Source organism: Protopterus annectens, chromosome 3.part1 (assembly GCF_019279795.1).
Source record: "Protopterus annectens isolate FY-2018-M chromosome 3.part1, PAN1.0, whole genome shotgun sequence".
Lineage (NCBI taxonomy): Eukaryota > Metazoa > Chordata > Ceratodontiformes > Protopteridae > Protopterus > Protopterus annectens.
Window position 1 is genome coordinate 1,712,892,898 of NC_056732.1, and position 72,089 is coordinate 1,712,964,986.

Genomic DNA, 72,089 nt, shown 5'->3' on the forward strand with positions numbered 1-72,089 from the left:
AACAGCACTAAAGAAAATGAAGTCAGGGAAACAGCAGGCATATACAAGGTCATGACAGACATGATCAAGATGTTGGGTGAGTTAGGGGAGAAATGGCTTCAGAGGGTACTCGTAGTAGTATGGAAAAAAAGACTTATCTCAGATGACTGGAGAATAAGCATTCTAGTGTCAGTGTTCATGAACAAAGCGGACATCCACAACTGTGGGAAGTACAGAGGTATCCAACTCCTGTCACACTTCATGAAAGTTCTGGAAAGTGTGATTGATAAATGAATGTGTAGAGTAGTCAAAAGTAAGATGGGAGATGAGCAGTTTGGATTCAGATCAGAATGGTGCACAACTGACTCAGTATTTGCAGCAAGATAGATAGTTGAAAAGAAGACAGAGATAAGGAAAGGTTTCAACTGGGCATTCCTAGACTTGGAGAACACATATGATCAGGTCCCAAGAAACCATATTTGGACAGTCCTGAGGTGCTTTGAAGTCAAATAAACATTGGTAGAATGAGTGCAGGCTGTGCACAAGGACCACATGACTCAAGTAAAATTTGTGCAGTTAAAGTATAGTTGCTATATAAGATTTCACAATGTTCATTAGCTAAACATTCCACCCTCCACCACACCCAGCATGTAAGTCCCTCCACATCGGTTAAGGCCAGAAATCTTCCACTGAACCTAGCTAGTAAGGCCATCATTTCCCTCCACCTCACCTAGCAATTGGAGCTTTCTCCAGTTACTTTCATCAGCTAAGATCAGCACACTCATCATCTAAGACCCATCACTCTTCACCACTTTCATCAGCTATGTTCCTTCCACACCCAACTCCACTTATCAGTTAAGGCACCTAACCCACCACACTCATCAGCTATGTCCCTTCAGTCCCCAACTCCACTTGTCAATTAAGGCACCTAACCCTCTGAAACTATCAACCCATAAGTTCTCTCCCTCCAACTCAGTCATCAACCCCACCATTCCCAGTAAATATGCTTTCTCTCTCTCTCCACCATATTTATCATTGAAGGTCACCTACCCTTCACCGTAATCAGCAAGTAAGGTACTCCATACCCCACTGAAATTGCGGGCAGGTAAGGTAAGACCTGGTCCTCCACACCCAAGTCCAGAATTCCTTCTCCCTGTGAGCTTATGCTTGTGGAAAACTCTGCTGAAAGAAACTGCATCCCTATGCAGAAGAGCCCAGCAGCTAAATACCCCCACCCTGGACACACATTCTTCAGGAAAATTCTTCAGAATTTTTTGGAAAATGTATTCTAATTTGCCACATTCCTAAACACGTTTCTGAAAACTTTGCAAAGCACAATCATTTTCACCTGAAACACAACGTCAGTCACTAAGTAAAACATAAAGCAATATACTTTAATACCTAATAGTGTTAAAATGCAACATTTTCCTTGCTATAAGCAAACCAGAGCAGTACAGTGATGAAAAGTTGCAACTATGTGACCTATCTTGCTTGTTATAAACTTTGCAAAACAGCACTAGATCAATTATTTAGGAATTATCTTAGGCAAAGAATGTGCTAGTCTAACAAATATCACTTCCAATCATGCAGTAATATGTTATAGCATCTTAGAAATGTAACACTTAACCATAACTATTGTGAAACATTCCTAAAGTGCAAAGTTCCCATGACATCTTTACAGCATTCAGTGTCTCAGACATTTTAAAATTAATCATAACATCTGTGAAACATTTCCAGGGTACAAAGAATATATGATGTGTTCACTAGACTTGTAAAGTAAAACAGACATACCTGCTACTAAGCACGTCTGCTTTCTTGTACATGATGCAGCATATGTGGTAGCTTTATATAATTAAAATGTGCAACACCAGTGAGGGCTCATTGCCAATAATAAATTAAACATAGTTCCAAGCTCCACTTGCCATATGAATGTGGATGACTTACATGATGTGTGGCCTCTTCGGCTCACATTATTAGTTGTGCTGCTGAAAGCTTGTTTACTTGTGGTAGAACTTTTCATTACAATGCATAATACTGAGCAATGCTAAAAGATGACAGCCAATGCCCCCAACCCCACATATGTCGGTGTCCCAGTCTCCTGTCAGTACCTGTAACATCGGTATCCCAAACTCAATTTCCAAATAATGCCCCATAATGTGATTGGATCAGATGGGAAGGGCAAAGTGTGTCCCACTTATTTAATTTTGGTGACCTTCAATATCTCCTCCTGGACATTTTAAATCATAATATAGGCTCATAGCACAGCAAGATAAAGTACGTGCTGGAGCTCATAAAGCCACTGACAGCTACAAAGTGACACCTTTGCTTCATTTGCCTTTTATAATTTCTGGCAACAGTGTTGCAAAGTGTAAATATGTGCAACTCATGAACAAGTTCTGTGCACAGGCATCCATCAGTATATAATACTGTCCAAGTACTGCACAAATAAAATGTTTGAAAAGCAAAGGGATCCTGCACCAAACTGTGTGTTGCTACTACATAAAACCAACCAGCAAGAAAGTAAGGAGTAGTTTACAGTAAGGATAATTTGCATGGATTTACAAAATGCATTTCACATTGACTGAAAGAGTTATTTATTTCAGGTGGTTAAGTAGACAGGACCACAAAAGCCCGTATACAGCAATTACCTAGTTACAAATTACTCAAATAAGCAAAACTAACAAATAGTATGGAGCAATGCAGTTAAAAATCAAGTACGAAAATAATCTGAAATTACAGTTCGTGAGAACCACAAATTTACTAACCCCGGTATTCACGAATGAAAATTTTCCCTGCAGGAACAGTGTAACCGCTCCTGCACAGAAAATGGCCGCCTTGCGATCCAGGTACGTGCTGTGTTGACGTGCATGAGTGCTCTAACACTGTTCCTGATGCTAATCACCTAATTTGCTGGTGAAAACCATGCAAATGAAGTGAATTAGCGATTCACCAACCTGCCAGGTCTCCGTGCAGGAACAGTGTTAGTTAGTTGCAGAAATGTATTCGGTTACTAACCGAATACATTTCTGCAAAAAACACAACGGAGGCATGTCAGCTCTCAATAAAGCATGTATTAGAGTGGCTATGCATGCCAATGGCCAAATATATGGGGATTAAACAGGAAGGACACAGGAAAAGTAAAAGGAAATAGCAGAACAAGGGAAATGAAGTACAAACAGCAATATGGGATATTGCCATTGAAAGCACTCACTAATACAGCTGGCAGGTGGCTGCATAGTTGAAAATGGGGGGAGATGTAAAAAAAATTAAAGGGCAACAGCACAATAAAGGAGAAATGATGTAGACATCAGTAATATGGGCTCTTGCAACTTACAATGGGCAGGCAAAGTACATAATAATACAATTGGCAGGTGGCTGCACAGCTGAAAGTGAGAGGAGATTAAGTAAAAAATAATTAAAAAAAGGCAACAGCAGAATAAAGGCAATCATGAACAAATTGCCAGTAATGCCTCTAATACTCACAGTGGCCATATCAAAGCTATGAGTAATATAGGTGGCAGCTGGAATGTATCATAGTCAGCCAATCATACAGGCAGCATTTGTAGCACCACAGTATAAAGTATGGAAACATCTTACAGTCTGTTTTTTCCCACAATCTCTGCACCATTTGTGTACACATATGGGGGAATTTTAACTGGAAAAATGTTTGAGGCTGCCATTGCTTTGATCCATCAGTATGTACTAGAGGCTGATGGAGGAGACCAGGATAATGCTGACAACCTCCACAGACCTAGGAGGAGGAGAAGAGTGTTCAGACCCAGGGTAAACTACCAGGGGCTACATGAGCTGGACACAGTAGAGTGCTAAAGAGTGGACAGAGACATAGTTCAACATGTGCCAGCCTCACCTCAGAGCTAGAACCAACAGAGGGAAACCCATCCCAGTGGATACTAAGGCATGTGTAGCCTTAAGAATTCTAGCTACAGGTACTTTCCAAAGACCTACTGGGGACATCATGGGGGTCTCACAGGCATCTGCATCCAGGGTACTCCACCAGTTCCTGGATGCCATGTTACCACATGCTGATGAGCACATTTACTTCCCCAATATACATGAGGAGAGGACCAGTAATATACATCTCTTCCACTGTGTAGCAGAATACCTGGAGGTGCTTGGTGCCATAGACTGCACGCACATCCACATCAAAGCATCACCCAGTGAACAGGGTATGGTCTACGTAAACCACAAGGGCTTCCCCTCCATCAACTGATAGGTCGTGTGCAAAACCTAGGGCATTATCATGAATGTGTGTGCTGGCAGCCCTGGAAGCTATCACGGCTCTCACATCTGGAATTTGTCACAGCTGTACCAGGCATTTGTCAGTGGGGGCATCACGTATGGCCATCTGGTGGGAGATGCTGACTATGCACGGGAGCTATGGATAATGACACCCATCAGAAATGCATGCACACCCAAACAAGAATGGCATAGTGAGGCACACACACATACCAGGATCATTACAGAGCATGTGTTTGGGATGCTCAAGTCACGGTTCCACTGCCTTGACATATCTGGTGGAGCCTTGCAGTACTCTCCAGCCACATGTGCACACATGTTCATAGTATGTGCTATGACACACAATATGATCCTGCGGAAGCAGCTGCAGCAGAAACAGCATGGGGAAGGGCCACACAGCTCACCATCATTGCTAAGGTCCCCACAGGCACAGAGGGACTCACAGAAGGAGGCCCCTGAGTTTGCTCTTGTAGGCAGATGGAGGTGTGCCCAGTATGCTCAGGCCTTGGCAAAGAGGCAATGCATAGCACACACACTGACACTGTAGGGTCCCCAGGGATTGACACCTTTCTCTGACTCATACACACAGTAAAATGGATGACACAGACATCACATTACCTGTAACTTACCATGTATAGGCAGTGTACTGTGTGCATCCAGCATAGGCAGCCCTGAAGCACTGTCCTCATTACTGCCACAAGCACAAGGTAAGTCAGTCTTCTTAACAATAAATGAATGGAATAATATGTTCTGCTAGCATATCTATGGTAATGCTGCATGCATGCAAGGGAATGGGGTGGCCTACTGGGATAGTAGCACACAACAGACAGCTATGTGGGCCACTAGGAAATATCTGGCCAAAACTGGCCTCCACACACTATGCAGTAGTACCCAAGGTGGCAACTCCCACTGCAGTATAGGTGTGGGGACAACTAAGTGGGGGGTCATAGGTCACAGGCATGGGTGCCAGGCTGATGGTCCCATAACCACCCCTCATACCCACACAGCAAGTCAGCTGTAGAAAACCACAGATAAATGTCTGGTAAAGGCACACACATGGCAGCAATGTTGAATTAACCTCCTACAGACTCACACAGTAATAGGACAGCAGGACCCGCAGTTGCAGTAAGGCTATGAAGGGTAAGAAGTCTGACACTCAAATGTATGCCAGTACAATCTGACCTGGGCTCTTTACTGATATGCCTGCAGTCCCCATGACAGGGTACAATAGTATGGTAAAATGGAACCAAAATGTAAAGCAAATACCAGCACAGTTTGTGCAAATGTGTACAGTGGACAGGTGTGCCCCCCTGCCCATATACCCACACAAATGCAGTAACATATATGTTTGCATGGAAATAGCAGCATAGCACACATTGGCAGGGCTGTACCAATACACATAAAAACATGTTGCCTATCCACAATATACAGGCATCAATGAGCTATGTGTATGTGTTTTTAATACTGTCTGGATCTGGCCAGCATGTTCTCCTGCCAGTCATCTTGTACTGCCCTAGGTACAGTGCTGCCTTTGACAGGGCCATGTGCAGATAACTGCAGTGCCAACTGTTATGCATATCAAGTGACACCCTCTACCCTGCCACTGACATACCTGGAAGTCACAGTGCTGTGTGGAATTGTGGAATATGCTACACATATTATTGACATCTTGAAGGATGTGCAGCAGAGGTGTCAAGGCTTTTGTGAATATAAGTGCTGTGTGGTACTGTTGCCAGTGGTTATTCTCAATAATCCTTTTTCTCATGTTTGTTTTTACAAATAATGGACATGCCTGCACAGTTGAATGCACTCTGTACCCACACCCATAACTCCCAACCTCTGACAGCAAGATGTCTGGACAAGGGCAGAAAGAAAAGTGGAACAAAGGCACAATGATAGGCATGTGTTGTAACTATCATCCTTACATACTAAGAAAGTTGGTAGGTGAGGGGTTTGCAGTAGCATGAATGGTCTGAATGTTATGTATTCTGAAACAGTGCAGTAGCGGGAATGGTCTGAAGGTTATGCATTTTGAAACAGTAATGTCTGTATTACTTTGTAATATCACAATTCAATTATACGTGACTAACTTGACATGAAAACACATGTGTACATAGAAAGGATGAAACCTCTAGCCAAACACCTGGACAACCTGCCAAAAAATGTACAGGCCAGAGGTATGTACACACAAGGATATGACATCTCAGGTTAGAAAGATACCACACAAGCAGGAGATCCCCAGCCAGTATATCATTAGGTTGCTGGAATGTTTGCACAGCTGTGTGTCATTACTACCCTGCCTGTAGCCACACCTCACAAATGGCCCTGTTGGGCAAGAATTTACATAAATGCCCTCATAATATTGATCTAGGCATCATACAACTAGTACTCCTCTGGTAAAGCACTGTGATGATCTGAGGATGTCTAGTACTAGGTAATGACACAATACATTGTGATTTCAGACTACAGATGTGTCAAAAAATGTCTGTTAAACAAAACAAGTATCCTGAAGAAACTCCTGTGTAGTCCTGACAGGTATGGCAGTAGCACACAAAACCCTGGTCTGGAGTACACCTATCTCTGGAATGGAGTCCCACCCTAAGTATAGAAGGTCACACTGGGCATGCTCCTACACTTAATGAATCACAGGACATGTTGGAACCCACATCGGAATATATGACTGTATTGTGTATATATGTCCATGCATACAGACAGGTATGTACACCTCAACTGTCCTCCCACACAAATCAGACAGGATTACCCTCAGCAAGCTGTAGGTGGTCCATATGTGATATATCTGCATCTGTTGCATCAGATACACACACACACACACACACACACATATATATATGGGCAACAGATAACATATGTCAAACATACACACACACATAGATGTGGGAAACTGAGAGACAGACAGTGATACAGAGAGAGACACAGGGGGACACAGGTAGAGTGAATCACACAAACGGATACCCTGAATGGCATACGGTGATGTCCTGCTGTGGACAGTGGCATCCCAGTTGTAAACAGTTGCACTGCCAGCATAGAAATGAGAGCATCATTGTGTAACAGTACTGAGACTGAGTTTATAATATCACATCACCTGCATGTGTGTGCGTGTGTGTGTGTGTGTGTGTGTGTGTGTGTGTGTGTGTGTGTGTGTGTGTGTGTGTGTGTGTGTGTGCATGTGTGTGTGTGTCCATACATAGGTCTAAGTATTAGGAGACTGTTCCCACTCAGTACACTTCACATTGCCCTACTTCACAAGATCTGCTGCTGTCATTCACCTTAGAAGTACCATTGGACACTGATCATTCCTATAAGCTCTGCAGTGTGCATGATAACTGCGTAGTACTATAGTACAAATAACTAGATAGGTGGGGGTTCTAATCTCAATACTGACAACTGTGTGTGTGACAGTTGTATATGTGAGAGTGAGGGATGTGTGTTTGTTTTTTTGTAGGTGAAACAGTTTTAGGCCATTCCCACCCACAACACTTCCCAGTGCCCCAGTTTATCAGTCCTGCTGATGTCATTCCCCTTATTGTTACCTTTGGCCAGTGGTCAGCCCAGTAATCTCTGTAGCATGTATGATAACTGCATAACACTATAGTACAAATCACTTGATAGACAGAGGATCTAATCTCCAATCTGGCAAATGAGTGTCTGTGTATGTTTGTAAGAAGAAGTATTTTGATAAGTCTCACATCCACTGGGCTACTTTATCAAGCCTACTGATGTCATTCCCCTTATCAGGACCTTTGGCCAGTTGTCAGCCCAACAAGCTCTGTAGTGTATGCGATAACTGTGTAATACTATAGTACAAAGAACTAGATAGGCAGGGGCTCTACTCTCAGATCTGGTAAATGTGCATGTTTGCTATATGTATGTTTGTAGGAAGATGTATTTTGACAAGTTACCCACCCATTGGCCTACTTTATGAGTCATGCCAATGCCACTCCCCTTATAGGTACATAGGTGTGTACTAGGTTAATGGCCCTGGAGCCATTACAAGCCTAGCCCATAGATGTGCTCTGCTATTGTGCCACCTGATGTGAGTTTCCAGTGCCCCTATCAAGTAAATCCAATGGAGTGATCCCTGGGGTGAACTTTCTATTACCCATCCACTCATCAAGATCTCTCTGCAACAGGGTCATCTAGATGCTTTGCTTAACATGTATGGGAAATCTATTCCAGGGCATTTGCAGTCTCTGGGTGAGGAACCTATCCCCAGCATGTTGCATTGATTGTGGTAAAGAGGTCGAGGTCCCTGCACTGTTTGGTGCAGAGAGATTGGGATGTGTTTAGATGTAGCATTTGTAAAAGAGCTGGGTCAGACATGGCTTTGCAAGTCAAACAGAGATTGCCTCTAAGTAGGTGATATGAGACAGAGAATAGCTGGAGTCTTTTGAGTCTGTCTGGGTAGGACATGTGTTGAATGCCTAGGATCCTCATTGTGAATTACTTCTGTGGCCTCTCCAGCTGCTTTAGGTGTCTACTGAGGTACATGCCAAATGGGACATTATACTTGATGATTGGTCTAATGAGGGTAGAGTACACATAGACGATAACCTCTTTCTTCCTGGATGCAAAACCCTTGGTAATGACATGTGCCACATAGAAGGCTTTCCTGACCACAGTGGTAATGTGGTGGTTAAAGGAGAAGTTGCTGTCAACCTGTGTCTCCAGATCTCTAATAATGCCTACAGTGTTCAGTGGGATCCCGTCAATGTGGTACTTAGTGGGAACTGAGATTTTACCAAAGGGGCTGATGATGTATTTTGTGGTGTTAAGCTTCAGGCTTGTGGAGTTAATGATGGCTTCCGGCTTGCAGTTGTCAGTGAACTTGGTCAGCCAGAGTTCCATTGTGTTGGCCTGGACTCCTGAAAACTAGATACTGAACAGGAGAGTACCCAGGAATGATCCCTGTGAGACTCCACTCATGACTGGCTGGCAGTCTGACTTGGAGATCAGTACTTTCACACTGTGTGTTCTATCTTTGAGCTGATCTGCAAACACCCTAGTGATATAGGGGTTGACGCCTAGTTTGGTGTGCTCATCCCTAATTCCTGACTGAGGAATGGTATCAAGAGCTTTCGCCAGATTGATGTAGGCTGTATGCAGTGCCTTACTGTCATACACAACCCTGGTGACTGACTCAAAGAAGCCAAACAGGTTGAACAGGCATGATCTCCCTTTCACAAAAAGCCAAACTGTGTGGAGTCCAGAGTTAGGAGATTACCTATATGTTTGTCAGTCAGGTCCCTGCTGATGTGCTCCATAGCTGTACATATCAGACATGTAAGGAATGGACTGATGATTCCCAGGTCTGTAGTTGCCACACCTTTATGGAGAGGGATGACTGTAGCAGTGTGCTATTTGGGAAGAACAAATCCTGAGGAGAGGCTGTGACTGAACAGAGCACACAGATCTGGTGCCAGGTTTCCCTGTAGTTCATGTAGAACACAGCCTGGGATTATTTGGGGTCCCATGGAAGCTGTATTTTTGCCTGTGGACAGTGCAGGTGTAACCTGGGTGGAGTACTCCTGGGTGCCTGGCATTCCTCTGCCATTCTGACTGTTCCCCTAGGGGGGAGAAAGGGGTAAAGCTGGCACTGAATGTGTTGGCAAGAATGTTGGCAATATCTGTTGGCATGGTATAGGCGGTAGCATTATGAAGTACCTCAGAGCACATCTTGGTATTGGCGTGGAGGTTCTTGATAAAACTATCAAAGGATTTGCAATTGTTGTCAGTGTCTGCTGCAATTCTGCCATCATAGGCAGCTTTATATGATTCCACAAGGGATCTCAAGTTGTTGGTGACGCTAATAAGGGTTGTTTTACCACTCTTGGGACTCCACCATTTTCTGCAACAGTTTCTTCCTTCTGTTGTACAGGTTATTAATGGCAGGGGATCACCAGATTGGCCTCCAGTGTTTGGAGGTGAGTGTCATGGTTTTTTTGGGCATGGCTAGTTCCATGCATTGATGTTTATCTTTATACAGTGCATTTGTGTATGATTCGCAGTCATACATGTATTTTCCATTGGCATGGGTGCTGTGAAGTTAGCCACTTCTATTCTTATGAGTCCAAAGTCAGCTTTGGAGAAGCTGTTCAAGGTGGTTACCTTTGCAGGGGGTGTGGGTGAGATGTGGATTTCCATGGTGATTACTCTATGTTGGATCTGACCAGGTAGCGATTGACTACTGTTGTCAAGCAATGATCCCACATGTTAGTAATCAACACAGGTCAAGGATGCTGCTTCATCTACTGGGTGTCAGAATGTGCTGGTCCAGGCCATTGGAACTGATGTATTCCAGGAAGTGTTGGCCCGGTGTATTGGTGCATGAGTATTTATCCCACTTGATGGAAGGGTAGTTGAACTCTCCTAGTATGTGAGTGTTGGGTTGGACCTTGATAAATTCCAGGGTGTTGAGGAATGTGGATTGAGAGTCTAGGGACATGGGTGTGGACCTATAGCAGGTTATGACCTGGATTGCACTATTACCCAATGTCAGTTGTACCTGACGTATCTCAGATGCAGTATACTGGGATACTACTCTGGATGTGTGCATATCCATTATCAATATGTAGACACCACTGCCTTTGGAGCCATGGCCCATGTTTTGGGACTGACAGGTGTAGAATGAGTTGTAGGCTGGTCATGCAGGGGTGTTGTCTGCTGCTGTAAAACAGGTCTCCGTTACAGCGCAAATGTCAGTGGCTGCATCTTGAGATGTAGATGTCTAGTGTTTAGCAGCATGACGTCCCACTCACCAGACTGAGTAAGGAGAAGGTCACAGTAAGCTGCCTGTCGGGCGCTAGAATCCACCACATAACGCAAGCACTCAGGTCTCTCAACAGCAGGTACAAATACGACTCAGTCATTGTCCACGCTGGTGTAAACGACCTGAGGCACCTCCTGGACTACATGAAAAGAGACATTGAGGAGCTCTCTGATTATGTAGCCCAGGCAGGTATGACCCTGACCTTGAGCAGTATCCTACCTTCACCAAGAATGATGCCACAATACAGAGATAAGATGATCAGCTTTAACAATTGGCTTAAACTCTGGTGTCATTCAAAGGGGATCCAATGTCTGTCTGCCTGGGATGACATGCTGGACAAGCCACTCTGCTTCGCAAGGGACGGCTTGCACCTGTCACCCTGGGATTCGGATATTGGCAAAGGCTCTTGCCACCCCCATAGTGCCTTTTTAGGCAAGGCTCAAATTCTAAACCTACCACCCTAGAACACAAAAAGGAAAAACACTAAGGGTAATGCTGCTCAATGCCAGAAGTCTAAATCTCAAAATGCACGACTCGAGGCCCTTCTCAGTATGGAGAACATCGATGTCTGTGCTGTGACAGAAACCTGGTTCAAGGCTCCTGAGAGCACCCCAGCACTATCAGGTTTTACCTCATATCATGCCCGCCCCAAAATCTGGACAATACCAAGAAAGGAGGGGGGGGTATCCATATTCATCAAGGACACCCACACCTCAAGACTGGTGGCAACGCACGATGCATCGGAGACCATCCAGGTGCAATTAACCATAGGCAAGACTGCTCTGCAAATTGTAGCATGTTACAGGCCACCCTCACAAACTCAGGAACCTCACATGGCCTTCCTGAAAACACTAGAGGGGATAAATGTATCACTAAACACCATCATACTAGGTGACTTCAATTACCCTAATATAGACTGGGAACACTACTCAAGCCCAAACACCCTAGCCCAAAAGTTCCTGGAATTCATAAACTCAAATGCCATGGAACAACTAGTCACCATCCCCACAAGAGGAGAAAACATACTTGATCTCATCATCACGAACATGGGAGCACAATGTTCAACACCAGAAGTATACCCCTCACTGGTGAGATCAGATCACAAACTAATTTCGCTGGAGGTCCTCATCCCACCCCCACCTGAAATAAAAAAGACCACAGTAAAGAATTTCTCGAAAGCCGACTTCACACTTCTAAAGACTAGTGTGGTCTCCTTTAAGGCCCCGAGCCATGGAAAACAGTACTCAAGCCGCTGAATCACTTACAAATGCCTTCTACTAGCACCTGCAGGACTGCATGGATAAGGCAATCCCAAGCAAAACAAAGACTCTTTGTACCAAAGGCAAGCGTCCAGTCTGGTGGACCCCAGCCATAAACAAACTCTACAACAAAAGGAGGAAGCTACTACAAGACAGAGCAAAATCCTTAAAAGGTAAGACACCCTTGATCACTATAAGTAAAAACTAAGAGCTCTCATAAAATCATCCAAAGCAAATTTTGAGAGAAAAATAGCTAAAGACTCAAAAGACAATCATAAGGCCTTCTTTAGCTATGTTAGAAACCTGGGAGGAAACTCCCAGATATGCTCAGAACTAGTTCAAAATGATGTGAAGATTACTGATCCTACAGACATTGCCAACATACTGGCTGACAGGTGCAGTGCAAACTCCCCCCCAAAAGGAGAGATATCTATACCAAGCGATTGCAGCCCCCCAAACATCTCCAACGCCCAAGTGAGAACTGCTCTCTCCAAAGCAGACAACACAGCATCCATGGGACCTGATGGTGTCCCCGGCTGTGTGCTCCACAATCTCAACGAGGAATTAAACCCACAGCTAGGACAGCTGTTTAATCATAGTCTTACCTCTGGATACGTACCCAGGGAGTGGCGACTGCAACTGTGGCCCCACTTCACAAAGGCGGTGCCTCCACCGACCCTGGAAATTACCGACCCATTAGCTTGTCAAGCCTTATCTGCAAAGCCATGGAGAGGATCATAATGGACCTCATAAATAAAGACATAGGGAATTTGCAGACTTTGGATCCATCCCAGTTTGGCTTTGTCAAAGGCAGATCATGCCTTCTAAACTTGGTTGACTTTTTGAAACAGTCACCAAAGCCATTGATGAGGAAAGGCAGTCCATACAGCCTACCTTGATCTGGAAGGCCTTCAATACAATACCCCACTGGGTATCATTGAAAAACTCATCAGCTTAAATGTTAACCCATACATCACAAGATGGGTTGCAAACTGGCTGAGTGACAGAACCCACAGGGTCAGAGTTGCTGGCGCCATGTCAGACTCAAAGCCTGTCACAAGTGGTGTACCACAGGGCTCAGTCCTGGGCCCACTCTTGTTTGGCATCTACTTTTCCAAGTACAAGCAAACACAGGAGGGTTATGGCTGACAAAGTTTGCAGATGACTGCAAACTGGGCACCATAGTAGAAAACACATCTGACACAAATATCCTTCAGAAGGGTCTCACAGAAACGGATAACTGGTGCCAGAGCCATGGCCTAAAGTTAAATGCCAAAAATGCATAGTCATACCTTCGGAAAAACAAGGTTACCCTAGCTACCAAATAGGTGGCAATCCACTGAGCACAAAAGAAGTTATCAGGGACCTGGGGACCCAGGTTGATAGTAGTCTGTCATTCGACACCCATGTAGCTAAAGTAGTTAGGAAGACCTTCTACATTGCCCACCTTATCATGAAGGGATTCTCATCTAGATCAAGGGAGGTCATAGTCTCCTATACTCATCACTCATCAGACCAATGATTGAGTACAATGCCCCATTCGGAATGTATCTGACCCGACACTTGCAGCAGCTGGAGAGACCACAAACGTTCCTCACCAAAAGGATAAAGGGTCTCAAACATCTGTCCTATGCTGCCCGACTGAAAGAACTCCAGCTCTATTCAGTCGCTTACTGCTTGCTCAGAGGTGACCTTTGCCTAACATACAAGGCCATGTCAAACCCAGATTTGATGAATATGCTTCACCTCAAAAAATCTAGATCCGTCAGAGCCACAAGGGCGGGAGACTTAAACCTCGACACGGCTATTAATAGGATGTGCTGGAGGGATAGATTCATCACCCAAAGACTCCTATGCTGTGGAACAAAATCGGTATATGTGAGGCAGAGCACCGCTGGCCTTGTTCAAGAGAAATCTTGACCAATGGATGGGAGATCGCAGATATACCCCAGGGATTACCTCAGTGTCACTGCTCGACAGAGGCACAGCAAAATAATGGGTATAGTTCCCCATACTAAAGGGGTGGCGTAAGCCACAAAACTATGGGCTAGGCTTGTAAATGCCCTCGGGCAGATAGCCTAGTATGAACCTATGAACCTATGAACCTATGACCCTCAGATTGCATATATGTGTAGCTATTACGGTGGTAATTTGATATGGAACACTGCCAAAAAAGTCACTATAGGGGTGGCAAGACATTTAGCTAGTACCTGGAAACCCAGGGGTGACAGATGCAGGTCATCTGTGACAAGCCATCGCAGTATGTCAATCTTACCATCCCAAACAGACAGATACTGAATCCCATAAGAGTGACACCAGACACATAAGCCAATTGTTGAAGTCAATCATTTGTTGTTTGTACTGCGGTATAATTCAGGGTGACAGTAGTATACTGATCAGGGCTACTGCCATACCTGCCTGGCCCACATAATCTGAGAGCTCCACCATGTCTCTTCTCATATAGTCCATGGATGTGCATCTCAGGTAATCCACACACACATGTACAATGACAGAGTGATACTTGTAGTTGTTGTGGAGTGACCTGACTGGGTGTGTTATGTGTTGGATTATGGCACTTGATAGAAAGCTGACTATTACCTCCTCCATGTTCAAACTAGTGAGTGAGACATCCGTCTGCTTCAAAATTGAGTCATCTATGATTACTGTATCAGGCAAGGTGGTTAGCCTTTGGAGCTTAGGTTGAGGGGCACACTATGTAGGTGAGATATGTGTCCTGTGGTTTGTGCTGTGTTGTGGTGGTTGAGTGGGTGTCTGTCTTGGTGGTCCACACTGCTTGGTTAAATGTCTATTGAGTGCCACTGTGAAGGTGGGTGTGTGGTTATTGTTTGTATGTCAGAGCTGTGATAGCGTGTTTTCTGGAAGGGTATGTGTTCCATGTGATGTGTTGCAGGTGTTGACCCTCTTCGTCCTGATCAGCTAGTCCAGTCTTCACTGGAGATTGCATATCTTCAAATTTGGTGATATAGGGGTATCTCTCACAAGTCTGAGTGTTGAGAGCTTAGAGGAGAGGGTTGTCTGTGTACATGAGGCAGTTGCAACAATGCCTCAGAATGCTCAAGTGCACTAGGTTAATGGGCAAAAGCACAGAGAACTGCACTTTAATCATGCCAGGAGGGTTGAGCATAACTACTAAGTACTGGAGCTAATTCTGTGAGGAACGACTACTGCTGATGGCTCTCAGGTGTGCTAGAATACTATATAAATAAATCTGTTGAAGTGCAAAGCTATTATGCTATTTGAAGTGCAGAAAAGAAAGAACTAGCGAGATCTAAGGGAAAAACTGAAGGCAAACTTTCTGACACCTGTAACAGTTTACCTCAGTTGTGCATTTATCAGCAACTTTGGCCAGTTGGCAGCCCAGTAAGCTCTGTAGCACATGTGATAACTGTGTAGCACTATAGTAAAAATAGTTAGATAGGCAGGGGTTCCAGTCTCAATACCGGCAAGTATGTGTGTGTGTGTGTGTGTGTGTGTGTGTGTGTGTGTGTGTGTGTGTGTGTGTGTGTCTGAATCATATGCTGTCTGGATTATAACATTTTGATTTGTGTAGCACCCTGTAAATATCCCATCACCCTACTTTACTAGCCCTGTTGATGTCATTCACCTTAGAAGTACCTTGGGACTAGGAGAAATCATGTAAGCTCTGTGGTGCATCTGATAACTGTGTAACACTGTAGTAAAAATAACTAGATAGGTAGGGTTCTAATCTCACTACTGACAACTGTGTGTGTGTGTGTGTGTGTGTGTGTGTGTGTGTGTGTGTGTGTGTGTGTGTGTGTGTGTGAGAAAATCATATACTGTGTGGGTTATACCATTTTGATTTGTGTACCACCTTGTAAATGTCCCATCACCCTACTTTACTAGGCCTGCTGATGTCATTCACCTTAGAAGTACCTTGGGACTAGAAGAAATCATGTAAGCTCCATGGTGTGTCTGATAACTGATTGACACTGTAAGAGAAATAACTAGACAGATAGGGGTTCTAATCTCAATACTGGCAACTGTGTGTGTGTATGTTTGTGTGTGTGTGTGTGTGTGTGTGCGCGCGTGTGTGTGTGTGTGTGTGTGTGTGTGTGTGTGTGTGTGTGTGTGTGTGTGTGTGTGTGTGTGTGAATCATATACTGTGTGGGTTATACAATTTTGATTTGTGTACCACCCTGTAAATGTCCCATTAACCTACTTTACTAGGTCTGCTGATGTCATTCACCTTAGAAGTAACTTGGGATTAGGACAAATCATGTTAACTCCATGGTGCGTCTGATAGCGTAACACTATAGTAGAAATAACTAGATAGGTAGGGGTTCTAATCTCACTACTGGCAACTGTGTGTGTGTCTCTTTGGGTAAATATCACATCCTGTTTGGCTGATACAATTCTGATTGGTGTACCATCTACACCTGTTTACCACCTCCTGATGACATTACTTTATATAGCATGGTAACTGCATCTGCCTCACATGCAGCATGTTAAACCATTTTGCAGGCCATACCAGTCCTCTGTATAGATGTCTATGGAATATCCAGATGTTTAAGTTCATAGATTCATAGGCATCCACTTGGCTAATGGCCCTGGAGCCTTTACAAGCCTAGCCTATAGGATTATCCTGGCATCGTGCCACCTGACATTAGTTCCCAGTGTGTTTGTTAAGTAGAGCCACTGGAGAGAGCCCTGGGGTGAACTATCTATTTCCCATCCATTCATCAAGATTTCTCTTGAAGAGGGCCAGTGAGGTGCTCTGTTTGACATGTATGGGAAGTCTATTCCATAGCATGGGCAGTCTCTGGGTTATGAACCTGTCCCTCCAGCATGTTCTGTTGATTGTGGTAACGAGGTTGCGGTCTCTGGAGCATGTGGTGTGAAGGTATTGGGATTCCTTTAGATGTAGCATTTCTAATAGAGCTGGATCAGACATAGCTTTGTAAGTCAAGCAGAGATCACCTCAAAGTAGGTGATATGAGACAGAGAATAGTTGGAGTTTTTTGAGTCTGTTGATATAGGACAACTGTTTACAGCCTATGATTATCTTTGTGAGGTACTTTTGTTGCAGGTGTCTAGTGAGGTACTTGCCAACTAGGGCATAGTACTTGATGACTGGCCTAATGAGGGAAGAGTAGAGGGAGACAATGACCCCTTTCGTCCTGGATGCAAAACCCTTATTAATGAGATGTGCCACATAGAAGGACTTTTTGACCACAGTGACAATGTGGTGGTCAAAAGAGATGTTGCTGTTAACCTGTGTTCCCAGATCTCTTATAATGTCTTCTGTGTTCAGTGGACTACCATCGATGTGGTAATTTATGGGAACCGAGTTTTTTCCAAAGGGGGTGTCGATACATTTTTTGGCAATGAGCTTAAGGCCATGGTTCTGACACTAGTCGTTGGTCTCATTGAGGCCTTTCTGCAGGATGTCAGCATTACTTGGGTAGTTAATGATAGCTCCCAACTTGCAATCGTCTGTGAACTCTGTCAACCAGAGTCCCTTCGTCTTGGCCTGGACTTCAGAGAAGTAGATACCAAACAGGAGAGGACCCAGGACCAAATCCTGTGGGACTTCACTCGTGACCGGTCGGCAGTATGACTTGGATTCAGCTACTTTCACACTGTGGGTTCTATCTGTGAACCAGTTTGCAACCAACCTAGTGATATGGGGGTTGATGCCTAGCTTAGTGAGTTTTTCTATGATTCCTGCATGGGAAATGGTATCAAATGCTTTGGCCTGATCAAGGAAGTCTGAATGAACCACCTTGCCTTCATCCACAGCTCTGTTGACTGACTCAAAAAAGTCGACTAGGTTGAGCAGGCATGATCTACCCTTCACAAAACCAAACTGTGTAAAATCCAGAGTTTGGAGATTCCCTATATCCTTGTCTATTAGGTCTGTGATGATGCATTCCATTGCTTTGCATATCCGACTTGTCAGGCTAATGGGGTGATAGTTCCCAGGGTCTGTAGTCACTCATTCTTTCTGGAGAGGGATGACTATAGCAGTGTGCCATTCGGTAGGGGCAAAGCCTGAGGTGAGGCTGTGATTAAACAGGGCACACAGGTGTGGTGCCAGTTCACTCTGTAGTTCATGTAGAACACAGCCAGGGATATTGTCCGGTCCTATAGAAGCTGTATTTTTTGCCTTGCACAGTGATGTTTTAGCCTATGCAGCAGTAATACTAGGTGCCTGGCAATCTATTGGTATATTGATTGGTCCTTTGGGGGAGGAGAGGGGGGGGTAAAGGTGGCACTGAATCTGTCGGCCAGTATTTTGGCAATATTTGTTGGCTTGGTATAGTAGGTACCATTGTGCAGGAGCTGAGAGCAAATCTGGGTATTGCCATGGAGATCCTTTACATAACTATAGAAGGCCTTGTTGTTGTCTTTACTATCTGCTGCAGTTCTGTTTTCATAGCTAGCTTTAGAGGATTTGATGAGGGATCTCAACCTTTTGTTGAGGCTGGTAAGGGAGTTTTTCCAGTCTTTGGACTTCACCTTATTCCGCATTAGTTTCTTTTTTCTGTTGTAGAGTTTGTTTATGGTAGGGGCCACCAGATTGGCTTCCTTATTTTGGAGAAGACCATCTTGGTTCTATTGGGTATGACAAGATCCATGCATTTGTGTACGTGTGTGTACAGTGTATTGGTGTATGATTTGGCAGTCATGCAACTATTCTCCATTTGCATGGATGTCGTGAAGTTAGCCACCTCTGTTTTTACGAGCCCAAGGTTGGCTTTGGAGAAGTTTTTCATGATGGTTACCTTTGCAGGGGGGTGGGAGGGATGTGAATTTCCAAGGTAATTAGTTTGTGGTCAGATCTAACCAGGAAGGAGTTGACTATTGGTGTAGAGCAATGGTCACCCATGTTAGTAATGACCAGGTCAAGGATGTTGCTACCTCTAGTTGGGGTATGTATGAGCTGGTCCAGGGCATTAGAATGAATGAATTTCAGGAAATATTGGGCAAATGTATTGTTACATGAGTAGTTTTTCCAGTTAATGAAGGGGTAGTTGAAGTCACCCAGTATGACAGTGTTAGGTTGGACCCTAATATTCTCCAGGGTGATTCAGAACATGAAGTGTGAGTCTTGGGACATTGTTGGGGACCTATAGCAGGCTATGATCTGAATCGCTGTCCTATCCAATGTTAGCTGTGCCTGAAGTATCTCTGATGTGTTATGTTGGGCTTCCAGTCTGAAGGTGTGAGCATCCTTTATGAATATGGAAACACCACTGCCTTTGGAGCTTCGGTCCAAGTTCTTGGGCTGAAAGGTGTGGAATGAGTTATAGCCCGGTAGTGCAGGGGTGCTTTCTGCTGCTTTGAACCAGGTCTCTGTTACAGCACATATGTCAATGTTCTCCATTTTAAGGGGTGCTTCGAACGAGTGCATATTGAGATTTACACTTCTAGCATTGAGCAGCATGAACCTCAGATTGCATTTGTTTGTAGCTGTTATGGTGGTAATTTGGTCTTTGGAATACAGCCTAAAAAAGGCACTATAGGGGTGGCAAGAGCCTTGGCCAGTATCCGGAAGCCCAGGGGTGACAGATGCAGGCCATCTCTGGCAAAGCATTGAGGTCTGTCAGTCATGGCATTCCAGGCAGACAGACACTGGATCCCCTTGAAATGACACCAGAAACTTAGCCAATTGTTGAAATCAATCATTTTCTGCTTGTACTGTGGTATCATTCTGGGTGATGGTAGGATGCTGCTCAGGGCTAAGGTCATACCCGTCTGGGCTACATAATCCAAGAGCTACTCCATGTCTTCTTTTCATGTAGTCCAGGGAGGTACGTCTCAGGTCATTCACACCCACAAGTACAATGACAGAGTCATATTTGTACCTGTTGTTGAGGGACCTGAGTGTGTGTATTATGTGGTGGATCCTGGCACCTGACAGGCAGCTGACTGTTACTTTCTCCTTATTCAACCTAGTGAGTGGGACATCAGTGTGCCTCACTATCTAGTCACCTATGACTACTGTGATGGGCATGCTGATTTGGTTGAGTGGCATACTGTTTAGGATATTTATGTGTCTCATGATTGGTGTTGTGTTGTGGTGGTCGAGTGCATGTCTGCCTTGGAGGCCTCTGCTGTTTGGGTAGATTTTTAATGAGATCCTCCATGAAGGTGGGTGTGTGGTTTGTGTTTTTATATGAAGGCAGTGCTGGTGTGTGTTTTGGTGGGCTATGTGTTCCATGTGGTGTGGTGCAAGTGTTGACCTTCTCCTCTTGACCAGCTATTCCGGTCTTGGTTGGAGAGTGTATGGCTTCCAATTTGGATATATAAGTGCACCTCTCGCAAGTCTGAGTGTTGGGAGGTAAGAGGAGAGGGTTGTCAGTGTACATGAGGCAGTTGCTTTATTGCCTCAGGATGCCCAAGTTTACCAGGTTAATAGGAGAAACCACAAGGAACTGACCTTTAGACATGCCTGGAGGGGTGGGAATTAATAATAAGTACTGGAGGTGTTTCCTTATAGAACATTTAGTGCTGGTAACACTTATGTGTGCTACAAGAATTGCTACAAGAAGTCTGATAAAGTGGTAGACTAATAAGCTAGTAAAATTGCAAGAGAGGAGAGAACTAGCAGATCTAAGTGAACAATTGAAGAGCAGACTTTTTGGCATGGCCCAGAAGCTTACAAAAAGTCCTGGATACATCAAAGCTGTATCTGGACTAGACTAATTACAGGAAAGGCAGGAAACAAAACAACTACAAAACCACAGACTTTAACCAAAAAGATGATCCGCTTAGGCAAACGCTTTTCCACTCGCTTTATTAAAATAAAGTAAAATGTTAACAATTTAAATAACGCTTTTCGTCCAAATCAATGATCGGACTTCTTCAGACAAACTGACAAACATCTGAATAGTAGTAACAAGTTGTTTAAATAGCTCATTTTCATGCCATGATTGTAAATCATGACATAATTTCTTAAAGTGAAACTTCTACTATTGCTGCTATAGTGATAATGTTATAGATGTCGCTGTTAAAAAACAAAATCATTTATTTATTAAAATAAAAATGAAAAAATTTACTTGTATTATGAATTTAGTATGATAAAATAATGTTGAAGAATAATAATAAATAAAACATTAATAGTTTTAAAAATCTCATCAAATTGATTTTGATACATTATTTATACCTATAGAGCGTTAATATGAATAAATAAATAAATGGTGGTGTGCAGGAATTTAAAATGAAAAACTATTATAATAAATATTAAAAATTAAAACTTGAAAATGATTATTCCGATAGACTTTTATTTGCTATTACTAGCATATTTTATTATATTATAGAGGTAGTGGTAAGAATAAATAAAGCAATAATTATAAGATAAATATGATGCTAATTGATTGTTCTATTATTATGTTTATTTTCATTTCTATTTTTATTTTTATTATTTTATTTTATTTTATTTTATTTTAATATGAATTATCATTCTAAACTTCACATTAAACTTCGCAATTTTAAGAGACACATTAATGAACATTTTTCATTTAAACCAGGGGTTGTTTATGTAGCTATTTGTCAGGCCTGCCAGGTTGAAGAAGTATCATACTAAATTCATAATACAAGTACATTTTTTAATTTTTATTTTAATAAATAAATGATTTTGTTTTTTAACAGCGACATCTATAACATTATCACTATAGAAGCAATAGTAGAAGTTTCACTTTAAGAAATTACGTCATGATTTATAATCACGGCGTGAAAATGAGCTATTTAAACAACTTGTTACTACTATTCAGATGTTTGTCAGTTTGTCTGAAGAAGTCCGATCATTGATTTGGATGAAAAGCGTTATTTAAATTGTTAACGTTTTATTTTATTTTAATAAAGCGAGTGGAAAAGCGTTTGCCTAAGCAGATCATCTTTTTGGTTAAAGGCAGGAAACAAGCTTATCCCATTTTTTGGCAAACTATATGTGGTCTATGTCCATTAACAATACCCATGTATGTGATATTGTTGCCAAACTGGCCACAGTGAGGGTAGTGACATACATGTCAGCATCATGCATCATATCTGACTGAAACATCATGCTGATACAACGTCTGCTACGCTATCACTTGCCCAGGCTTGTAGGAGCAATACATGGCTCCACATCCTATGTCTGGTGGGTTATCTCACCATCCATGGAGGCATTCAGAACATTACATGTTATAAGAGGTAGTGTGTTATGCCCCATGTCCATAATCTAAGTGGGGCATGTCATGTGTATGTAATAGTACAGTACATAATGATGGAAGTGTAGGTTTACTAATCTGTGTATTGACAACTGTGGTTATGTTACTGTATGCACATCCCATGTGTCAGTCCTTACTGTGTGTATGCAAAGAATATACCATTTTATCTCTCTGTTCCACTCAGTGGACTCAGGAATACATACCACAGACCTGTCATACACAGTATCATGCATGCACTCATCAACTGCATCAGGGTTGTGTGTATGGTAAAGAATTGGCAGGGCCAACAGGTTCATAGGTTCATAGGTTCATAGATTAGTACTAAGCTAACTGCCCTTGTGAGCCATTTTAAGCTTAGCCAGTTATCCCTTGTGAGACTCAAACCCTGCACCTTGTGTTTATAAGGCAAACACCTTAACCATTAGGCCACCCTCCCACCCCTGGTGTTGACAGGTGAATCTGTTGCAGTTAATGTAATGGCTACGCTTGTGAGAGACCTGTTGACAGTACTGCAGTAACCTGTTCTGTATGTATGAGCCTGTGGTAGTACACAACACTGAGCTGGCATGTTTGAAGGCTACCTGTCTGTGACAAGGGATATGTATGCAAGGTCACACTGTCTGACAACAGTGTTTGTCACACACTGTTGCATGCATACACACCTGGTACATGTACATATAAAGTTGTACCTTGCCTATGATGTGCCTAGGATGTGGTGTATTCCCAGTCTGCCATACTCCATCTTGGGAATGCCTGCAGGGCTACAGCCTGGAAACATACAGACACCTGGAACACAAACAGAATACAGCATGTCAGACTACATTCAGTCAGTGGTACTAACAGCAATAATGCATCCGGACTAATAAGGTATATAGACCTGTATGTGTACCCATAACAAATGCAAGCAGACAGCACCTTACATAGTATTACATAGCTAGACTGTACTATATTCACCCTGTGCATTAGACCCATATTACCATGTCCCTGCATCCATGGATGACAGGGATGTGGCACAGGTATCATCATATGCACAGGGTGTGGTGTGGGTTTGCCAGAGGCCTAAGCTGGGCCATATTGTTGACATCATGTGTGTGTGTGTGTGTGTGTGTGTGTGTGTGTGTGTGTGTGTGTGTGTGTGATTTGAGGGGTATCCAATAGATGGGCTGTGCAGAGGTGCTGTGTGTGTCTGGAGGTGACCTGTCTGTGATACAAAATGTGTGTGTGTGTGTGTGTGTGTGTGTGTGTGTGTGTGTGTGTGTGTGTGTGTGTGTGTGTGTGTATGCACACAGTCATGCCATGTGGCTGCCCTACACAGGGGTATGTTGGACAGCTGTTTACCATACATGGCAGGGTGTCCAGGTCACCACCTCTGGCAACAGACACAGGGATTGGTCATGCAGGAGTATCACTGGCATCATCAGGCCCAAGGCTAGATGCAGTACGCCTTCCTGATGGTGACTGCTGTCTGCTGGATCTGTGCCATTGACAAGACTGGACAGGACCATATGGCAAAGGCCTGCTCTGGTGTGATGTGGACAGCAACCCCCCTTTGGTAGTGCTGGTGTCACTTCTGCTAAGGGAGTGTGAAGGTGCATGGCCCCATAGACTCTCAGCTGTTGTTAGCTATGACCTATGCCCATGTGGCTGATGCCCATCTCCCACCGCATGCTCTAGTACAGACATGCCATGGTAAAGGATTGCCAAGGGCTCACCCTGCCATCTATTCATGACCTTAGTATTTTGATGTGTGGCCCAACAAGGTCATGCATGTCACCACGTAAATCAGGGAAAGTTGCATCCACCACCCTGAGTATTTGTGTGTTGTGGCATTCACTATGTGTCTGTGCATCCATGACAGCCCAGAACATGTGTCTGATGACTTCTGTGGCACTTGCAACAGTGGCCCAATAAGCAGCATTCCTCCAGCAAGCACCGGTGTCCATCCACCTGTGTGGGACCTCGCCTGCATTCTGGCTATGACCAGTGTCTACACTCACACCTGCCATAGTCACCATACTAGCCTGTTCAATGCCACCACCTGCCAACTGTCCATCATCTGTGGCCACTGGTGACAGGGTATGTGTGGGCTTTGTCACTGTGTGGGGCTGAGTGGATAAGAGTGGAATGCCAACCAATGGCACAGATTCAGCCCCTGACAACCCCACCTGTACCTCACTATTCCTATCATCCTTGTCAGAGTCTGCAGAGATAATGACATCAGTTTCCAAAGAGGGTACCCCAAATTTCATCTCCACCTGTGTATGTACAGTAATACCTGCTCTTTGACATTGGCTGATACACACACACTCACACACACACACACACACACACACACACACACACACACACACACACACACACACACACACACACACACGAGGCACAAATCTGTTACACAGACCACACATTACCCAAATGGTGACATGCATCACACATGGCCCTCAACATCATGCATTGAAGCCATTTTTACTACATGTGACTAGCAATATGGAGCTCTGGGATATGTGATTAGTGTTAGTATGTGATGGCCGTTCCCCAGCATGGACTGCACCCATGTACAAATCATTTCTGTTCACCTGTATAGCACAGTGGCAAGTACTACAGAACATATCTCACAACTGTACAGATCCTGGCAGGATGTGTAGAAGTCTGGCTCATATGTTTGCTCTATTTATCATAACCCCTGTGTTTCTCTGATACATAACTGGGATGATCTGAGGAGTCACATTAATCAGTGATGTGACTCCTCTGATACATAACTGGGATGATCTGAGGAGTCACATCACTGATTAATGACATACATTTGAGTGTCAGACCTCCAAACCAGCAGTGAATGTGTGGTCACACAATTCCTGTTGCACCATCAACCTTCTAAGGTTACAGTGGATATAAATGTACACAACCCTGTTAACATGCCATGTTCTTGTAATATACGAGATGAGACCACAATAATGCATTCGACTATGTTAGCCTTCGTTCATGTGACATATTATCTGTGCAATCCAATCGATAAACAAACACGTGTTATGTGTAAAATATAATGACTGCATTATGTACAATATGGTGATTGCATAAGTGAGCACACCCTTAAAATTATACTTTTTTGAAGCACCTTGTAAGTGACTTACAGCATTCACTCTTCTTGTGAAGATGTCTATCAGCATGGCACATCTTAACTTGGTATTATTTGGCCAGTCTTCCAAGCAAAGGTCACCCAACTCTGTCAGATTGCATGCACAGCTCATGTGCACAGCCCTTGTCAGGTCACACTGGTGTATTTCTATCTGGTGTATGTCTAGGCTCTGGCTGGGCCAATCCATAACCATGAGTGTGTTCAGGTGGAGCCATTCTTAGGTAGCTTTGGATGTATTATTCAGGTCTTTGTCATGTTGAAGGCTGACACACCTCCACACTCTCAGCTTTCTTGCAGACCCCTGATGGATTTTGGGCAGATGTGGGTGTTATTTGGAAATGTTCAGAATTACCACTACTGTGACTACAGGCCCTGTTCTGGCTTTGGAACGGTATCCCCACAGCGGGCCACTGCCACCAGTGTGATTCACCATGGGGATGTTGGTTTTCAGTTTATTAGAAGTGTTGCTTGTACACCACACATACCTTTTGGTATTGTGGCTGTGAGGTTGATCCATAGTTTCATTACACCATAACACATTTTCACACATGCCTTTGGGAGATGTGATGTGCTGTATTGCAATTTGTATCCACCCCTGGATGTTTTTTGGTGTGGGGAAACGCTTCCATCTTCTGACCCTACCCCACAGGCCAGACATATGCAAAATATGGGGGGGGGGTGTTCCCACAGGTAGTACACAACACCAGTACTAGCAAAAGATTCCTGCGACTCCCTCAGTGTTGCTGTATGTCCTATGGCCATCTCCCTGACCAGGTCTTGACATGTCTTGTCATCATTTTCAGGTTCCTTTCAACAGCAGTGTTGTCCCATATTCAATCCACCTTTTGACAGCTGTCTCCACTTTGTTCTATGGTGTATGCAATGCTGTGGTAATGTTGTTGTACCCTACTCTTGAATGATACCTTTCAGATATGAGATCCTTTTACTGCTTTGTAAGCTGCCTGTAAGCCATGGCTGTTGCTGTTGCAGGCAACTGAGCAAATATCATGATTATCCCACTTGGACAGCAGACTGTTATTTGGTGTTACTCAGAGTGCCTTTCTTGATGGCAGGTGTATACTCAAGCAGACTGTATGCTGTCAGTAAATCACAAGCTGCTGCAATAACATATTATTTGAAGGGTGTGCACACATATGCATCCAGCTTATTGTCAGGTTTGTATACTCCATATTTGGTGCCCAACAGGTTGATTGGTTTTACAGGTGAATTGTTCATGTCATAGGTCATATTACAGTTATGAAAAGGTGTGGACTGACATATTATGGTCTCAATTTGTATATATATCACAACCACCTGGCATCTTAACAGGGGTGTGTACACCATTTATATCCACTATATGACAGTAATGCTTCACACATGTCCCTACCTTAGGCCATTTGTCCCCCCATTTCATTGGTCTCTGTCTAGAAGTCTTGCACTGACAGGTTGTGAGGTATGCTGCAGGGATGTTACATTCTCATCAGATAGGCCCCTGTGGTGGCCACTGTGATGCAATGCAGTTAACCTCAACACAAGTGTACATGCACATAAAGCAATATGGCTATGAGTGACAGTTGTGTACATTGCATGTCATTCACATGCCTGGGGAATTGACAAACCATAGCAAAACAATTGCATACTCACCAGATGCAGGCTGCCATCCCGCATGCAGACTGGAGGGACCTAGGTAGTTGTGGGAGGGAAGTATTGTCAGCAGACCCACATGTGGCATTGGTACAGGATGGATGCAGCATGTCTGCATATTTACAGTACAACCCCCAATACTACACAACTTGCTGTCCTTCACCATAGATGTGCAAGTCTATGCATTAGAAAACCCCATCCACAACTGCAATCTGACCTGAGTCATGCATGTAGATACTCTATAATTACAAGTATGTCTGCTACACTAGTCTAGTAGTCTACACTGGGGCCTTACCTGCACACTCCTCGTCCATTGTCTGGGTGCCACCCACCGCCAGTATGTGGGGGGGGGGGTCTGTACTCTGATGTTGTACTGGGATGGGTGCCCCAAGATACCCGAGGACCTCCCTGGTGGGTGTCAGTGGGGCTTTATGGCCAGGCCCATACTTGTGGCTGTATGGTCCCTGGCCACTGCAGCAGCCCTTTGCCGGGCATGGTGTATGAGGTCACTTTCATGATGCCTGACCTGCTTATATGTATGTGAGTGCAGGCCAACATCATTTAGCCTGTGGACAAGGTCGTCCCACAGTCCAGTCCTCTCCTCCAGATGTTGCTGGATCCAGCCAAACATTATGGCATGGTTCTGCAGTATGGCTTCTATGATTCTATGATTATATTTATCTCGGCCGCTGAGAAAATTGACCTTTGCTGATGCGGCATTGCACCTAGAAGACATAAAAAGGGATACACATCATAGGACCTCATACATTTGGCAACAGTATGTACAGAACCTGCACAGCTACATTGAATACCAGTAGCCACCACTCACAACCACACCATATCGCTATAGTGTATCAGCACTGTATCTGCTTGCATTGCACTGCTAGTCCTGAAGTGTCATATTCCCCCAATGAGGATTGATTAATTTCATAATCCTGTACTCCTTATTCATGTCTGTGCAGAGGGATGACATTGGCCATCTTCCATGTGGATGGGGTGTGGATGGTGCCAAGGCTTGGTGTGACTACAGTGTGTAATGGAGCTGGGAGAACGTGCCTGAGTTCATGTAGGATGGAGACAGGGATGTTATCAGGTCCCATGAATACTTACGTTTGTTGCCTTTCAGTAGGCAATATGTACCTGCTCACTGGTGATGAGGGGAGTGGAGTGGGTGCTGTGTATATCCACCTATAGTGATGCTGAGCCAGAGGGTGATGTTTGCCCTAAACCTATCTGCAGCAGGTTGGCTGTAGCTATGTTATGTGTGTATGTGGTCTGATTGGCCACCATTACATGGTGGGTTGGTTTGTTGCCTCAGAGACTGCAGACATATGTGAAGATGGCCTTTTGATTGGCCTTGGTGAATGTGTTCAATTGGGACTCATAGTTAGCCTTACAGTACTGCACCTGTGACCTTATATGCTTGATCAGACAAAGGCTGACTTGATGCCAAGTTGGTCTGTACTCCTGATTTGCCTGTACAGCCAATATAGGGACCAAGTCTGTGGTTTGTGTATTGCTGCTGTCCACCACAGGTGTTCATCTTACTTTGAGGGGGTTGATGTTGTCCTGTTGGGTATTGCTGTTGTCATAAAGCTATGTAGGTGCACACATAGTATTTTGTTGTGGGCCTGAACACAGCTGCTAGTTCCAACATATGGCATGTCCTTCATATGGGCATTGCCCATTTCCCTTGCCTGTGTGGGGGACATTACGGAGGTGTGGGGGCTACAGCTTCACAAACAGTAGGTGGAAATACCTCACAGGATAGGACATGTGGAGACAGCCCAACAACATGGGTGACAAAGCTCCAGATTTTGGTACAGATTGTATGTCATTAGTGCTGCTATACACATGGAGGGTTGCTACATTGACAGGGTTTGTCTGGACATGCATTTACTGGGTGACTTGACATCTGACAGTGATATGCCTCTGACATACCTCTCAACTGACATGTTGTCCACAGACTGGCTGGATGTATCCCTATTATGCTTGGTCTGTTCCTCGAACAACATCTGCTTTTGTGGGGGGTTGGTAGGATAATGCGAGGATTGTAGTCAGTAAGTGTTGACATCCATTGGTGTTCCAGGCATCATATCCTTCAGGGATATTATGTTACAGCAACACATGTAACACCAGCTACTGTTTCAGTTTGTAACACCATTATGTGTGATATGTCCCTCTTTCCAGCCCCCTGTCCCACAAGTATGCCATGCATTGTCCAGATGTCCTTCACTACAAGGTGCAGAGGTATGGTATATCATTAATTACCAACTGCACTCCAGTTATCATGCCAATGACCTGGCAGACTCCTGGCCATGGTATGCAGTGGTAGCAGGGTTATGGGTCCACACACCAGTAATACTGTGGAAATCTGCACATATGACAGTTATGTATGGCTGGCCATTGTGAACAGACTGCCAAGACTGTGTAGCAGTGTTGTATGTATATGTTTGTTGGGCTGCGTAGGGAGAGTAGCAGATGTGAGTGCCATACATTCTTTACCTATCTGACTCTGCATACTGATACAGTTGCTGGTGGTCTATCAGGTCTGCATGCTTGTAGGGGATAACTGTGACATGTCCTGTAACACCTCAGGATTTCCAGTACACTGTGAATTGGGGCAGTATATGTAGGGATAATGTGTGAGTGGCAAATGGTATGTGGTTGCTCACACCATATTATACTGTTGTGTTCAGTTTCCTTACTGGTATGTTGCTGTGACTGTGGTGCACTTATTTGGGGGTATGCACTTGCACACTAGTGTCTGTTTTCCACTAGTAGTACATCCATGTAGTGCCTGTTATATTTGCTAATGCATGTGTACAGCCCCAGAGCTGGACCTGGGTAGTGTTATGTCAGTCTGACTTTAGTTTGGATATTGCTTGGTAGCTCAGTATAGTTTCCCTAATGTTATGTCCACATATTCGTAGGATGTCCAGTTGGCTGGCCGATATCTTTGGTCTGGTCCCCATGACTGTTATGTATGCATGACACATCAATGGGATAATGTGGGGATTAAGGTCAGTAACTAATGAGAAGCAATTGAGTCCTGGAATTGTAATATTTCAGTTGATATGTATTAGGACATACACTGTAAACTACATGAACTTTCTCAGCTTATCTACTGAAGTATTTTGGACATGTCCCTATTTTCAGGCCTTTGTGGCCCCTCTTTGTCAGGATTGGTCCAGAGTCATTGCACTAAGGGGTTCTGAGCATACCTCTCCACTGCCAGATTTTTCACAGAATGCCCAGATGTTTGGACCATACTTTTGTTCAGTTCCACAATGTATTTCTATTTGACTGGTAAATCACGGTGATGATCCAAGGATTTATGTCAATAAATAAATGACATGACATTTCAGTTTCCATCGTCATATCCTTCAGTAATTGTCTGCTGAAACACACACTGTTGATGTAACACATCCTCATTTATAACAGCGATTTTTAAAATAGGTCCATATATGGGGCCCATTCCCCCCACTTTTACAGCCTTTGTACAGGTTACTTGCACTAATAGGTTGAGAGGGATGGTTCTGAGGTATAACTGTACTGCATGTTATATACATACACACACACATATATTTATATTTATATATATATATATATATATATATATATATATATATATATATATATATTTATGGGTCTACTTCATTAGAATGAAAGACCACAACACCGAATCCCATATCACCGAGACCAGAAGGGCAAAACCTCAGAACACCGAAAAGCGCAAAATTCAAAATCTCGATATTACGGGATTTTGATTTAGCGATTTTGGTGTTCCGCTGTAGATATGTATGTATGTGTAAGTGTATTTGTGAGGGGTATTGCTGTGTGTAAGTGTGTGTTGTGACTGTGGTGTGCATGTGTGAGGGACTGTAATGTGTGGGTGTGAGTTTGCCTTGTGTATCTGTGCGATCTCAAAGTTAGAATATTAAAGTGGGGGTGTGTGGGGGGTGCAGGGGGGCTTGCCCCCTACCTATCTCTAGTGTAGGGTTGTGTGTTTGGTAGTTTGGGGCAGTTGTGTGTATGTTTGTGTGTGTTTTGCAGTTACGTGGTTTTTGGTGTTCCGGGGTTTCATAATTCTGGTCTCGGTGTTGTGGTTTTCTCTGTTGTGGTCTTTCGTTCTTATGAATTAGACCCATATATATATGACTGATGACGCTTAGACAAGCGAAACCGGTCTGTGGGGCAGACCAGGAGGCAGGAATAAAGCCTTAAATCTTTCACTCGGTTTTTCTTTTTATTTCATGCCAGTCCGGCATGGAGGCGAGTGCTGAACCTAGTTTGGAGATGTGTATTATGGCTGCATAGCTGTTTACGGTTCGTGCACAGCAGTGATACGGGCATCGATTGTTTTGGGGTTGTATATATATATATATATATATATATATATATATATGTATGTTTATATATATGTGTGTGTGTGTGTGTGTGTGTGTGTGCCTATATACAACACAGAAAATGTTCCACAAAGCTTTCTCCCTAATGTTGTATGCCTTTATTGCATGATATGTTTGAAAAAGCACCATTAATTTGTACAGCTCAGGTGGTGTAGTGGTACATTCCTCTGAGTGAAGTGGTCAAGGTCATGACCCTTTGTGTTCAACCCTTTTCTCCTCTCCCAGATTTAGATAGACTATCCGCTTTATCACTATAAAACTGAACTGAAAATTACTCACTGCTTGTTAATCCTGCCAGGATTTAGTTATTATTTAGTCTATTATTATTATCTAGTTACTGTTTAGAAAATTTGTAGCACTTTCTACTTCTTATTTCTCAATGTTTGTAATTAGAGCTTACTGTGACGATTGATGAGAGATGGGCGAAGGCTGCCAGCCTAGTCAAATAGAATTTGATATATAATTCTGGCATTTGTAAATAAATGTAAAATACAGGCATGTTTTCTTGAGTGTAAAAGAATACTGTGAAATGTGAAACTGAAAAATATGTGAAAACATTGCACTCTACTGGCCCAGTGAAGCATGTTGTGACCCTTTTATGTTAGAATTCGGCTCCAGTGAGTCTGGATGAAGGTTTCATCCCCATTATTTTATGGCTAAAATTTATGACCAGAATTTAGATGTGGAATGTGTTTTATTGCTCTGGTTTCTGTTAGAGTATACATGTGAAATTACTTATATTGTTGTAAGTTTCTGAGGTGTTAGATTGCTAAATAAGGCAGTTTGTGGCCTGAGAACTCCAGACTAAGTGTCAAAAATGATGCAATTCTGGTGGGCCTTAGAGACATGTTTGTTAGTAATGTTTAAATGCTATTTCTCACAAGAGACTGGGAGCATTTTGATCTTGGATATCTAACTCAGCACTCTGCCTAAGCTCACATGTAAGTTTCTAGCACTGTGATTTCTTGTAGGAATAGTTAAAGCTAGTAAAGATTAAGTAGGTATTTTTCTTTGAAATCAGACCTGTCCTACTGTATTATTTTAAGTTTCTGTGTTATCTCTGAACTGTTAGACATCTCTGTGGTGTAGTAATTTTGGCTTGTGTTTTAATTGTTTATTATTAAATATTTTTAAAACCTTCAACTTGTGGCTGGTTTATGTAGAGATAAATTATGCTTTAGAGTACATTATATATTTATAGAGGTTATTGTAATAAGCCACTCTAAAATAAACCTTAGACTGTATAGTCACATTATCAATTGGATAATAATGTTACACAGTAATAACTGGACACCCTTTTAAGGGCCTTTTAGTAGCTGATATTATTAGCTGGATGGTGACAGAGATTACTACTGTATGGTCTGGGTAAAGGGACTCAGCTGGAGAATCTGTGTCAGCCTTTCCCAGGAGTGTCTGTGAAGTTGTATAAATACTTATCTCAAAGTGTGTGTGTGCTGTGTCAGCTACTTGGGCAGGGACACAAAGCACTGGTTGGACAGAGAGGGTACTGGAGGTTTTAGCTTGCCCAGCTAGGCTGAGACCTGGACCCTATAGCTGTGCCAGTGGGGAGTCTTATTGGGGACCTGGTGAGCAAGGGAGCAACCAGCCCCAGACTGACTGTGATCTCTGTGTGCACTTAAGGGAAATTGTACTTTACTGTGTGTATTTGTTATCCTTTCCTCTCTTCTATGAGATGCCCTCTCTAGTGTTAGTGGTGAGGATTGAGGCTCCTTGATTGCTGGGCCAGGGCAGGGTCATCACACTTATTACTCAATTGTACCGAATTTGCTCCTGTATTTCTCCATGTCACGATCACCTCTACTGTATACATACCTTGATTGTTATTGTTTACCATCTACCATGTCATTCTGTGGAGATTTGCTCCCCGGGTCTCCGCTGAAAAAGGATCTGTGTCCAGTCGGAATTTCCCAGTAAACAAATGTAAATAAATAAATAATAAATAAATGTGTTCAACACTTGGGACTGCTGTTTTTTTATTAATGTTAAATGACTTGAATGCAGGATATGTTTGTTAAAGCGCTATAACTCCTCACAGCCCACATGGGGTAGTGGCGTCTTGCTGTGATTGTAGAGGACAGCATCCCAGGATTAAGATTTGGCAGTGCTGACTATTTTGTTGCTGGGCAGAACAAGGTCTGATGGATACAGACTGATTAAGGCACATTTAAGCATATTATACTTGTAATGTTATATTTAAGCAATAACCCACAGCTGGGTGTGGGTAATGCTGGACTTACCCACGGTTGGTGTGGTTTGGTCACAAGGGCTAAGTCCGAGTGACCAAACAAAGCCAACTGAAGGTAAATCCAGCATTGCCCACACCCAGCAGTGGAATATTGCTATTATACAATGACATTATTTAAGAAAAAACATCCTTACCTTTCTTAAGTAATGTCATTGTATAATGCCTCTTCCACAGTTTTCTGGTATCCTGGGGCATTTCTGATGCACTGCGCATGCATAATGGACATGTTCCCATGCTTATGCAGTACATCAGTGCTGTGTAGTGGTAGCAGTGGAAATAGGAAAATCTCCGTTGCTTTTTTTAACATATCTCAGTATGCTATATGAGTTGAAGAACTCGTATAACATAGTGAGATACAGTAAAAAAAGCAACTGACATCTTCCTTTCTGTTGAAAGTAAGATCTCCGTTGCATTCTTTTGTGATATCTTGCTATGTTATATGAGTTCTTCAACTCATAAAACATAGCGAGATATGTTAAAAAAGCAAGGGAATCTTCATTTCTCTGTTGCTATCTCTGCAGAAAAAAACCCCACAAAGAACAGGAGATACACAAATGGAACCTTTTTCCATTTGTGTACTCCCAGATTTACAATGGGCACTCTGGTTGGGCAGGCCAGTTAGCATACTTGTTTTTGCATGTTAATGGCCAGTCATTCTATAATTTAAAATAATATTTACATACACATTGTATTATTACGTTTGCCTTTCATGACATCCCCCTATGTGCTTTCATTACATTATATTCTTGTGTGACTACGCTGTATGGAGCACGTGTGTTTATATGGGGGTTTCACATCTTTTCTACACTGACATCTCACTTTTGGAACTGCTACACTACTCTGGTTGACAAAAAAGTAGTTGCTACATAATTTAAGTTTAATAAAATAATTTTAACACTACTTTCACATGGGAAAATTACTTGCCTGTTGTAGGACTCAAACAATAAACATCTGCATACAAAGTTGCAACTCTAACCATTACACTGTCTTGTCTTAGACATTTTGCATGTCTGTTTTCATTTAGCTCCTATGGGATGTTTAAGCTATGCTAAAGGGACAGCCATAATGTACACTCCCACTTAGCTACACTTAAACATTCCTTAGGTTATTAAAAATAAGTATATATTATTATTAGATTTTTAGATTATATGGGTGCATATTGTGGTGTTCTGACAACTACTTGGGACTGTATTTGTGAAATACTGGCAGTGATCGGGCTTTCAGGCTTCTATGTGTGTTTCATGCTAATGCATGACATGTTCTCTATCAACTTTGTGTGTTTGTGAGGCTGTGCTTGTGCTTTTTAAATTTTGTTGGATTTATCCTCTGTTATGTGTGCATTTTCACACATTTCCTACTTTTACAGGATGCAGAAGTGCCATACAGCTCTTTAGCAATATAGGGTGTGTGTCACAGAAGGTATGACACACTCCCTGTATTGCTTTACTTGTGCTGTTTTAATTTCAGTATCCATGGACACTGAAATGACCAATTTTACATTTCAGTGTCTGCGGATACTGAAATATTGACATAATATTAGAACAAAGCTCTAATATTATGCCAGTACGGCTTAGAAAGTGTAGGGGTCATGTTTGGTGTCCATGCACTGCTCAGACACGCCCCCTGCACTCGTACATGGATCGTGTCCATCTAGAGAATACAGCAGCGCATCTACATGAATATGCAAGACATGCTGCTGTTCTACACGGACACGGAACACTCCATGCAAAAATAGCTTTATTCTTGCACGGAGTGTTCCTGAATTCCAGGGTAACACTACACATTCAACTTCACACCCATAATTCCCAGTGCAAATACATGAGCTACTAATCAATATTTACAGAAGTAAGAGGGCCGCTCATTTTAAAAATCCATTTATTCAACTGATACCATAATCATTTAGCTCAAAGATACACTATAATCATATGCTTAATTAATAACAAAGCCCTTTTTAGTCACATTAGCAAAATGGCATATCAGAAGAGGAATACAATTCTCAGTGATGATTATAAGATCATAGGAGGTTACTAGGCTAATGAGCCTGGGGCTCTTACAAACCAAGCCAAGAGTTTATCTCCAAAAAAAGAAACCTCAGTCAGCACCCATTGCCTCTGTCAACAAGGGATACAGGTGGAACCCCAGGGACAAATTTGTGGTTTCCCATCCACTCATCAAGGTTGCGCTTGAAGAGGGTCAGCAAGGTACTCTGTTTGACGTGTATGGGAAGTCTCTTCCAGAGATAGGCAGCCTCTGGGAGACAAACCTTTCTCTCCAGCAGGTTTTGTTGATGGTGCATATTATATTCAGGCTTTTTGAATGGGGAATGCGTGAGTAATTAGACTTACAGATATAGAGCATCTCTTGTAGGGTAGGGTCCAAGATTTCCTTGTAGGTGAGACACAGATCACCTCTGAGCAATTTGTATGATACCAAGTAGAGTGATAGTGATTTGAGCCTGTCCACATAGGACAGGTGTTGGAGGCCATGGATTCTCTTTGTGAGGTATTTCTCTGGCATTTCCATTTGGTGCATATGTTTGGAGAGGTACATACCAAATAGGACATTATACTCAATTATTGGTCTAATAAGGGAGGAGTATAGAGAGGTAATAACCTCTTTTTTTCTGGATGCAATCCCTTTACTTATGAGGTGAATCAAGTAAAAGGCTTTTATGACCACTACTGCTACATGATGGTCAAATGTGAGGTTGTTATTAATCTGAGTACCCAGGTCTCTCACCACAGGTTGTGTGTTTAGGAGTTTGCCTGTGGTAATCATTAGGGGCCGTGTTTTTGCTGAATGGTATAATGATACATTTTTTTTGCATTTAGCTTGAGGCCATGACTCTGGCACCAGTCATTAGTTGCTGTGAGACCCTCTTGCAGTATGTTCTCATTTGGGGAGTCAATGACAGGACCCAACTTACAGTTGTCCACAAACTTGGTCAGCCATAGGCCTTTTGTCTTTGCCTGGACCTCTGAGAAGTAGATGCCAAACAGTAGGGGTCCCAGGACAGATCCCTGGGGAACTCCACTAGTGACAGGTCTGCTATCAGAGGTGGAGGCACCTTTTTGAGCTTGAGGGTCCAGTCGGTGAGCCAGTTAGCTACCCACCTGATGAGATAGGGATTTATGCCACGTTGTCTTAGATTTTCAATGATACCTGATTGAGGGATTGTGTCAAAGGCCTTGGCCAAGTCAAAGTAAGCTGTATGTACTGACTTTCCCTCATCCAGGGCCTTGGTGACAGTCTCAAAGAAGTCAACCAAGTTCAACAGGCAAGATCTGTCCTTGACAAATCCAAACTGGGTGGGGTCAAGTGCTTGAAGATTGCCTATGTCCTTGTTTATGATATCCATAATCATACGCTCCATGGCTTTACAGATCAGACTTGTCAAGCTAATAGGGCAATAGTTTCCAGGGTCAGTAGTGGCACCACATTTGTTCAAGGGGATACATGGCAGTTCTCCACTGTGCTGTAATAAAGCATGTACTTAGACTGTGGTTGAATAAGATGCTCAATGGAAAAGCCTACTCTTTCTGGAGATGGTGGAGACTACAGCCTGGGATACTATCAGGTCCCATGGAAGCTGTGTTCTTTGCCTTGGATAGGGCCTTTAACATGATCTATGGAGATGTGAGGTTTGGGACAAGTATCAATGATGTCAAAAGGGCCTTTGGGAGAGCACGGGGGTGGAGTTTGCACTGAACCTGTCTGCTAGCAGGTTGACTAAGTCAACAGGATCAGTGTAAGTAATACTGTTAAGTACTAATTTGGAACAAATCTGGGCTTTGCCATCGTGGTTCCTGACATAACTGAAGAAGGCTTTGTGGTTTCCCTTTGTTTTGGAGGCTAGTTTGGATTCATAATTGGCTTTGAACGTTTTTACTAGTGATCTAATTTGCTTGTTGAGGCTAAGGAGGGAGTTTTTCCAATTTGGAATTGGTTCCTTTTTACCCTTGGACAACAGTTTCTTCCTTTTGTTGTAAAGCCTGTTGATAGAGGATGTCCACCAAACAGGTCTGTGTTTCCTTAAGGAGCAGGTTTTAGTTCTGTTGGGTATGGCTGAGAACATGCAGTTATACAGGTGCTTGTATACTGCATTGCCATACTGTTCAGCATAGTTGTCGGCATCCTCTGAGGGGGCAGTGGTGTGAAGCTAGAGATACCTTCTCTTAGGAGGTTGTAGTCAGTTTCTGAGAAGTTTTTTATCTTGATTAAGGTGCGGGGGGAGAGGTTGTGTGACATAGAAACTTTGATGAACGAGACAGTCTGATGATCTGATCTCACCAAGGAAGAACATACTATGGGAGTGGTACGGCAGTTGCCCATGTTGGTGAGAACCAAGTCCAAAATGCTATCTCCCCTTGTGGGAGATGAGATGAGCTGGTCTAATGCATTAGAATTGATGAAGTCAAGGAATCCTTGAGTGAGTGCATTAGTGCAGGAATAGTTCACTCATTTTATGGTGAGGTAGTTGAAGTCATCAAGGATCGGGGTGCTAGGGGGTACCTTGATGGAGTCAAGTAGATCCAGGTAAGAGAGTGGGTGTTCTGAGTAATGGAAAGAGGTCTATAGCTGTTTATAACCTGGATGGGTGTCTTGCCAACTGTCAGTTGCACCTGCAGTAGTTCCAGTGTGTCATAATGGAAAACCAGTTTGTAGGTGTGCCTGTCCTTAATGAATATAGGGACATCACCACCCTTAGTCTTCTTGACCTCATTTTGGGGTCAGAATGTGTGGAATGAGGTGTACTCTGGTAATTTTATTTTTTGTATCTTTTTTTTTTAATTTGTTGGTTTATTATGTGTAGTTCATAAACTCATTCATTCTCCAGTTTATCCTTTTCCGACTAATTGGGGGAGGCATAAGTCTGTCCTGGCAAGCAACAGGATTAAGGCACAAAGTAGTCCAGGATGGGATGATAGTCCATTACAAGACACGCACACGCACACGCACACGCACACGCACACGCACACACACACACACACACACACACACACACACACACACACACACACATAAAGTATACAAACACTTGTTGGTAAATTTAGAGGATTACCAGTTCACCTATCAGCATTTCTTTACTATGTGGGAAGAAAGTACAAAATCCAGAAAACCCACATGCACTCAACAAAGACATGCAGATTACACAGAAGTGACCTTATCTTGGAACTGAATCAACAAACCAAGTGGTGTGAGTAAGCAGAGCTAATGGCTACACCACAATGTGTTATAACAGAAAGGGCCAACCTCCTAAAAAAGTAGTTCTAGGTCATGCTACCGCAGCTGTTATAACAAGCTCATGATAGTGACTTTTATGGTCTGTCATGAATTAAGTGGGAATAGGTTATTGATGTACTGTAAAAAAATATACAGCAGGATTTTGGCGCAGAAAATGCCTTGTGTCATGTATAAACAAGCCTCACGTTAATATGCATGCAGTAGCAAGCCTTTAATATACAAAGTGATTTTAAAGCATTATACCATAAAGCTGCTAAGTGCATTGTTCCACAGAGCAAGAGAAACACAGTGTTAATGATGCTCCACAAGATAAGAAGAAGAAAAGTGAAACATTTTGGAGAAAGTAGTGTAGAGGTGGACTGTCATCTATGTTTCTGAGGCTTTACATCAGGATGTTTTTGTCTCTTGTCAGGTCAAGTTAAGTGTGTGCTTACCCCCATGTTCTATGGCCACTGCTTCCCAAACCACAGGACTATTGGACATTAGTACTACGGCTGATGAGGTTGTCTCAGTTTTAAGAGGTGAAGAAAAATACATTTACATTTGTCAACATTATGTCAGTGAATGCAAATTCAATTAAGTAATTTCATTTTGGCAAAAAAGGCCCTGTGTTGGGGGGAGGGGTAAATTCTTGTACATCACTAATAAAAAGCAATGAAGTCATGGAACCTCAGAAAAAGGAAAACTCTGTTTGGCTCATAAAATGTGGCTCATCCTCCCTTTCACACTGTGCACCAGTATCAACAAGCATCTGTTTATACTGAACTGCCAATTCAAAATGTTTACTTTTGTAGATTCTTTTTGCAATTAGCAGACATCTGTCACAAAACAGTCTAACAACTTACTGAAAACCAGTCACAGTGACAGCACATTGATACAGGGGGAAATATTGCAGACAGTGAGACGTAGTACTATACAGTGTAACTGCAACAGAAACCATGCAAAACTAGTAGAAAAAAATGTGGTACTTCTCACTAGTCATTTGGAGATGGTAGAGGGACATGCCTAGGTGTGCTGGGAATAGAAAACTATGGCGTGACTGAGCTGATTGCATAGCTTCACAGCATCACAATTTGCAGGACTCCATACTTCCTTGCACTAATGCCTGGAGAATATTCCCCATATGTATGGACTACTCCAACAAAACATCCTTTATTAACATGCAAAGTTTTGCAGACATTGTATTATAGAGCTGCCAGTACTTCTTCTTCACAGGTGCCCAATGCCACAGTCATACCTCCCAACCTATTGGAGTAAGAAATGTGGGCAAAATCATAAATAATGGGGGTGGGCAAAGGCCCAAAATAGGGACCTTTTAAATATTGCTCTTACAAGCTTAGAAAGTTGATAGAATAACAGGTTTTACATTTGCATACATTTTCTGAATAGTCTGAAGTCTTAAACTAAAATGTCTGTCATTATTTTTGACTTCAATCCTCAATGAGTTGTCAATGGTTTGCCAGAAAAACACAATTTTATGAGAAACAGATCAAATATATGAGACAAAAATCTGGACAGTTGAGAGGTACAACCACAGTTCTATTGTACATGTTCAGCCACATCCACTGTACCCTCCTACATAGTGGAATACCCAAATGTGGGCAAAAATGTGTTACATGCTGCACAGGGAGATACAGGCTTAATGTTATTACATAAATGGATACCCTGACATGGCTTGGCACACCAATATCAGGCAAGTGTGTCTGAATACAGACAGAGTGGCAACTCTGATCACAAGGAGGCCTACATACTTATCAATCTGTGTCAGACATGTGAGAATATATCTTTAAATCCTATTAAGCAAGATACAATGATTTATATATCATGTGGTTCACAGTAGCTCTAAGGAATTCATTTGTAATATAGACATCATGGAGGTGAGATCACATCCACTGTCTTTATATTATTTATTAAGCCTCCTGAAATGGCAGGCTGCAAAGTAAAAAAGACTAACTATGTTAGAACAGGGAGAAATGTGGTGACACTTTGATGTCTCTAAGTACCAACAAAAGCTGATATCATTGCAATATCTGACCTTTCTCAGAGTGAACAGGCTTGCCCCTTCCTTTAATCCTTCCTATTTCTAGACTCTACATTATTAGTTATCAGACTATAGATCCTTTATTGTTTATTTAGCATGCAGATGGGTTAGTTAGAGGAAAACCTATCCTTGCAGCTTGCTGGCTTACTGTGGCTATTAGACTGAGAAGAACAATACTTGCATCTGCGTGTCTAACTTCCTGCCTCAGTAATGCACCATTCCTCTGCAGAGTTGGAAAACTGTTTGATTACTTCTACAAATTATCATTTGCACACTGGTAGGCATTGCATATGTGGTCATTTTAGCTGGCTACACCATTTCATGGCATCACTGACTGTCTAGGTCTGTTTTATATATCTGTATACGTGTGTGTGTGTGTGTGTGTGTGTGTGTGTGTGTGTGTGTGTGTGTGTGTGTGTGTGTGTGTGTGTGTGTGTGTGTACATGTGTGTGTGTCTGTTGTGCGCATGTGACAGAGTGCATGGCATGTAGAATATTTGGGGGGGGTCTAGGTTGTAATACTGTATATGGATTGTCTGCACTGTGAGTTTTAAGGGAATGACATTCATTATGAAATAAGTTCCTAACCTGCCGGCACCGCACACTGTGCAACGCACGATGCATCGGACCATCAGGTGCAATTAACCATAGGCAAGACTGCTCTGCAAATTGTAGCATGTTACAGGCCACCCTCACAAACTCAGGAACCTCACATGGCCTTCCTGAAAACACTAGAGGATAAATGTATCACCAAACACCATCATACTAGGTGACTTCAATTACCCTAATATAGACTGGGAACACTACTCAAGCCCAAACACCCTAGCCCAAGTTCCTGGAATTCATAAACTCAAATGCCATGGAACAACTAGTCACCATCCCACAAGAGGAGAAAATACTTGATCTCATCATCACGAACATGGGAGCACAATGTTCAACACGAGTGTACCTCACTGGTGAGATCAGACCACAAACTAATCTGCTGGAGGTCCTCATCCCACCCACCTGAAATAAAAAGACCACAGTAAAGAACTTCTCAAAAGCCGACTTCACACTTCTAAAGACTAGTGTGGTCTCCTTTAAGGCCCCGAGCGGAAAACAGTACTCAAGCTGAATCACTTACAAATGCCTTCTACCAGCACCTGCAGGACTGCATGGATAAGGCAATCCCAAGCAAAACAAAGACTCTTTGTACCAAAGGCAAGCATCCAGTCTGGTGGACCCCAGCCATAAACAAACTCTACAACAAAGGAGGAGCTACTACAAGATAGAGCAAAATCCTTAAAAGGTAAGACACCCTTGATCACTATAAGTAAAAACTAAGAGCTCTCATAAAATCATCCAAAGCAAATTTGAGAGAAAATAGCTAAAGACTCAAAAGACAATCATAAGGCCTTCTTTAGCTATTTAGAAACCTGGGAGGAAACTCCCAGATATGCTCAGACTAGTTCAAAATGATGTGAAGATTACTGATCCTACAGACATTGCCAACATACTGGCTGACAGGTTCAGTGCAAACTTCCTCCCCAAGGAGAGATATCTATACCAAGATTGCAGCCCCCAAACATCTCCAGCAAGTGAGAACTGCTCTCAAAGCAAAACACAGCATCCATGGGACCTGATGGTGTCCCCGGCTGTGTGCTCCATGAACTCAATGAGGAATTAAACCCACAGCTAGGACAGCTGTTTAATCAAAGTCTTACCTCTGGATACGCCCAGGTGGCGACTGCAACTGTGGTACCACTTCACAAATGCCTCCACCGACCCTGGAAATTACCGCCCATTAGCTTGACAAGCCTTATCTGCAAAGCCATGGAGAGGATCATAATGGACCTCATAAATAAAGACATAGGGAATTTGCAGACTTTGGATCCAACCCAGTTTGGCTTTGACAAAGGCAGATCATGCCTTTTAAACTTGGTTGACTTTTAACAGTCACCAAAGCCATTGATGAGGAAAGGCAGTCCATACAGCCTACCTCGATCTGGCTAGGCCTTGATACAATACCCATGTATCATTGAAAAACTCATCAGCTTAAATGTAACCCATACATCACAAGATGGGTTGCAAACTGGCTGAGTGACAGAACCCACAGGGTCAGAGTGCTGCCATGTCAGACTCAAAGCCTGTCACAAGTGGTGTCCCACAGGGCTCAGTCCTGGCCCACTCTTGTTTGGCATCTAAGTACAAGCAAACACAGGAGGGTTATGGCTGACAAAGTTTGCAGATGACTGCAAACTGGCATAGTAAACACATCTGACACAGATATCCTTCAGAAGGGTCTCACAGACGGATAACTGGTGCCAGAGCCAAAGTTAAATGCCAAAAAAAAAACAGTTACAGTTATTCATTTATCACACAAATCAGCCCTTCACAAAAGTATGAGACAAAAATCTGGACAGTTGAGAGGTACAACCACAGTTCTATTGTACATGTTCAGCCACATCCACTGTACCCTCCTACATAGTGGAATACCCAAATGTGGGCAAAAATGTGTTACATGCTGCACAGGGAGATACAGGCTTAATGTTATTACATAAATGGATACCCTGACATGGCTTGGCACACCAATATCAGGCAAGTGTGTCTGAATACAGACAGAGTGGCAACTCTGATCACAAGGAGGCCTACATACTTATCAATCTGTGTCAGACATGTGAGAATATATCTTTAAATCCTATTAAGCAAGATACAATGATTTATATATCATGTGGTTCACAGTAGCTCTAAGGAATTCATTTGTAATATAGACATCATGGAGGTGAGATCACATCCACTGTCTTTATATTATTTATTAAGCCTCCTGAAATGGCAGGCTGCAAAGTAAAAAGACTAACTATGTTAGAACAGGGAGAAATGTGGTGACACTTTGATGTCTCTAAGTACCAACAAAAGCTGATATCATTGCAATATCTGACCTTTCTCAGAGTGAACAGGCTTGCCCCTTCCTTTAATCCTTCCTATTTCTAGACTCTACATTATTAGTTATCAGACTATAGATCCTTTATTGTTTATTTAGCATGCAGATGGGTTAGTTAGAGGAAAACCTATCCTTGCAGCTTGCTGGCTTACTGTGGCTATTAGACTGAGAAGAACAATACTTGCATCTGCGTGTCTAACTTCCTGCCTCAGTAATGCACCATTCCTCTGCAGAGTTGGAAAACTGTTTGATTACTTCTACAAATTATCATTTGCACACTGGTAGGCATTGCATATGTGGTCATTTTAGCTGGCTACACCATTTCATGGCATCACTGACTGTCTAGGTCTGTTTTATATATCTGTATCGTGTGTGTGTGTGTGTGTGTGTGTGTGTGTGTGTGTGTGTGTGTGTGTGTGTGTGTGTGTGTGTGTGTGTGTGTGTACATGTGTGTGTGTCTGTGTCCCATGTGACAGAGTGCATGGCATGTAGAATTTTTGGGGGGGTCTAGGTTGTAATACTGTATATGGATTGTCTGCACTGTGAGTTTTAAGGGAATGACATTCATTATGAAATAAGTTCCTAACCTGAACAGTTCAGTTATTTCATTTATCACACAAATCAGCCCTTCACAACACACACACCACACACACAAAACCACACAAAACCACACACACACACACACACACACACACACACATGAGCAAGCACACAAATTTTCCATGTATTATTTTGATCTGTTTTTTTCTGAGCTTGGATCTGTCATTCATTCTAGTGGGATTTGATAATTACATTATTAGTTAATATTTTGATCAGGGACTGAGTAGGATTTTAAGAATGGTCATCTCCTGAATGGTTTTCTACTTTAACTCTATCTTCTATTATTTTAAGTAGTTTAAGTAGGTTTGTGATGGCATAATGAGAAGTATGTTAATATCTTTCAGTTTTTATTTATTTGTATTTTAATTAGATTAATATTACACCCACTTGTTTTCTACTTTTGGTACAGTTTGTTGCTACTACTATTTCCTGATTACTTGGAATTTGATTTTTGTTTATTTATTAATTTCTCTTTTTTAACTTAACAAAACTTTAACAATGTTAAATTTAAATTTAGGGATTTAGTTTTTTTGTGGAACAATTTATTTTTGTTGTCTTCTGATATGTGTGTTGATAGAATAACTGCAGTGTAATTTCATTTTTTTTCATTTTTTAGACATGATTGCATAGGTACTACAGATAAAGACTAATAAATGCTGGTGCTGATATCACATAGGTGTCATAAATATGAAATTTGTGGGAGTCTGGAATATAATGCATGAAAAGTTTGTTACTGCATGATTATGCAGTGAGTTGAAGGTGAGTGGCAACCAGTATACATACATTCTAATCACCATTCCTCTTGTATCACAGGCCAAAATAAATCTGACCAATCTCTGGATATGGTAGAGTTGTTGAGTTTATATATAATAAAAATAAATTATAAAATATCAAACAAATTTTGGTTCCCTCACACCTTCTTTACTGGTCACTTCTCAGTCCCAATGTCCATGCCATCTCCAGGCTCTCCTCTCCAAGCAACACAGCATCCATGGGACCTGATGGTGTCCCCGGCTGTGTGCTCCATGAACTCAATGAGGAATTAAACCCACAGCTAGGACAGCTGTTTAATCAAAGTCTTACCTCTGGATACGACCCAGGGTGGCGACTGCAACTGTGGTACCACTTCACAAAGCGGTGCCTCCACCGACCCTGGAAATTACCGCCCATTAGCTTGACAAGCCTTATCTGCAAAGCCATGGAGAGGATCATAATGGACCTCATAAATAAAGACATAGGGAATTTGCAGACTTTGGATCCAACCCAGTTTGGCTTTGTCAAAGGCAGATCATGCCTTTTAAACTTGGTTGACTTTTTAAACAGTCACCAAAGCCATTGATGAGGGAAAGGCAGTCCATACAGCCTACCTCGATCTGGCTAAGGCCTTGATACAATACCCCATTCGGTATCATTGAAAAACTCATCAGCTTAAATGTCAACCCATACATCACAAGATGGGTTGCAAACTGGCTGAGTGACAGAACCCACAGGGTCAGAGTTGCTGGCGCCATGTCAGACTCAAAGCCTGTCACAAGTGGTGTCCCACAGGGCTCAGTCCTGGGCCCACTCTTGTTTGGCATCTACTTTTCCAGTACAAGCAAACACAGGAGGGTTATGGCTGACAAAGTTTGCAGATGACTGCAAACTGGGCCATAGTAGAAACACATCTGACACAGATATCCTTCAGAAGGGTCTCACAGAACGGATAACTGGTGCCAGAGCCAGGCCTAAAGTTAAATGCCAAAAATGCATAGTCATACCCTTCGGGAAAAACAAGGTTACCCCTAGCTACCAAATAGGTGGCAATCCACTGAGCACAGAAGAAGTTATCAGGGACCTGGGGACCCAGGTTGATAGTAGTCTGTCATTCGACACCCATGTAGCTAAAGTAGTTAGGAAGACCTTCTACATTGCCCACCTTATCATGAAGGGATTCTCATCTAGATCAAGGGAGGTCATAGTCTCCCTTTACTCATCACTCATCAGACCAATGATTGAGTACAATGCCCCATTCGAATGTATCTGACCCGACACTTGCAGCAGCTGGAGAGGCCACAAAGTTCCTCACCAAAAGGATAAAGGGTCTCAAAATCTGTCCTATGCTGCCCGACTGAAAGAACTCCAGCTCTATTCAGTTGCTTACCGCTTGCTCAGAGGTGACCTTTGCCTAACATACAAGGCCATGTCAAACCCAGATTTGATGAATATGCTTCACCTCAAAAATCTAGATCCATCAGAGCCACAAGGGCGGAGACTTAAACCTTGACACGGCTATTAATAGGACGTGCTGGAGGGATAGATTCATCACCCAAAGACTCCCTATGCTGTGGAACAAAATCCCGGTACATGTGAGGCAGAGCACCTCGCTGGCCTTGTTCAAGAGAAATCTTGACCAATGGATGGGAGATCGCAGATATACCCCAGGGATTACCTCAGTGTCACTGCTCGACAGAGGCACAGAAAAATAATGGGTATAGTTCCCCATACTAAAGGGGTGGCCTAAGCCACAAAACGATGGGCTAGGCTTGTAAATGCCCTCGGGCAGATAGCCTAGTATGAACCTATGAACCTATGAACCTATAATGCATGAAAAGTTTGTTACTGCATGATTATGCAGTGAGTTGAAGGTGAGTGGCAACCAGTATACATACATTCTAATCACCATTCCTCTTGTATCACAGGCCAAAATAAATCTGACCAATCTCTGGATATGGTAGAGTTGTTTGATTTTATATATATATATATATATATATATATATATATATATATATATATATATATAAACACATTTGGTCCCCCTGTCTTTGTGTGTGTGTGTGTGTACATGTGTGTGTGTCTGTTGTGCGCATGTGACAGAGTGCATGGCATGTAGAATATTTGGGGGGGGTCTAGGTTGTAATACTGTATATGGATTGTCTGCACTGTGAGTTTTAAGGGAATGACATTCATTATGAAATAAGTTCCTAACCTGAACAGTTCAGTTATTTCATTTATCACACAAATCAGCCCTTCACAACACACACACACACACACACACACACACACACACACACACACACACACACACACACACACACACACACACACACACACACACATGAACGCAAGCACACACAAATTTTCCATGTATTATTTTGATCTGTTTTTTTCTGAGCTTGGATCTGTCATTCATTCTAGTGGGATTTGATAATTACATTATTAGTTAATATTTTGATCAGGGACTGAGTAGGATTTTAAGAATGGTCATCTCCTGAATGGTTTTCTACTTTAACTCTATCTTCTATTATTTTAAGTAGTTTAAGTAGGTTTGTGATGGCATAATGAGAAGTATGTTAATATCTTTCAGTTTTTATTTATTTGTATTTTAATTAGATTAATATTACACCCACTTGTTTTCTACTTTTGGTACAGTTTGTTGCTACTACTATTTCCTGATTACTTGGAATTTGATTTTTGTTTATTTATTAATTTCTCTTTTTTAACTTAACAAAACTTTAACAATGTTAAATTTAAATTTAGGGATTTAGTTTTTTGTGGAACAATTTATTTTGTTGTCTTCTGATATGTGTGTTGATAGAATAACTGCAGTGTAATTTCATTTTTTTCATTTTTTAGACATGATTGCATAGGTACTACAGATAAAGACTAATAAATGCTGGTGCTGATATCACATAGGTGTCATAAATATGAAATTTGTGGGAGTCTGGAATATAATGCATGAAAAGTTTGTTACTGCATGATTATGCAGTGAGTTGAAGGTGAGTGGCAACCAGTATACATACATTCTAATCACCATTCCTCTTGTATCACAGGCCAAAATAAATCTGACCAATCTCTGGATATGGTAGAGTTGTTTGATGTTTATATATATATATATATATATATATATATATATATATATATACACACACACACACATTTTTGGTTCCCTCACACCTCGTCTTTACTGGCTCACTTCTCAGTACCCAATGTCCATGCCAGGTCTACCAGGTACTCTTCCTCCCTCCTGCAGACTTATTCCATTTTGCTGGGGATGGGTGTGGATTCTGAAGGTGACCTGGGGACTTGACTTACCTGTGCTTCCATCCGGGCAGGTATGTATGACCTAACCACTACCCTTCCCCACCCCTCATGATCATTGATTATGTCTCAGGGCAATTCCCCTCTTTATACCACACCTCCCCTTAGGGACTATATCAACTAGTGCCCTCCCACCTTGGATGGGCATGCCCATCCCTTTCCTGCTACTCCATCAATTGCCCAAGCCACTAATCCATTCAGGGTCAGTTGGGCAGTAGTCAGAATTTTATCCCTATATACCACCAACTAAGTAACATTAACCCCCACATAACCCTTATTTACATTATTATTAACATACCCCAGCATATAGCATCCAAGAAACTATGAGACAATAGTGCATTGCGTTGCACAACTAGGCTTGCAAAGTTCCTGGTTGTCATTAGCCTGGTATAAACCTATGAACCTATGAACCAGAGCAGCCTGTGAATTATTCTTTATTTATTCTTCATCAGATGTTTTGGACAGCAGCTCCTCAAAAAATTACATTGATTCATATAAATGCTTTGTGCATTCTACATTACACATACACACAGATGAAAGAGAGAGACACACACTAACACACACATACACAGACAGAAAGAAAAACAAAAACACAAAGAAAAAAAGAAAAAGGAAACAACTCGGGAAGGACTTAGATATAATCCCTTTCACATTAGACCCTAGGCTCATCATGCATAGACCTCAGTCTTATCATGCATAGACCCCAGGCTTATCATGCATAGACCACAGGCTCAGCATGCATAGACCCCAGGCTTATCATGCATGTACCTTTCCCTGATATCAAATGGATGCTCATTATCATCCTTGTGTATGTTCTCTAAGATCACCCCACCTCCAATAACAGCTATGTGGCCTTATGGCTTTTTCACTCCTGTCCACAACATATCTCCCAGCAATAATTAATGTCTGTCTGTCTGTCTGCTACAGTCAGATTACTCTCCCATTGCAACTTACCAGCACACTGTTTACTGGACATATAGTGTTACTCCATGTTTATGACGTAGGAAATATGAGGTACTAGTTCTACACAGGTGCTGAGAGATGTGTAATTTAGGAACTGCTACATGGCTCAGTAGAGATAGTAAAGTTAGAGGTGGAACTGAAGAGAGATGTGTTATTCAGTCACCACTGCACAGCACAGTAGCAATGACAATTCTATAGGTGCAAGTGGGGAGAGGTATTTAATTCTGTACAACTGCAGGATTCCATCATGAAGGCAGTGGTGCAGGTGTGAAGGGATGTGCCCTTTAATGATCACTCCAGGGTTCCATCCTGATGGCAGTGGTGCAGATGTGGAGGGATGTGCCCATTAGTGAACACTGTAGGGTTCAGTCCTGATGGCAGTGGTGCAGATGTGAAGGGATGTGCTCTTTAGTGACCACTGCAGGGTTCTTTCCTGATGGCAGTGGTGCAGGTGTGGTGGGGTATGCCCTTTAGTGATCACTGCATGTCTCAGTACCAATAGCAATGGCACAGGTGTGGAGAGATGTGCCCTTTTGTGACCATTGAGTGGTTTAGTACCAATGACAGTAGTGCAGGTTTAGAGAGGATGTACACTTTAGTGACCTCTGCATCGCTCAGTATTGATGACAGTGGTGCAGATATATAAGGATGTGGCCTTTAGTAACCACTGCATGGTTCAGTCATGATGATAGTGGTGCAGGTGTAGGGGGATGTAACCTTTACTGACCTCTGCATGTCTCAGTACCGAAGGCAGTGGCGCAGATATTGAGGGATGTACCCTTTATTGGCCACTGTGTGGCTCAGTACCGATGGCAGTGGTGCAAGTATGGATGGATGTGCCCTTTACTGGCCACTGTATGGCTCAGAACAAATTGGAAGTGCATACATTGTTAATACCTCTGTCGTCACCATCAGCACATATCACTGCTTTTTCTTTCTTTGGATAGGGGACATTTTACCAATGCTACACACTGACCATCAGCCCCCTTCTTGGCCATCTCTCCCGTTTATTCCCTGCCTTCACTGGAGCAAGAGCTGACTAATATGAACAATTATTTAGGTAGCCATTGGGATCATTCTTTTTTTCTTTTACTCCTAAGCATAGGGCCCATGCTCAGTATCACCTCCAAGAAGGCAATGTATAAGGCTGCCAGTATCAAGTGGGGTCAGGACTGATGTAGCCACACCAGCAAAATATTATATTGCATTATTATAAAAGGGATTAAAAAGACATGGGTCTGAAGCATTTTTACCCAGGTCTTTACCGAAAATTGCCTCGTTCCAAGTCAGACTTTCCCAGTAAACAAATGTTAAATACATAAATAAATAAAAATAAAATAAAAATTATTGAACAACTTGATGTTGCATACTTTGGCTGTAGATGAGTAAACTGTAGTTCATTTTAAAGGTGTTTTTGCTCCATTGTGATAGTCTTATAATAGGAAATTACTGTACCAAAATGTACATTATAGCAAGAGATTATAGGAGCTCAGGCTTCAGTTCTGCGGTCACTTCAGGACATCCTGCAATCTGCTCGAAAGCTACAATGAAACACATTCTGCTTTATCTTAAGCTGTTCAGTAAGTCAGAACAAGGAGAAAATAAAATGATTTTATAACTAAAATAAACATTTATGACATGCAATGCACCTTCATTGACAGACAAGATGACTGCTGTCATACTATTCATTCATGAGGAGGAACTAAACTACATTACTTTGCAACTGCATTCATGAGCAAATGAGCACTGGAGTTCACATGCTGTGGTCTAGATGGAGTACTTTGGATTTGTCTACACTCAATCTGAACTGCTATGTTTTGGCCCATCAATCAGCCTTTCTGATCTTTCATTAGTCTCATCCCCTCCTTCTTTTATGCAGCTGTTACATTTATGTCATCCACACTGATTAACCTTATTTTCAACCCCCCCCCCAGTTATGTCAGAAAGTAAGATTTAAATACTTCTAGGCCCAAGACAGACCCCTGTAGTATTCTCTTAGTCACTTTCATAATTGATTTTATATAGAAAATAAGAAAATTGATTCTCTCCATATACCACCATTTTTTAATAGTAAAACTGTCAGCACTTACATCCTTATTTTTATTGTCATGTTTATGTTACTGTATCTGATACATATGGAAAGACTGCAAGAAAAGGAAATGCTCTTGTGCTGTCTTACTGAGCCCCCTTCTGTTTCTGTTTATGCCATTCTTCACTTTCACCTGCATATTTACGGCATGTTGTTTCTTCTCTTCTCTTCTTTTTCCTTTACCCATTCAGTCTATTTGTACCCAAGATTTAAATCTGTGCTTTTCGCATAGCTTGGCTCCTTCCTACTGAGTCTATTTTGCCATTTCCCCTCTCTCCTTCTTTCCCCAGCGTGAGTTATTATATCTTATCCACCTGAGCGTGGTAGCATTATCTTCAGCTGTGTCAAAGTTCTCCTGCTTCTTCTCCCTTTTCCAGGTGGATGATATATGGCTCGTTATTCTGCTCTAATTAGTGACATTTGCTACCTGAAATCATTTTCTATGTCTTTCAGATAGTAGTCCTGGACAAAAAGTCAAAGTTCATTACTGTTATCAAACTTCCTGCTCATATTATCCATCAGTCCTTAGTCATTTCTTCCCATATTTCACATCAATCCTTAGTCATTTCTTTTCACAGCTGAATTGACTCAAATACATTCTAAAAACATGCATAGAGTTCCCAATTTATCCTTCCGACATCTGCAGCACCATCCATCCACTGGTATCCCTTCCTTTTCCAACTTGGTACCATGGGAGCAGTAACTTAAGCTGCTTATTCCAGCTTTCAGTCAGTACTTTGACCCGTTTTGCTAGGCTCCACACTTTCTCCCAATATCCTTGACTCCCAATCCATTTCCCTTTCATTTTCCAATTCTTTTTTTAACCGGTCCACTTTTAACCTCCATTTCATTGGCTGTTATCCCTCCTCTTCCATTTTCCTCCCGGTCACTCCATTTTGCACCATTACTACCTTTCTTTTGCATTTTTTATCCACTCTTTCCTAATGTTATTTGCTGTTGTTGCTACTCTTTTTAATCTAGCTTTCTGTAGCCTTTCCTCTTCTGCTTCCTGTAAGTCATCTATTATTTTTCCCTGGTTAATCTCATTTTCCTTTTGTATCTCTTCCAGTAGCTGATCTCACTTATTCTAGTTGCCATCCTTCCATATTTTATTGTCCCTTATTTGCTTTCCATCTGTCCATTATGTCCCTCACAGGTGAGCTCCATCAAACCTGTACATTGACCCAGTGTCCTCTTTATTTCCAAATGTGTAATCTTGTGTTTTGAATTCTGACTATGCTTTTTTATATATTATATCTAGTCTTTCCTCTTTAATTATTTAAGTCCATTTTGCTTTTCCTTCCTTTCCTCCTTTGGCTCTTGTATCTAAACCATGAGTGCGTGTTACAGGCATTTGCATATCTTTCAAATTTCAGGGCTCCCCCTCTAATTTCTTCCCTTATATATAATTTTCTTTAAGTTATTCTTGGAGATCTCTCAATGCATATGCTTCAAAGTTCAGGATCCCTCCTCACTTTGTCTACCATTGCATGTAGTTTTTTTTTCCAGCTATTCTTGCTGTCCCTCTAATAAACCACACATATCATATCTCTTTAATAATATCCTCCCAAACTATCATGGGATTCTGCCTCAGTAAATGACATGTCTTGGGGATTATCATCATTTTAATAATGTTAACCTGCCTTACCTTTTCATTCCATAATCAGGTATATTACTTACACTACCAGCTTGTCATGTGCGCCCCTTTTTTATTGCCTCCCATAGCTCTAGGCTGGGATACTTTGGTTTTGGCTTATGAATTGTCATTCTGCTTTCCTGACCTCCACTTCCACAGCCTTCACCTAGTTGGATGTGTACCTTTATTAAGATGCACTCCAGAGCTGTTTCATTCCTAAATACCTCAACTTTTTCCATTATTGCTGTGGCCATTTTCTTGAGCCACTCCACTAACAGAAATCAACAGCAGCAGAAAAGAGGGAGTCCCATCCCATATTTTGCTCTCTAGTTCCATGCTGAGAGAAGACAATTCCCATTCAGGGAGTCATCTCCTTCCTGATGCCTTAAAACACACCTCCTGTGCTTCTCAAACCCATTGGTTGACATCTTTCAAGTACCAGCCGCTAACTGTCACCTGGCATCGTCACCTATGTGACCTCCACTTGCAACTCTTAGATATAGATAGGGAGGAATTTCACTAGCCTCCCTTTTAAAATGTTGCTAAACATTTTTGCGTCTGTGTTTATCAATGATGTTGGCCTTAGCACTTACATGTAAGTTACCTGTTTTTTTCTTGGAATCAACAACACTTTTATTTTTCTCTCTCTCCTACATTTCCCCTTCCTTTACCAGTTTATAAGATAGTTTGGGATAACAATCCATCCTTGCCACTTTTTCCCCTTTAAAATCTGTTATAGTTTAGCTTTCTTCCTCTTATGTGATTTGTTTACTCAGCCTTTTTTGTTCTTTGTTTTCTCAGTCTTTCTTTTTTTCTCATCATTATTACTCCTATTTCATAAACTGCGGTGGTGGTGCTGCGGTAGCGTTGTCGCCTCACAGTTAGATATTGCCCGTTCGATTCTCAGTTAGAGCGTCTTCTGTGTGGCGACATGCATGAATGGGTGTTCCTTCGTTGAAGGTTGCGCATTAGGCCCAGCAAGCCAGCACGTAAAAATCTACTGACAATCATTAGCGGACCGGAGTTCCGCTGTGGCGACCCCTAACCGGGAAAAGCCGAAAGACACAAACAAACAAAATTACTCCCATTTCATCCTAGAACCCATAGCATTTCACTCTCATCTACTGGGGCATCCATATCAAAATAACTTATTTCTTGTCCTATTTCACCTTCAACCCCTAGTTCCTTCCCATCTCTTGCTCTTAGTTTTCTAACTGCCATTGGCTCCCTCCTCTCCTTTAGCCTCCAGGCAGTTGTCTTTGTCTTCCTTTTCCATCTGTCCCCACCAAAAATCATTTTTGTCATCATTTATTTTACTATACCAGGAATTTCTAATCTCATTATATTGGCCAGCCTTCCCTCTTCCTCTGTATTTAGATCCTTGTTTCTCTTTTCTTTTCATATTTTGTTCTGCACCTTCTGTAGGTTCTTCTCAAGCTGCCTTAAAATATCCCACTCCCTTCTCTTATAATTCTCCAGCCTGCACAATGCATCCTCTTGCAGTGTTTCAGTGCACATAGTTCAGTGTTTATAGTACACAATCTCATTAACATTGTCAGGCATAATCAGCTTTACAAGGTCCATAAACCAGCCCACCACTCATTGCCAGTCATGTCCTTGTCCTTCTGTTTTTCAGTAATAATTATTCCCACTTTTTGTGATCTCTACTGTCCCTTCATTTTATTTTACTGCATCTCCATGCTCCTTTTGCAGTCTCCCTAGCACTACATTTATCCTTAATCTCCCATGTGCATAATGTGATATGACTATTTCCCATTTCTATTTACTCATCTCTCTCTCCCTGCCTTTGTCTCAAATCAAAGAGTAAGTGTAGCCTGCTTCCCTGTTATGAGATGCACTTAGAAAAGGTGCCTTGTCTCTTCCCCAATTTCTTTCCTTCTAAATGTTTTAGTCTCCACTTTCTTTCTTCCTTTTCATCTCTAGCTGTTCTTTTTATTATATTCCCTCCCTCCCTCCCTTCCTTCTGTCTTTGTATCTCTGACTGCCTTGGTTAGCACACTGTAGTCTCCCTTTATCAGTTATGTCTCTATATCTGTCCCCCCCACCCATTCATCTCTAGCTGTTCTTTTTATTATATTCCCTCCCTTCCTTCTGTCTTTGTATCTCTGACTGCCTTCGTTAGCACACTGTAGTCTCCCTTTATCAGTTATGTTTCTATATCTGCCCCCCCACCCATTCATCTCTAGCTGTTCTTTTTATTATATTCCCTCCCTCCCTCCCTTCCTTCTGTCTTTGTATCTCTGACTGCCTTCGTTAGCACACTGTAGTCTCCCTTTATCAGTTATGTTTCTATATCTGTCCCCTCATTCATCTCTAGCTGTTCTTTTTTTTATATTCCCTCCCTTCCTTCCTTCTATCTTTGTTCATAGGTTCAGAGGTTGGTACTAGGCTATTGGTCCTAGAGCCTGTACAAGCCTAGCCATAACAATTCCCTGGATATTTCTTCCCACAATATTTACTTCTCTGGACCCCTGTCTAGCAGGGTGACTGACATGATCCCCAGGGTGAATTTCCTATCTCCCATCCAATCATCAAGGTTCCTTTTGAAGGAGGTGCTCTGCTTGACAAGTATGAGCAGTCTATTCCAGAGTCTGGGGAGTCTCTGGGTCAGGAACTTATCCCTCCAGCATGTTTTGTTTATTGTGATGACAAGTTTAGATCCCTGGAGCATGTGGCTCTGAGGGATTGGGATTTCTTTAAGTGGAGCATGTCCAACAGCTCAGGGTTTGACATGGCCTTGTATGTTAAGCAGAGATTGCCTTTGAGTAGACGATATGTCACAGAGTATAACTGGAGTTGTTTTAGACGGTCAGCATATGGCATCTGCTTTCGGCCTGTGATTCTTTTAGTGAGGTATTTCTGTGGCCTTTCCAGCTGTTGCAGATGTCTTGTGAGGTACATTTCAAATGAGGCATTATGCTCTATAATGGGTCTAATGAGGGATGAGTACAGTGGGACAATTACCTCCTTTTTTCTGGATGAAAAGCCCTTAGTGAGGAGGTGTGCCACATAGAAGGATTTCCTGACTGTTGTGGCGATGTGGTTATCAAAAGTGAGACCACTGTCCACCTGTGTCCCTAAGTCTCTCATCACACTTTCAATGTTTAGTGTACTGGCACCTATGTGGTAATTCATGGGTACATGTTTTTTTCCAAAGGGGATAACTATACCTGTATCTCTGACTTCTTTCATTAGCACACTGTAGTCTCCCTTTATCAGTTATGTTTCTATAGCTGTCCCCCACCCATTCATCTCTAGCTGTTCTTTTTATTATATTTCCTCCCTTCCTTCTGTCAGAAAAATATGTATTAATGTCTTTATGCTTAATGCTAATTAGAAGCTAAATGAGTTAACACATTTTTCATTCTATTTTATATGCACTGTTTTATATATAAATTGAGTTTCATATGAGACTAAAAAGATGCTTTTTGAAACTGCAGTGTGCTTTCTGAAACTTGCAAGATGCCCTCTGACCTAGTAATTGCTAGCGCAGCAATATTCATGTTTATGCCTTTTGGAAATGTACTTGAGAAGCAGGTGCTTATCTGCTAGGTCAGGAGTGAATGAATGAACAATGCTATATCCTGTAAATGTAATGATTCTAAACAATCAGCTCTGTTCGAAGTATGAGAACATGTGCAGCTGCAGTAGCTTAGAGATAATGTAGACAAAGGATTATTAGAGAAATGAACTGCTAGCTTTGTGCTTGAATTAGCCATAGTACCTTGAATGGCAACATTGCATGTATCTAACCGGTGGTAATCAAGGCCACGTTGTTTTTCTTAGGAAGTTTCTCACAAAAATTGATAAATCAGCAGAAATTCATGAGACTAATTGTCAATAAGTGATGATGAAAAGACTCGTAATTTGTTACGTCAGCTTGGTAGGCAATGCCTTATTAGAAAGTGTATAAAAATGAAAGTATTTCCTGTTTCTAGTTAGACAAACTCTGTAATAGCACGTTTTTGTCTCCTTGCTCAAGATTAAAGTGCCTTAACCTGAACCTACCATGTTTTGATCATTTTTAAAGTATATTTTTCCTTTAACAGTTTGGTCCTTCGGACCGGAAAGTACCTCTCACTCTAGGCCTAGGTCAGAATTGGGCCCGGTGGCATGTACCCGTACGGAGAAGCAGCCACATCGGCTCTTCTGTTTTGAAAGACCTCCGACTGAATTGTCGTTCTAAAGAGGCCAGCCACTGTTTCTGATCTGGGATTGGAGGATGAGTCAACGATCCGGTGGATCAACTCACGGAGGGTCAGGTAAGGAGGAATTTACCTTTTTTCTGTTTTAGATCAGGGACTAGTTACAGAACTTTTTTGTCAGGAGGATTTGCATGCGCAGATCAGGGACAAAAGATTACTGTCTTGTCATAGATCAGGGAAACAGAATAGGTAGACAGTTATTCTAGATAAACTGTGAAAAGGAGTAAAATCGTGGTACCACGTGATAAGAAGGGTTACGTAACAATTTACAGCTTAGCTGAGGCAACATGGGAAATCAGTGCACGAAAAGTTTCCGAGACCCGCCCCTAACCGAAGATGCAAAATATATGCAATTACAGCGTGCCGATAATGTTAAGTACTATACGAAATGGGTTGATAAATACAAATTTGATGGTAATTTAGATAAATCTTCACTTATTAAACTCGTCAGACAACTTAAAACAGACGCGAAAGGTCAGCTAAAAAAGCAACGGCAATTAGGAGTCCCTCAGGCACACAGGTGGCTTGAGGAAGCAAATTGCAGGGAACAAAAGATTAAAAATTCAAAAGCAATGTTCTTAGACAAGGATAATAACATGGTAATAGCAACAGCCCCTCCTCTGCCCCCTCCACTTTCCTTACCAGAATATGAAGCGAGTGGACAAGCTGATCCACCTCCGCTATACCCAGCTGTTCCTGCAAAATCAAAACCATTTGTCAGGGATCCTATCAAGACTAGGTCTCGAACACGTAACTTGAGAGGGGATATTGAATTATATGAAATAAATAGAAATTCACAAACTATGAGTGAGGAAGAGATATGTCCACTCATAGAAGTACCAAATCCACAGGCAGTACAGGCAGGACAAGATCCGACTCTTCTAGTTTATAGACCGTGGACACCGGAAGATATCCGGAAAGCCACAGAGGGAATTCCCCATCCGAAAGTTAATTTTAGAAAATTCTTAGAAGACTTACATGGCATGAGGTTAAGTTACCATTTGAATGGAGAAGAAGTAGAAAAAGTAGTCAGGCAAATTGTAGGTCCAGATTGGCACATGATCAGTGGCAACTGGAATCCCCGTGACGCAGAGCTTAGACCACTCCCACATAGTAATGCAGAGCTGGACAACAAAGTGAAAGGTCTGACAGACCGGATCTCTGAAAAATGGAAGCCTAGGGCTGATTGGACTTGCATTAATCAGTGCATACAACAAGAAGGTGAAACTGTTGACAGATATTATGCTAGACTATTAGAATGTTTTAATAACCATTGTAGAATGCAAGTACCTGAAGCTCAAACACATGATTCCCCATATGAGCAACAGCTAAAGAATGCTTTCTTAAAAGGCAGTATTACTCCCATTAGCAGCTTTATTACAAAGCACATGGTAGATCATTGAACAAGTAGATTACACTCATTACTTGAATATGCAAGACATGCCGAAAGGCATTTTAATAGCAAAAAGAAAAAGAAAGCTCAAGTATTTGCAGTAGAAGATGGGTCAGAAGTTTTTGTAGTACAGACTGGGAAGAAGGGTAAGAAAAATACTCAGGGAAACAAACAATCTGATAAACGATCAGAAGATTTTGAAGAAAGAAAGAAAAGGGGTGAATGTTTTAAATGCGGGAAAAGGGACATTTGGCAAGGGATTGCAGGCTAAATAAAAAGGTGACTACGGAAGATAAGGAGGGCAAGGAATGACTATATGATAGTCAGGAATCGTTGAATGAGAATAAACAGAAAAAGACAAATGCAAATGTGGTAGCAAGGGTAGAGGATGTGACAGAAGGGATAGAGGATGTACATGAATTCATAGATGATGAAGAAAATGAAATTTTGGACTTAGCATTATTGAGCCTAGAGCTCTACTTAGCAGACACGAAACCGGAAGCTATGCTTCTGGTAGAGGGGAGGGAAGTCAAATTTCTGTGTGACTCAGGGGCTTCATGGACCCTGATACATCCTTCCAAACTCCCAGAAGATTCAGATTCACCAGATTACATACTAGTGAAAGCAGCTAATGGACAGCTGTATCAGGAGCTGCTCTCCCATGACATAGCAATAACTGACCCCGTTTCAGGAATGACCCAGAAAAGCAAAATTGTTGTTAATGCAAAATGCCCAGTAAATCTCTTGGGCAGAGACTTGATGCAGATATTTGGCATAGCCGTAGTTCCAACCATGCAGGGTATGGAAGCACAGTGACAAATGGACACTTTTGTGGTGCGACCGGAGGGTGAAACATATTATTGGTACAGCCAGGACTTAGTTATGACTGGTCCAGGGGCAGTAACCGAAGAACTGATGAACGTAGCCATCAGCAAATCCCCCTCCCTTGACACTGACAAACAGCATTTGTTGCATTGTACTCTATATTACTGTAATAGACCAGGACCGGAAAAAGAATATGAGCAGGAGTTGTTTAAAAACCATGCTAATAGGCTAGTATTACGAAATTTGTACTGGAACACAGAAGGAAATAGTGTAATAAGCTGTTCATTGCCTCAGGAGTTTCTAGCACTTTACAAATCTAATCGATTGCCACATGTAAGCTTAACTAAAACTAGAAATCTGAAGTGGGTAGACTTAGGAGAAAAAGTCACGAGGTGGGAAAAACAGACAGAGTTAGAACTCTCTGAACAAGGAGTACAGAAGCAGAAATTGAATTGGATAACACAGACACACCCAGCTGTGCACTCACAGGCCAGTGAGGATAGCTGAGTATTACTCTTACTGGAGGAAGAGGAAAAAGCCTTACGAGACATAGCAGAGACTCTCTGGTCGACAGGGAAATCAGATGTAGGACTTATTCGTACAGCAGGACCAGTTACCATTACACCGAAATCAGCATTTAGACCTCAGAAAAGACAGTATCCCTTGAGAAAGGATGCAGAGATAGGAATCAAACCTATAATAGCAGCCTTACTTAAGGAAGGAGTCTTAATAGAATCTCCTGATTCACCATGTAATACACCCTTATTTCCTGTTAGGAAAGCAAATGGGGAATGGCGTATGGTCCAAGATCTACAAGCTGTGAATGACGCAGTTATACCCAGGGCACCAATGGTGCCAGATCCACACACCTTACTGAATGATTTGAGACCTCAACAGAAGTATTTTTCTGAGGTAGATATTAGCAATGCATTTTTCTCGATACCGATACACCCAGACAGCCAATATTGGTTTGCATTTACATTTCAGGGGAAACGGTATACATATACGAGATTACCACAGGGGTATTACGAAAGTCCAATGATATTTGCACAAGAAATGGCAAGTAATCTGGCGGGATTTATCCCACCGAAAGGTAGTGAGATTTTACTTTATGTAGACGACATTCTGCTGGCAGCCCCCCCCCCCCAGCAAGAATGCAGAGAAGATACCATAGCATTATTGCAATTTTTAGCTACTCAAGGACACAAGGTAAACAAGAACAAACTGCAACTTTGGAGAAAACAGGTTAAATACCTGGGATATGTAATATCCAAAGAAGGCAGAATATTAGATGAAGACAGAAAAAAACAGCAATATTACAAGCACCTAGACCAACTACCAAGAAGGAAATGATGTCCTTCCTGGGAACTACTAACTTTTGTCAGAGTTGGATACCAAATTATGCTTTGGAATCTGCTCCGCTGACTAATTTGATATTCAAAAAGCTTATGGCAGCACAGGATTTATTACAATGGACACCAGAAGCAGAAGCAGTTTTCTGCAAACTGAAGCAATTGATAGCATCTTCCTTAGTTTTAGGATTACCAAACTATCATAAGCGATTTTTCCAAACTGTAGACTGTAAGCAAGGTTATATGACATCAGTGTTAACACAACAGCATGGGAACAAACAATGCCCCGTAGCTTACTATTCATCACAGTTAGACCCAGTGGCTCGATCCTTGCCCCACTGTGTACAAACAGTAGTTGCAGCTGCAATGGCAGTGCAGGCTTCAGCCTCAGTAGTATTGTTCCACCCTCTCACATTGAGAGTGCCTCATGCAGTCACGATTATTTTACTGCAAGAAAATGTAGCATATCTTTCTCCTGCTAGACACCTTTCCTGTATGACTATACTGTTGAGCCAACCTCATATGACAATTGAACGATGACGATGTACAACTTTGAACCCGTCAACCTTGCTCCCAACCCCTGCAGATGGCAAACCACACTGCTGCCTGCAGGAGATTGAGCAAAAGACACTACCTAGGAAAGACCTTACAGATGTTCCCTTGGATGATGCCGAGGTGACATACTATGTGGACAGCTCGTGCAGGAGGGGTCCTACAGGACAGAACCTAGTGGGGTATGCAGTAGTTTCTGATACCGAGATTTTAGAAGTGAAGTCTTTACCACACAACTTATCTGCACAAGCAGCAGAGTTGATTGCCTTGACGAGGGCATGTACCTTAGCAGAAGGTAAGAAGGTGAATATTTTTACTGGCAGTCAGTATGCTTTTTCTACTGTACATGTTTTTGCGCAGCAGTGGAAAAATAGAGGAATGATAACATCTACTGGTAAACCAATTAACCATGCACAATTTATTTTAGATTTGTTAGACTCTATTCAGTTACCTCAAAAAGTAGCTATTTGCAAATGCGTAGCTCATACCAAGCAACAGGATAGAATTTCAAAAGGTAATGCAAGGGCTGATACAGCTGCAAAACAGGCAGCTTCAGCTTCAGAAGTTTTACTTTTGAGCGAGGAATTACAACCTTCTGAGATTTTAGATTTAGAAATGTTAAAAACAATGCAGACACTCACTACAAATGTAGAAAAGCAAAAGTGGATAAAATGAGGAGCAATCCTTGAGAAGGGACTGTACATCTCCAAAGAGAAAAAAACAATTCTACCATCTAACTTGTTTAGATATGCAGCTTTGTTGAGCCATGGGCAGAGCCATGTCTCAACAGGGGGTTGGTACAGTTAGTGAATCGAGTGTTTACGACGTATGGATTTACTAATTACACAAAAAAAATTTGTGCAGCATGCCATGTTTGTAAGCATCATGCACAAGGGGCGTTGGAACGTAAGCAAGGGAGTTTCCCTACACCACCGTATCCATTTCATACTATTTGTATGGATTTTATAGAACTAAACAAATGCGAAAATAAGAAGTACTGCCTTGTCATTATAGATATGTTTTCCAAATGGGTGGAAGCTTTTCCAACTACAAATCCAGATGCAGCTACTGTTGCAAAGGTCCTTGTTAAAGAAATTATACCTAGATTTGGCATACCGGAAAAGATTTATAGTGACAATGGTACACATTTTGTAAACCAAACAATACAACAACTTAGCCGCTATTTCGGGATATCGTTAAAAAGCCACTGTGCATACCACCCCCAATCTGCAGGATTAGTAGAGAGGCATAATGGGGTGTTGAAGAATAAACTTAGGAAATTGATTAGTGAGACACAAAAGAACTGGGTGCACTGTTTACCTCTGGCACTGTTGAGCATGAGAACTGTTCCAAATGCAAAAGGATTAACTCCTTTTGAAGTTTTGTTTGGGAGGGCATACTATACACCTCAATGGAAACCTCTCATGTCTGCAGCGCAGGAGGCTGACAGTTCACTTGCAGGGTATATGAGGCGACTTTTGAATAACAAACTTTTGCAGTTAAATTCTGTTTCAGATAAAGAGCAAACAAAATCGGAAGCAGCAGTAGCCCCAGGCACCTGGGTCTGGGTGAAGATAGTGAAGAGAAAGAATTGGAGTTCTCCGAAGTGGGAAGGGCCGTACCAGGTACTACTGTCGACACCCACTGCAGTCAAGATCATGGAGCGAGCGTCCTGGATTCATTTGACACACTGTAAACTGGTTGAGAACTTTGAACTGACAAAAACCTTGTTACTGTTGTACAATGAGAACAAAATGGCCAGGTATAGAGCAAATAGAGACACTGAACCACCTCAGAAAACTTGCATGATTATTCTGATAGTTATGCTAATAACATTGTTCTTTTTGTTGTGGCCTTTCTTTTTTCCTGCCACAAAAGTTGAACTGATTAAACGTGATGAACCAAACATAGACTGGCACCTGAACTTTAACACTTATCAGGCAATTACACGTGTGTATGCTGAGACTTTTAATGTTTCGAACTGCTGGATCTGCACAGCCATACCAACAGCATACGGGGGGTTATTAATGACTGCTATCCCCCTAGGGGTCAATGAGACCTGGGAAAATCTGGTTTTTGACACAGTATCTATTAAAATATATGATAAGGTAGCACTGTATTTGCCTGTAACACAAAAGGGAATTGTATGCTTTTATAAGAATGATACCATACAAGTGGATTGGAGTAAGTGTAATGTGACTGTACAATATAAATGTTATACAAAAGCAAATGATCTGGGTGGATCTTGCAGTACAGATTATAACTAATTTCTTAAATCCATGCATAAGACTCTTGATAAAGTGCAACATAATTCTGTACTTTTAAAACAGTTATCTGTGATAGATAGGAAAATGTTTCATGCAGGGCAGTCATTTCGTAACAAAGTAACTACTAAAGTAGAGGGTTTTTATTTTGTGTGTGGTAAAAAAGCATATAAATGGTTACCTGAGAATTGGTCCGGCAGTTGTTTTTTGGGGTACCTGGCCCCAGCCATACGACACACTGCAGTCTTGCCTCAGGGAAATATTCGAAATACCCGAGATGTGACCAAGAAGACTGTTAAAAAGCCTGAGAATCCAATGGGACAGATCGAGGCTGGCTGGAAAGACCATCATACTGTGGGTACCAAACTTACGCACATGGACCTGAGTGATGCTGTCATATCGTGGGCAGGCATATTACCTGCATATGGCACAGTTAAATTGATTTGGGAGCTACAAAAACTGTCTAAACTTCTCAAAGTGATGAGTAATGCAACTTTCTCTGCTCTTAAACTGTAGTGCTCCAGAACCGAATGGCTCTTGACTTCACCCTAGCGGCGAGGGGAGGTACGTGTACTTTAATCAAAGAAGAATGCTGTGCATTTATACCAGATCATCAGCACGAAATTAATGACCACCTTGAGGTGATTCAGCAAGTGTCGGCCATGACCAAACCAGGCTCAAACCCTCTGACGGATTTTTTTCCAGAATTTGTTTGGGGGGTGGGGTTCCATCCTTATGAACATCTTGATTGCCATTGGTGTGGGATTACTCCTGATAGGAGTTTGTGTTTATTGTGGAATCCCCCGCATGAAGAAATTAATCAAAGAATTTATAGATATATCAGTTTCTGAGACTATGTATCAGAGTACTGAATTTGAAGAGCTGCTAGAATGTGAAACACTTTCATAAAGTTTAAACTGAATGACTTTCTTAACTGCAAATCCTGAATGGAAGAGGTTAGGAAAAGAAGCAAACTGTTTATTTTTTTTAAAAAATAGAATTAAAAAGTATTAACAGGGGGGAAATGTCAGAAAAATATGTATTAATGTGTGTATGCTTAATGCTAATTAGAAGCTAAATGAGTTAACACGTTTTTCATTCTATTTTATATGCACTGTTTTATATATAAATTGAGTTTCATATGAGACTGAAAAGATGCTTTTTGAAACTGCAGTGTGCTTTCTGAAACTTGGAAGATGCCCTCTGACCTAGTAATTGCTAGCACAGCAATATTCATGTTTATGCCTTTTGGAAATGTACTTGAGAAGCAGGTGCTTATCTGCTAGGTCAGGAGTGAATGAATGAACAATGCTATATCCTGTAAATGTAATAATTCTAAACAATCAGCTCTGTTCGAAGTATGAGAACATGTGCAGCTGCAGTAGCTTAGAGATAATGTAGACAAAGGATTATTAGAGAAATAAACTGCTAGCTTTGTGCTTGAATTAGCCATAGTACCTTGAATGGTAACATTGCATGTATCTAACCAGTGGTAATCAAGGCCATGTTGTTTTCCTTAGGAAGTTTCTCACAAAAAATGATAAATCAGCAGAAATTCATGAGACTAATTGTCAATAAGTGATGATGAAAAGACTCGTAATTTGTTATGTCAGCTTGGTAGGCAATGCCTTATTAGAAAGTGCATAAAAATGAAAGTATTTCCTGTTTCTAGTTAGACAAACTCTATAATAGCACGTTTTTGTCTCCTTGCTGCAAGATTAAAGTGCCTTAACCTGAACCTACCGTGTTTTGATCATTTTTAAAGTATATTTTTCCTTTGACACCTTCCTTCTCTCTTTGCATCTCTGACTGCCTTCGTTCGCACACTGTAGTCTCCCTTTATCAGTTATGTTTCTATATCTATCCCCCACCCATTCATCTCTAGCTGTTATTTTTATTATATTCCCTCCCGGCCTCCCTTCCTTCTCTCTTTGTATCTCTGACTGCTTTCATTAGCACAATGTAGTCTCCCTTTATCAGTTAATCTTCTATATCTGTCCCCCACCCATTCATCTCTAGCTGTTCTTTTTATTATATTCCCTCCCTCTGTTCCTTCTCTGTTTGTATCTCGGACTGCCTTCGTTAGCACACTGTAGTCTCCCTTTATCAATTATGTTTCTATATCTTTTCCCCACCCATTCATCTCTAGCTGTTCTTTTTATTATATTCCCTCCCTCTGTTCCTTCTCTCTTTGTATCTCTGACTGCTTTCATTAGCACAATGTAGTCTCCCTTTATCAGTTAATCTTCTATATCTGTCCCCCACCCATTCATCTGTAGCTGTTCTTTTTATTATATTCCATCCCTTCCTTCTGTCTTTGTATCTCTGACTGCCTTCATTAGCACAATGTAGTCTCCCTAAATCAGTTATGTTTCTATATCTGTCCCCCACCCATTCATCTCTAGCTGTTCGTTTTATTATATTCCCTCCCTTCCTTCTCTCTTTGTATCTCTGACTGCCTTTGTTAGCACACTGTAGTCCCCCTTTATCAGTTATGTTTCTATATCTGTCCCCCACCCATTCATCTCTAGCTGTTCTTTTTATTATATTCCCTCCCTCTGTTCCTTCTCTGTTTGTATCTCGGACTGCCTTCGTTAGCACACTGTGGTCTCCCTTTATCAGTTATGTTTCTATATCTGTCCCCCACCCATTCATCTCTAGCTGTTCGTTTTATTATATTCCCTCCCTTCCTTCTCTCTTTGTATCTCTGACTGCCTTTGTTAGCACACTGTAGTCCCCCTTTATCAGTTATGTTTCTATATCTGTCCCCCACCCATTCATCTCTAGCTGTTCTTTTTATTATATTCCCTCCCTCTGTTCCTTCTCTGTTTGTATCTCTGACTGCCATCGTTAGCACACAGTTGTTGTGTCTTTTGTCTTTTCTTGTTTATGGGTTGCCACAGCCAAACTCTGGTCTGCTAATGATTTGCAGTAGATTTTTACATGCTGAGTTGCCGGCCCTGACGCACAACTTTCAATGAAGGTACGCCCATTCACGCATTTCTCCACACAGAAGACGCTCTAGCTGAGAATCGAACAGGACAATGTCTTACTGTGAGGCAACAACGCTACCACAGCACCACCACCGCAGTTACTTCATTAGCACACAGTAGTCTCCCTAAATCAGTTATGTTTCTATATCTGTCCCCCACCCATTCATCTCTAGCTGTTCTTTTTATTATATTCCCTCCCGCCCTCCCTTCCTTCTCTGTTTGTATCTTGGACTGCCTTCGTTAGTACAATGTAGTCTCCCTTTATCAGTTATGTTTCTATATCTATCCCCCACCCATTCATCTCTAGCTGTTCTTTTTATTATATTCCCTCCCTCTGTTCCTTCTCTGTTTTTATCTCTGACTTCCTTCGTTAGCACACTGTATTCTCCCTTTATCAGTTATGTTTCTATATCTGTCCCCCACCCATTCATCTCTAGCTGTTCTTTTTATTATATTCCCTCCCTTCTTTCTCTCTTTGTATCTCTGACTGCCTTCGTTAGCACACTGTAGTCTCCCTAAATCAGTTATGTTTCTATATCTGTCCCCCACCCATTCATCTCTAGCTGTTTTTTTTATTATATCACAGATCGGTGGATTAATCAAGCTGCTTCAGAATTCCACAGAGCCCAGTCGTCGGCTGACCAAAGAAGCACCTCTATACTGCTTTTGAAGGCTTTGCAGAAAGTCGAGGAATTATATTTCATCATGAAGTAAGAAGCAGCATTTACATGGTTTTGAAGAACGGATGTTATTCAAGTGTTTGCTGACCAGTCGGGTTTGTGAAGGCTTAAGACTATTGATATCAAAGGTGATATTTATATCTCTCTTTTTTATGGTGCGATGTGTTTTTGGACTTGTGAGGGAACTACTGGATTCATAGCTTCCTATTACAACAAGTTTATAGGGACTTTTGGGACACTCGTGTTTTATTACAATTAAGTGTGCCTTTTAACTCACGGATGTAAGTGAGAAGCCCTACCGAAACATTGCACAGCCGACAGCAGCAGCAGAGTTTCTAGGCTTCGGAAGTGGCCAGCCTTTTCATTTTTTGAACTATTTGGGCTCATAAAGGTTAATAGTTAGCGAGAACGGGAAATATGGACTATGTGTACCATTTAAGGACATTAATGGACATTTGAATAATTGTGTGCTTTAGTATTGTTGTCTAGATTCAACTATTTGTTTGTGAATTTTGTATCAGATGTGGTATTTTTGACCAAGGATACAGACATTGAGCCATATTGAATTATCAACAGTTGGATGACATAATAGTGTTCTTATTAGGCCTTTAGTAACGGCCAGGTAAACTTGGTTTTCATCTGTTTTTTTTTATGCATTTGACCTGTTGGAGGTTTATATGAATATCAACTGCGTGGTTTAGATACAAAATTATTCTTAAAATAATGCTTTGTTTTGAGTTTTTAACAGGGAATGGACAGTGCACATTACATCTTATGGGACTAAGAACACTATCCCCTACATTGTTTACAGGCAGGCTTTCTAGGGGAATGTGGTGAACTCCCTCATATATGCAAGTTGTGATTCATGATATAACACTGATTACAACTTAACCTACAGTAGCAACTAGGGCTTTTTGAATTACTATATAGGACACTGCAACTCTGTTTTTGCTTTTTTATCAAAGCTATATGTATGCATCCTGGATTTTATATGACAGGATATAAGTGTCGTTGTTGAGAACATGCATTTTTGGTAAATCAATAATCCTCGGACATTGCTTTTCCCTCATTTAATAATTGACATTTGGGAACTGTGTGTTAATTAGTTTGGGCTTCTCTGCATCATCCATTTTTCTATAGACAGAGGGTTATATTACTTGGATAGTTGCATACACACAAAGGACCTATCTAACTCTCTCTGACCTAAATATCTTTTCATTTCTAATCTGACTTCATCTACCATGCACACTTTTCCTACTATAATCCTTACCCCTACATCTATACTAATCCTCATTCTACTTCCTTTGTATCACACCTCCTCTTATACCAAGTTCCACCTAAACCCTATACCTCCTCCTCCACACCCCCACCTCACAAAACATTTCCACAATATCTCTGCCTCTTTATCTCCCTCTGACCCCATCCTTCTCTTAAAAGTAAAACTCTTCCGAATCCCTACTAAATTCTACAAATCCAAACCCACCCCCTACCATCCATTCCTAACCAAACACAATCCTCACAAACTTATTCCCCTTCTCTCTTACCTCTGCTTAGCAGGCGACATTCATCCCAACCCGGGACCAAACATTTCTCTAACAAACAACCCTAGCTCCAACAACAAATCCACCAGTAAATACCTTAAATTCCTCACCATCAATGCCCAAAGCTTAGCAAATAAGCTGACCCTCTTTCATGCCTGGCTCAATCATAATATACCAGACATTGTAGCCATCTCTGAAACCTGGCTAAAACCACACATAACCGACTCCGAATTCCTTCTCCCCGGCTATCAATCTCTCCGATCCGACCGCCTAAGTAAAAGAGGTGGTGGTCTAGCTATAATCCATTCCAATCATTTGTCCATCACTCCCCACCCTAACCCTACCCCTTCCTTTAATAATGCTGAACCCTACCCTAACCCTATCCCTTCCTTTAATAATGCTGAACCCTACCCTAACCCTATCCCTTCCTTTAATAATGCTGAACCCTACACTAACCCTACCCCTTCCTTTAATAATGCTGAACCCTACCCTAACCCTATCCCTTCCTTTAATAATGCTGAACCCTACCCTAACCCTATCCCTTCCTTTAATAATGCTGAACGCTACCCTAACCCTACCCCTTCCTTTAATAATGCTGAACCCTACCCTAACCCTATCCCTTCCTTTAATAATGCTGAACGCTACCCTAACCCTACCCCTTCCTTTAATAATGCTGAACCCTACCCTAACCCTACCCCTTCCTTTAATAATGCTGAACCCTACCCTAACCCTATCCCTTCCTTTAATAATGCTGAACCCTACCCTAACCCTATCCCTCCCTTTAATAATGCTGAACCCTACCCTAACCCTACCCCTTCCTTTAATAATGCTGAACCCTACCCTAACCCTATACCTTCCTTTAATAATGCTGAACCCTACCCTAACCCTATCCCTTCCTTTAATAATGCTGAACCCTACCCTAACCCTATCCCTTCCTTTAATAATGCTGAACTTGTAACTGGCCTCCTAAAATTAAATGACCATAAAAATATCTGCATCATCTCCCTGTATATTCCTCCTGGTAACAACACCAATACCCTGGAAGATATCCTGTCCTTCACCTCCTCTAATATTAAACTTGAAACCTATATTATGGGTGATGTAAATATTGACTGGCAAAAAAATCATCGACCCTAATCCTACCATTTCAATCGATCTCTTCAATTTTACTCAACTCACTAACTCCATTACTAGCCCCAACAAAACCAACCCCCCAGGCTCCATCCTAGACTGGATCCTGGTATCTCACCCTAACAAAATAACAAAATCTGGTGTCACTCCTGACACATTAGGAGACCACCTCCCTGCCTTCACTCATAGAGCTACATCCTCTTTCTCACATTCCCACCAACACTTACATACTCGCAACCTCGCTAGCTTTAACCCTTCTACCTTTTCTGACTCCCTTAAGTTCACTAACATGAACCCACTAAAAACCCTACGTTTAGACGATGCCGTTGACTATTTCAGCTCTACATTCTTAACTGTCCTAAACTCCCTAGCTCCAATAAGTGCAAAAAGAGCTAAAGCTAAAACCGCCCCATGGCTTACCAAAGAAACCCAAAACATTATGCTACAAAGAGAAAAAAACCTGGAAAAGCTATCTCCAACATAAACAGCTTGCATTGTTACTTAAATACAAACAGCTGTGAAACCAAGCTAAAAAACAAGTCATTAAAGATAAAACATCCTACTACATCAAACTTCAAATAAATCATGCAAAAAACCCCAAACAATTCTGGAGCTCTATTAATTCCCTCCTCAAGCCTGGTACAAAAAACAACCCATGTCCTGATACTAGTAAATCTGAACAAGAAATCGCCGAACTATTCAACACCTTATTCACCTCTTCTATTGTTGATCTAATCAAGACCTTCCCCAACAATAACCCTCCACCCCCTTCTGCTCAAGCTTCCTCCTCCTCCTCTCCTACACCCCCTACTTTTGAACTTAAACCTGTATCCACCTACCTTATAAAAAAGCTTCTCTCCAAACTTAAACCTTGCATCAATGCCCCCAACAGCATTCCTTCCTCCTTCTTAAAAAATTGCCTATGACGGTATTGCTCTACCTATCAGCATCCTGATAAATAGATCACTACTTGAGTCCTATGTACCCATACTATGGTGTCCTGCATTTATTCTACCACTCCACAAGGGTAGTAAAAACTGTAATGTTTCCAATTTCTGCCCTATAGCCATCCTCTCACCATTCTCTAAACTTCTTGAAAAATGCATACACCTGCAGCTCATGCCATTCCTTACTGAACACCAGCTACTCTCTCCTACCCAACATGGCTTCCACCCTGGACACAGTACCAACACAGCCCTTCTATCCTTCTTACATTCTGTCAATCTAGCTTGAGACTCTGGTAACATAGTTTCAGCTGTTCTACTAGACTTATGTAAAGCTTTCGATACCACCTCCCATGCCCATCTATTAAATCATCTATCGAATCTCTACATCTCCCAAAAAACTCTCTCCTGGTTCTCCAGCTATCTTTCCGACAGGTCCCAAGCTGTCAAATGGGGCCAGGCTTCCCCCATTTTCCTCCCCACCCATACAGGAGTACCCCAAGGTTCCATACTAGGCCCTTTGCTATTTGACATCTTTATTAACAATTTCTACAAAGCTATATCCAATACCAAAACTGTCCAATACGCAGATGATTCTACTTTGATCTGCTGCGCTTCTAACTTATCTGATCTTCAGTCTCTAACTCAAACTGCCTTCTCAACTACTTTTGGATGCACCAAAACCACCT